General features: G+C 38.3%; 1 protein-coding gene across 2 annotated transcripts; it reads right to left on the bottom strand.

The window, feature by feature from the left end:
- Window positions 1–20506: 20506 nt before the first annotated feature.
- SOX30 (SRY-box transcription factor 30) lies at window positions 20507–62802 on the bottom strand. Of its 2 annotated transcripts, XM_037799514.1 has the most exons (6): window positions 62446–62802; window positions 61785–62412; window positions 59956–60195; window positions 58455–58634; window positions 43476–43968; window positions 20507–20888 (listed from the first exon to the last, which is right to left on the bottom strand). In XM_037799514.1, exons 1-6 carry the CDS (start codon window positions 62800–62802, stop codon window positions 20507–20509), a joined length of 2280 nt encoding a protein of 759 aa, XP_037655442.1. The 2 variants fall into 2 exon arrangements, with proteins under 2 accessions (XP_037655442.1, XP_037655441.1); XM_037799513.1 differs by having other exon boundaries at window positions 61785–62802.
- Between the last annotated feature and the right edge of the window lie 369 nt (window positions 62803–63171).

Here is a 63171-nt window from a genome sequence, read left to right as displayed (position 1 = left end):
CATTGTTATAGACTGCCTGGACCACTGAGATGAGAAACAGCATCTGATAGAAAAAACTCTGTCATTGATTAACAAGTCTGCCGAGGACAAAGAATGAGGAATGACACAGGAGGGCCATGCCATTTTTTTATGTAGACTAGGTAACATTAAGGTCTCTTAAAATTCCATGAGTCGTGGGCATCTTTAAGCAAAAGTAATGCAGATGTGGAAAGTCATAAGGGTTGGGAGAACCTGACTTCATGTATTTGTTTTTGGTTAGGTTTCACTGGCTCCCTAATTTTTTCGTCTTACTTCACAGAACCCAAGACATCACTTCAGATTTACTAAAAGAAAAAATGGGCATGGCAGTTGTGTCTGAATTGTATTTGCACCCATCACCTCCCAACCCAAGAACAAAGAATAAATCTGCAGCTGTTGTTTCAACTTCATCAACCTGAAACAATTTGAAAAACACAGCTGTTGGTGGCATAAACCTGATTCCTTGGTCCATGGCTCACATTTCATGGAATTCTCTAAAAGCCACACTTCTGGGGTGTTTCAGAGAGGGCCACTTCAAGTCATTGCCCTTCCAGGAAGCAAAAGTACTATGTTCTCATTCCCTAGGGGACTTTCCAGAATGAAGTGGAACCCACTCTGGTCTTGACTTACCAGAATCAAGCCCTAGAGAGCAGTGATGACATCCCTAAAGTCAGACAATAAGTTCCACCAACACCCAGCTTGGCCTGCTGGCAAGCAGACCACAGATTCTTTGCAAAAACCAGCATCTGCCTTCCAGCAGCTTGGCTATTTAGAGGCAGTCTGGAGCATTTTACTGCATCTCAAGTTAACCATGTTAATCTACCATGGCTTCCACAGAGAACAGCAGGCTGTATTCAGGGATCCCCGCAACAGCTGTGCCTTCCAAACCAAGGCGCTGTTCAGAAAGATGATCCAAATATGGGCTGTATGGTTCAGTAGGGTTTGGTAGGACTTTCCTACTCAAACGGCCCATTGTGTGCTTTTAAAAGATAGGGCATTAACCTCATGCATGGCTAACGCGTGATGGATGACTTGGAGCTCTCGATTTATATTCGGCTGGTGGCCAGAACTGAACGCCTGGGTATCTGATGGACAGTGCCCAGCTTGTTCAGAGTTGTTTCTGATGGAGTGGATGGATCCTAGGGTTTCTGCTCCATCCAGGTTTGAAAGCCTAAACAAGGCTGGACTGTTAGGAAAACTGGCTCCAGTGTTCCTCTTAGGGCAGCAGAATTCAGTGTCCTGTGTCAGTAGCCTTTATTGTCATCTTGGTTTATAGTCAGCATCATTATCTACAGCAGGGTCTTCTCCCACCTCTGCTCATTCATGGCAAGATATAGTCCTTTTCAGTCCTGGGGCATCAGGAGCACAGGGCCTATATACCACCACTTGTACCCAGCTCCTTAAAAGTCACCTGCTCAGTCCCACTGCCTTCTCAGTAAGACGCTCTGCGAGTGCTACGTAATTCTTGGTTCACGAGTGCTCTTGATTATCTTCTCAGGTCAAAGGGAGTCAGAAGTTGATCTGTTGTATCCTGCCTGCCACAGATATGCACCATCTGTGAGAGCTCAACATTCCCAGGCTGGGGCTAGGTTGGCTTTTGCCCCCTCTTCTCCTTCAAACCAGAGTGGTGAAGGGGAGACATCACCTTCTGGTGACCAGCTGAGGTTTTTGCAATCCTACAGAGGTTCAGAAATTTCGGGTCCTGATGAAAGCATATGGAATGGATGTGGGCCAGCCTGCTGCACTGAGCCCTTAAGTAGGCCCAGTGGCAAGCAAGATACCACATAGGGAGAGCTAAGCTAAGTACTGTGATGTCACAAGAAGTTTTGAACCCAGAATCCAGGCACCAGAAACTTTACAAACAATCCAAGGGAATAAGCCCACGTGGGCTCCTCTAGCCTGGCAGACCTTTTACTCCATGTGGTGCTAAGTCTACGATGTTATAGGCAGCCTCGTGGAGGAAGAAGAGAGATCTGGAGGCGGGGGATGGAGGGGCATGCTGTGGAAGGGGCAGCATCTGCCCATCACGGATTCCTGAGTCTGCATGCAGGCTTTGTACTGCTTGATGGCTTATGCAATAGTAAACCAATGTGAGGGCATCCTGCCTGGTAAGAGATATGCTCATTATCCTCAGACCCAACCAGCCTTGTGGTCTGGCCTACCTCAGTACAACCAACTGAGGCTATTACAAAGTTTAACTCCTTGGCACCCTTTAAAAGTGTATGCCTCAAAATGGATAATATACCTACATTTAAAAGGCAAAATTTAAAATCCTTTAGAAAAAGGTTTAGAAAAAGATTAGGCAAAGAATTCGTAGATATGATATCAAAAGCAGCATCCATTAAAGATTTTTGAAAAATTGGACTTCATCAAAATTTTAAAAATTTGCTCTGTGAAAGATACTCTTACAGGAATAAAAAAAGGTACAGACTAGATGAACGTATTTGCAAGTCACATATTCAACAAAGAAACTGAACCCAGAAAATATAAAGGTCTCTCAAGACATAATAAGAAGAAAATAATCAACCTAATTTTAAAATGGGCCAAAATTTGAATGCGTTACTGAAGAAGGTATATGGCTATCAAATAGGTACATGAGAAGATGCTTAGCATCATTATTCATTAGAGAAAGGCAAATTAAAACTACAATGGAGGTGATGTCATCAACATGGCGATGTAAACAGCTACTAAAATCTCTCTCCCCAGAGATTCAATGAAAAAAAAGAAACTCTGAATTGTTTGAAACTCTGGAGGAGGATATAGACTGGAGAAAGACCCTGCAGATGCCAAATTGAAGAAAGAGAAGAAATATCAGGTAGGAATCTTCTGTCCCAGACGCCGGTCCCCTCCCCTCCCCCTCACTCTGGCTCAGTGTGGGACAGCAGACAGGATCCCTCCCACCAGGAAAACAGATTTTAAAAATCTCTGTACCTCAAAGGTATTTGTCAAGAAGGTAAAGAGGCAGCCAACTCAATGGGAGAAAATATTTGGAAGCCATGTATCTGATAAGAGACTGAAAACTTGTATATATATAAAGAAATCCTACAGCTTGGTGACAATAGTACTAACAACCCAATTATAAAATGGGCAAAAGATATGAAAAGACATTTCACTGAAGAGGAAACACAAATGGTTAAAAAAACACATGAACACTAGCTATTAGGGAGATGCAAATCAAGAACACAATGTGGTATCATCTCACACCAGTAAGAATGGTTGCCATTAAACAAACAGGAAACTACAAATGCTGGAGGGGATGTGGAGAAAGAACTCTTATTCATTGCTGGTGGGACTGTATAATGGTTCAGCCACTCTGGAAGATAGTTTGGCAGTTCCTCAGAAAACTAGATAATGAGTTACCCTATGATCCAGCAATTTCACTTCTCCGTATTTACCCAGAGGATCTGAGAGCAGTGGCACAGACAGATATTTGTACACTGATGTTCATAGCAACATTGTTCACAATTGCCAAGAGATGGAAACAACCTAAATGTCCTTCATCAGCTGAGTGGATAAACAAAATGTGGTATATACATATGATGGAATACTATGCAGCAGTAAGAAGGAACGAGGTCGTGAAACATATGACAACATGGATGACTCTTGAAGACACAATGCTGAGCAAAATAAGCCAGACACAAAAGGAGAGATACTGTGTGTTACCACTAATGTGAACTCTGTGAAAAATGTAAAATAAGTGTCTTACATTATAGAATATAGAGAACCTAGAGATAGACAGCAGCTAGTGAAGGGGGAACAATAACCTAATAAGTACAGACAAGATATTGAGGGTGATCTTAATGATATGGGAATGCTCAGGTATGACTATGGCTCATTAATTTTCTTTTGGTATAGAAGTATATTGGAAGGAATGAAGTTATTTCAGGATATTGTTTTTCCCATTGCTTTGCCTTATTTTGTTTGGAAATGCTTTTTTTTATTTGATAAAGTAATTAAAAAAAAATCTCTCCCAGCAGTGAGACACCCCCACTGTTTGAAGACCCAGTGAACAGGGAAGAATATTTCAAGGTGCAGATCAGTGAGGGACAAAGAGACTGAGAACACGTGGACAGAAACTGCATTTCCAGCCCTGGGTCTGAAACCCCTTCCCCCACCCTTGAGGGAAGCAGCAGCCGGTGGTCGTATCCTTGCCTTGGGATGGCTGGAGAACTGAGTCAGCTGAGAGATTGGGGGATTGAGAGAGGCTTCTTGGACCAAAAGAGAAATGAAACAAAGTTTCAGTGGCTGAGAGATTTCAAATAGAGTCGAGAGGTCATTCTGGAGGTTATTCTTATGCATTATATAGATATCTCTTTTTAGTTTTTAGGGTGTTGGAATAGCTAGAAGAAAATACCTGAAACTGTTGAACTGCAACCCAGTAGTCTTGATTCTTGAAGATGATTGTATAACTATATAGCTTATACTGTGTGACCGTGTGATTGTGAAAACTTTGTGGCTCCCACTCCCTTCATCCAGTGTATGGACAGATGAGTAGGAAAATGAGGACAAAAAGTAGGTGAAAAATAGTGAGGGATGGGGGTATGGGATGTTTTGGGTGTTCTTTTTTACTTTAATTTTTATTCTTATTCTTTTTGTGTGTGTGGTGATGAGGATGTTCAAAAGGTGATTGTAGTGATGAATGCACAACTATATAAGGGTATTGTAGACAGTTGATTATATACTGTGGATGATTTATGGTTTGTGAAAGTGTCTCAATAAAATTGAATTAAAAAAAAACTACATACATTGGAATACAACCACATACCCATTAGAATGACTAAAATAAAATTTCAAGTGCTGATGAGAGTGTTATGAAACTGGAACTCTCATACATTGCTGGTAGGAAGGCAAAATGTTACAGCCACCCTGGAAAAATGGTTTGGCAGTTTCTTATAAAGATACATATACAGTTACCATAGCACAGCAGTCTGACTCCTAGGTATTTACTCTAGAGACATGAAACATATTCACCTAAAAAGTTATAGTTTAATATTTCCAACAGCATTATTCATAATCACCAAAAAACTGGAAACAACTCAAATGTCTTTCAACTGGTGAATGAATATACAAGCCATGATGACTATATGTATATGAAATACTACTCAGTAATATGGTTGACTCTCAAATGCATTATTCTAAGTGAAAGATGACAGAATCAAAAAGTTATACATTGTGTGATTCCATTTATGACATCTGGAGAAAGCAAAATTATAGGGAAAAGTAGAGATCAGTGATTGCTAGGGGTTAAGCGTGGAGGGATTGTTTGACTACAAAGCTGCAGTATGAAGGAGTATTTGGGGGTAAGAAAACCTGTACCTGTATCCTGATTGTATCCTCATTGTGGTGGTATTTATAGGACTCTATGCCCTTGTCAAAATGCACAAAAGTGTACACCCAAAAATCTGTGAATTTCTACACAAATTTTTAAATGACGTTTAAAAAGTGAAAAAAAAAAAAAAGTTTTTAAAAGTTTATGCCCTTTGAGCTCTGGCTCTGAATTTACTTGCAGGAACTTATTCTAAAGCAAAGAATTTGTTTTGGTCATAAGGGTGTTGTCATCTCAGTGTTGGTATTGCAATAAATGTCAGAAATAATTTAAATTCCAAATTCCAATGGTAGGGGATTGGTTAAAGAGATTATCGTATTTCTATCCAAGCAGAATATTGAAAATTGTGATCTGTGTTCATCCCTCCTAATGGAAGTATACCCCACCACTAGAGGGTGCTCTTTTCAAACCTCTGGCCCTAACTACCGTTTTATAGGAAATTCAGAGGACAGAGGAATGGGTTAAAAGACACCATGAGGATATTATCAGAAAAATTCAGAATATAAGTACTCTAGAAGACAAACTCAGTTTCTTCTTCAACAAAAATTGCACACACACACACACACAAATGGTGGGAAAATACAGAGAAAAAGAGAGGTAGGCAACATTGAACCATATGCCATGTGGAGGCCGTGCTTGAATCCTGATTCAAACAAGCAATTATAAAAAGAATCTTTTGTGAAAAAAAATCATTTATGAGACAATTGGGAAAGTTGAAAATTGGATATTTGGTGATATTAACAAATGTTTGTAAATTTTTTTAGTTACAATAATAGTATTGCAGTTATTTTTTAAAAGAATCCTAATCTTCTAGAAATATATAATGAAATGCTTACAGATAAAATGATATATGTGCAAACTGCTTTAAAAATGTCTATCAGGTTGGGGTGAGTATGGAATATAGAGTCGGTCACTGTTGAATGTGGGTGATAAGCAAAGGAAGTTTATTATAGTCTCCTTGCTATTTATATAGTTTGAAATTTTTCATAATAAAATGTTTTCAAATGTCATGTAGTAAAGGACAATTTAAGATCATGAAAAAATGATGGGAAAATGTTTGACATATTACATAGAAAGAGAGTCTACAAGAGGGTTGTGTCTTAAGTCCCATTAAAATCTATTTTTGTAACTGTTTGTGTATGTGTATGAAAAGCCTGAAAAAATATGTGAGCCAAAATGTTAACTATGATGAATTCCAAATGACTGAATTACAGTGATTTATACCTTTTTTATGGTATTTGTTACTATGTTTTTTTTTTAACAGCAGTCATTATTACTCAAGCAGAAAACAACAATAAATCTATTTACAATGGGGAAAATATGTACATAACTATGTTTGCACAGAAAAGTTATGGAAGAATAGTGTCTTCGAGTGATAGAATTTGGAACTTTTCTGTTTTTTCCTAATTTATTGCAAACAGTACAATTTATTGAAGAAAACAAAAGAAATTTAGAACAAGGAAACCTTGGCTTTATTTTAAGATATTTTAAAAAAACATTCAAATATTCATAGCTACAAACTTATGTGTTTTATCTCTGTACAGAGTTGAACTCTTCCCTGGCAGACCTGGATTCTTTTCTTCCATTGAGGAGCTGTTTGATCTTGAACCAGTGAATTGCTTCTCGCTGGGCTTCAGTTTCTTCACTTTACACTTTTGGTTGTCAAAAAGCTCAAAGGGAAACAAAGCGTTCTGAAAGGATTTATACAAATGTGAGGAGGTGGCAGTGCCTAGTACCCTCCTAACAATTGTACCATCACTTCCTGAAGAGAGAGAGAAGCCAAACACTGTGGCAGGTGGACACCTAAGTAAGACGAACTTATTTCCCTCCCAATCATTTTCCAAGGTTGGCCTCATTCTAGCAACTTGGAGGATTCCATGTAAATGGGTGTCCCATAGAGGAATAAAATAGAGTGGAGAGGGAATGCTCTGTGCTGTTGCTAAAAACATAAACAGAAAACACCAGCACAACTACTATTAATAATAATGAAAAACACACCTGAATTTATTATGTGCCCAACACTGTGTATCATCATTAATCCTCCATAACAATCATATGATATGTACAATTATTATTCTTATTGTACGGAAAAGAAAATGGGTTCAGAGAGGCAATTCACACAGCTCCAGAGTGGTGGAACCAGGACTCTTTCCCAGGTATGACTGATCCCAAAACCAGTATTCTTAAACAAAAACAAAAACAAACAAAAAAACTGCTGTACAGCTTCACTAGACGGGAAAAGTGTGCAGTGGGAAGAGTGTTCACTGGACTCTCAAGAAGTTGACTGGCTCCTTGCACCACATGAAGGAGCCTTTTCCTGTGTCTCTGTGTTTGTTCAGACTAATTTGCAAGAAATAGAACTCACTACAACAAAAAATCCTTGAACTAGCTAACTGGCTCAAGGACCAGGGTAGGCATGAAGCTGAGCTCTGTAGTAAATGGAAACAAAGACTCAAACAACGCTGAGATTCTCTCCCTGTCTTACCATCTTTATTCTGTCTCTGCTTCTTTCTCTGTGTTGGCATCAATTGTTCCTACCAAAGATGGGCTTTACCCAAAACACATGGCCATGGGCAGCTCTGGGTGTGCATTCTTAGAGAATCATTTGTTTTGAGGAGAGCAAATGACCTCAACATGTCCACTTAGAAAAATCCTTGTGAAGGGCTTGGACAAGCCTGCTGGGGGGTACAGTACACCCAACGCTGGACCAGTCACTGGGACAGGATCAATATTGGCAGCACCAGAAGCCCATGACTACAATGGGGCAGCAGATGTCCCCAAAGAAGCAGATGGAGGTGGGGGGTGATTATTTTGAGGGAAATGTAGGGGAGCCCTCCATGGCACTCTGGTAGGTAGCAGACAAGGTTGAGGGATGTGTTATGGCCCCTTTAATCTCAAAGCTTCCTTTTACATTTTTCTTCCATCCTAAGCTAGCTCAGGCTCTAGTCAGGGTGTCTGATAGAAGAAAAAAACCTAATCTGAGATTGCTGAGGTGGATCTTACCGAAAGCAATGTGGTGGAGCAGAAAGAGCTGAATCTGGAGGAAGAAAAATTGAGTTCAAGTTCTCAATTCTTCCACTCAATTGCTGGGTGGCCTTGGATAGTCACTTCCTCTCTCTATAGCAAAGAGGGATTTTAATGGATTTTGATATTAGAATTGGACTGAAGTCACTTTAGATCTGAACACCGAATGGCTAGGGCAGGTAGGCTAATTCCAGGTGGGCTTTGGGTCACAATTTGAAGGATGATGAACACAGCATGTGGAAAGAGAGCTGCATGTAAAAATTTCCCTGAACTGAAGTGGTTTATGAGAAAGAGCCAGAGATTTAAACGTGTGGCAAGCAGCCCTTCCCCATAAAACCCTTTTCTTATAAATATTCACTACTTAGTGAAAATTGTTCTAAGATTTGTGTGTGTTGAACTCATCAGACGGGAAAAAGGTAAGGTTAAGTCAAGCAGTCAGGGCACAGAGTGTAGACATAAAGGATAAATCTGACAAGAAGATGTGGAATTTTTCGTCAAGTAAAATTAGATAGAAGATAACTCCTTCTATACTTTTTAGAAGAGTAGTTTATTGTCATGCCTTTGGAATTTCTCTTAAATCCTAAAATGGTATTAAGATGATTCAGAAAGCTAAAAAAGGATGTGCCCCAGCAGCGTCTGTTCTAAAATGTAGGACAAAAAATTTTCAGAATTACCCTGCCCACATCAAAATCATACCACTTTAAAATGAAAATATCGTAAGTAGGTCATAAAATCCCTAGCATTTCTTTTCCAAATCAATGCCAAATACAACTTTCAAAAGCAGCTAGTACTTTTGGCTCAGAAATAATCCTGACAGCTGGTTTACACTGGGAAAAATATACTTGTGTGGGTATTTAGCACATTTGCCCACTTGAATTCTTGGGTACAATATCAACTTTCATTAAAAAGCCACTTAGACTGAGCCATCTCAACAGGTGAACTCACTGCCCTCCCCCCTACGTGGGACCCAACTCCCAGGGGTGTAAATCTCCCTGGCAACGCAGAGTATGACTCCCGGGGATGAATGTGGACCCGGCATCGTGGGACTGAGAGTATCTTCTTGACCAAAGGGGGATGCAAAATGAGACTAAATAGTTTCAGTGGCTGAGAGATTCCAAATGGAGTCGAGAGGTCACTCTGGTGGACATTCTTATGCACTATATAGATAACACCTCTTAGGCTTTAATGTATTGGAATAGCTAGAAGTAAATACCTGAAACTACCAAACTCCAACCCAGCAGTCTGGACTCCTGAAGACAATTATATAATAATGTAGATTACAAGGGGTGACAGTGTGATTTTGAAGACCTGGTGGATCACACCCCCTTTATCTAGTGTATGGATGAGTAGAAAAATGGGGATAAAAACTAAAGGACAAATGGGGTGGGATGGGGGGAGGATTTGGGTGTTCTTTTTTCACTTTTATTTTTTATTCTTGTTCTGGTTCTTTCTGATGTAAGGAAAATGTTCAGAGATAGATTGTGGTGATGAACGCATAACTATGTTATCATACTGTGGACGGTGGATTGTATATCATGGATGATTGTATGGTGTGTGAATGTATTTCAATAAAACTGAATTTAATAAAAAAAAAAAAAGCCAGTTAGATGGCCAATGGCAATTCACCACTAAGTTTCATTTTTCAATCTTTGTAGACCATCAGATGCTTAATGCAGAAAAGTTTAGTCACTGCCTTCGTTCAGCAGATTTAAGCTGACCAATGCAGAAAACCATATGTGAAGTCAACAATTTTAAAATCAAAGCCACCAACTATAACTATATTAGCATTTTCCAAAGTATGTTCTGTAGGATGTTATTAGGCATTATATTGAAACAAAAAAAGGGGGTCTCAAGTCAAATAAGTTTGGGGAGTATTGGGATAAACAGAGTTCAACATATTTCTTGCCTGCAAGACTTTCAAGAAACTTTACACTGATAATGGACACTGACATTTTCCAAGGCGGGGGATGGCATGTGTTTCCCAAACTTCTTTGACCGAAGAACTACTCTTTTTTGTCAGAATATCTGTTTTGTCACAGGCTTGGGCTCCAACCAACAAACTTAGAAATACACTGCTCTTTCCTTTATAAATTTGAAAACTCGGCTACTTGAAAGTTGGAACTAAATCTATTCTCAGTCTGTTTGCAGTGAAAACCACTTTTGCAAATAACCAGAGCAGCTTTGTCCAAATCATAGAACAGCTTAAGTGACATTCTAAACATATGGACATTTCAACATACATCGAAAGGTATGATAAATGAAATACCTCCAATTTATAAGAAGAACAAACAAGGCAAGGAGTCCTATTAGAAAGTACTTGCGGCTTCAAGCTTTGATGACTTGGAAAGGCAGATGAACTAGTGCCAATGGGACAGGGTTTTGTTTAGTCTGTAAATCTCTAGTCAGAGCCAACTGTAGTTTGAAGAGCTATAAATGAGCAGATATGGGCATTGGTAGCTAGGCATGCTTAGCTGCAATTGGGCATTTTTCTAAATAAGAGCTACCTGTATTTCCCAACCCAAATTTACTGTGCATCTGTAAACTGAACTTCTGGCTTCTGATTCCAACACTGAGAAGAGGAGGAAGATTAAAAGCCTTAACAACCATTAAAAAGAGGATTGGGGAAGGAACAGAGATGCCAGGCAAATCTGAAGAGAGGTAGTTAGGAAACACTGAACCATGCTACCTTTCATAGGGATTCCCCCAACCAATTTGTCTGTATGAATTAGGTTTGTGATCAAAACCCAGTTTAGTCACTAAGGTATTAAAATGAGATGGTCAAATTGTTCTAAACATTATGTTATGGTGCAAACATAAAGTGTTGCTTTAGTACAGATGTGAAGTTACATAATGTTTGTTATCAGCCAAGAAATTCAAGTTTTGCTCTTTAAGCACATTGAAATGATACTGCATAGAATAATAAAGAATATAAAATAAGAAAATGAATTTTTATTGGGAAGTGTAAATGTTATGTACAATAAGTTTACGGTTGATGAAATGTATTACACTAATAACCTTTGTTTAAGGAACAGATACAGGTTTAGCAAAGGAAGAAGTTGGAAGCTTGGAACAGGTTTCCATACACAATTTTCCAAGCAGTTTTAACATCTCAATTTGCACAAATTATATAGGTCATGGAGAGCAAAGTGCATTGGTTTGTAACTATTTCCCATCATCAATTCACTCTGTGCCTTATAGATCATACCATGATTCCAATTCTGGTGATCTTGATCCTGTCCTAAATAGATCTTTTCCAGGCTTAAGTGGACACTTACCAAGAGATTACATCACAAGTAGGTTTGTTTTGTTTTTCTCATTGTGAATTAAGTTCCACATGCTCTTAAATCAACTCCATGGTTTTAAAGACAACTGCTTGAACCAAATCTGGATGAGCTCTTCTATTTTGGGGAGTGTTTAAGTCACATGTGCACAAGTGTCAAGTGTTTGGAAATGGCATCAGAATACATGCACAACATCTTTGTTGATGCAGTTTTAAGTTTTGTGCAATTCTGGAGGCTATTAGGTAAAAATAAGTATCTGTATGTGGTAGGGAAAGCATCCTCAGTTGAACAATGCTCATTTTGTTTATTTCTATCCCCCAAACAGAAAACATTCAACAAGAACAATTTTATCTATGTTTATTTAATTGTAACAAAAGTAGAACAATGCATACCAAATGGAAAAAGAGATCCAAAAAAAAGGTGATGAAAATGTTTATTTAGGAACAGAAATGACTAAATTTAGCTGAAGGAATTACCCAGGTGCCATTAAAACACACGCAACTTATAAGTGGTTATTGGGTAAATTAAATTTAGTAATTGAGTCCCAGTTCACTACTAAAAGTTATCAAAATATTTTCAAAATGTTACATAAAAACTGACAACATCCATAAATAGTACATAAACACCAAACAAAAAAAAAATATGTAAGAAAAATAAATGTATCCTGAGATAAAATACAAATCACACTTGCCATGCCAGATACATACTCCCTTTCCCCTTACATACAATTGAGAGGGTTTGGTATTTTTCACATTTCAAAATAAAGTAATGTTAATACATGCTGATGCAAATTTCAGCCATTAAAAAAACTATTCATATCTTAAAAATTCTTACAATCAGGACTCCAGTTTTACTAATTAAAACTTTATGGGAGGCGGGGCAAGATGGCAGACTGGTGAGCTGTATGTTTTAGTTACTCCTCCAGGAAAGTAGGTAAAAAGCCAGGAACTGCGTGGACTGGACACCACAGAGCAATCTGTCTTTGGGCATACTTCATACAACACTCATGAAAACGTGGAACTGCTGAGATCAGCGAAATCTGTAAGTTTTTGCGGCCAGGGGACCCGCGCCCCTCCCTGCCAGGCTCAGTCCCGGGGGAGGAGGGGCTGTCAGCTCCAGGAAGGAGAAGGGAGAATTGCAGTGGCTGCTCTTATTGGAAACTCATTCTACTGATTCAAACTCCAACCATAGATAGACTGAGACCAGACACCAGAGACTCTGAGAGCAGCCAGCCCAGCAGAGAGGAGACAGGCATAGAAAAAAAAACAACACGAAAAACTCCAAAATAAAAGCAGAGGATTTTTGGAGTTCTGGTGAACACAGAAAGGGGAAGGGCGGAGATCAGGCCTTGAGGCGCATATGCAAATCCCGAAGCAAGGCTGATCTCTCTGCCCTGTGCACCTTTCCTTAATGGCCCTGGTTGCTTTGTCTATTAGCATTTCAATAACCCATTAGATCTCTGAGGAGGGCCGTTTTTTTTTTTTTTTTTTAAATCTTTTTTGCTTTTTCTAAAACAGTTACTCTAAGAAGCTCAATACAGAAAGCTTCAAAGAATTGAAATTTGGGCACGTCAAGTCAAGAGCAGAACTAAGAGAGCTCTGAGACAAAAGGCAATAATCCAGTGGCTGAGAAAATTCACTAAACAACACAACTTCCCAGGAAAAGGGGGGTGTCCGCTCACAGCCACCATCCTGGTGGACAGGAAACACTCCTGCCCATCGCCAGCCCCATAGCCCAGAGCTGCCCCAGACAACCCAGTGTGACGGAAGTGCTTCAAATAACAGGCACACACCACAAAACTGGGCGTGGACATTAGCCTTCCCTGCAACCTCAGCTGAATGTCCCAGAGCTGGGAAGGGGGAGCAGTGTGAATTAACAGAGCCCCATTCAGCCATCATTTGAGCAGACTGGGAGCCTCCCAACACAGCCCAGCAGCCCAGAACTGCCCTGGGGGGACGGCACTCACCTGTGACATAGCACAGTCATCCCTCAACAGAGGACCCGGGGTGCACAGCCTGGAAGAGGGGCCCACTTGCAAGTCTCAGGAGCCATACGCCAATACCAAAGACTTGTGGGTCAGTGGCAGAGACAAACTGTGGCAGGACTGAACTGAAGGATTAGACTATTGCAGTAGCTTTAAAACTCTAGGATCATCAGGGAGATTTGATTGTTAGGGCCACCCCCCCTCCCCGACTGCCCAGAAACACGCCCCACATACAGGGCAGGCAACACCAACTACACACGCAAGCTTGGTACACACCAATTGGGCCCCACAAGACTCACTCCCCCCACTCACCAAAAAGGCTAAGCAGGGGAGATCTGGCTTGTGGAGAACAGGTGGCTCGTGGACGCCACCTGCTGGTTAGTTAGAGAAAGTGTACTCCACGAAGCTGTAGATCTGATAAATTAGAGATAAGGCCTTCAACTGGTCTACAAACCCTAAAAGAACCCTATCAAGTTCAGCAAATGCCACGAGGCCAAAAACAACAGAAAATTATAAAGCATATGAAAAAACCAGACGATATGGATAACTCAAGCCCAAGCACCCAAATCAAAAGACCAGAAGAGACACACCTAGAGCAGCTACTCAAAGAACTAAAGATGAACAATGAGACCATAGTACGGGATATGAAGGAAATCAAGAAGACCCTAGAAGAGCATAAAGAAGACATTGCAAGACTAAATAAAAAAAATGGATGATCTTATGGAAATTAAAGAAACTGTTGACCAAATTAAAAATATTCTGGACACTCATAGTACAAGACTAGAGGAAGTTGAACAACGAATCAGTGACCTGGAAGATGACAGAATGGAAAATGAAAGCATAAAAGAAAGAATGGGGAAAAAAATTGAAAAAACTCGAAATGGACCTCAGGGATATGATAGATAATATGAAACGTCCGAATATAAGACTCATTGGTGTCCCAGAAGGGGAAGAAAAGGGTAAAGGTCTAGGAAGAGTATTCAAAGAAATTGTTGGGGAAAACTTCCCAAATCTTCTAAACAACATAAATACACAAATCATAAATGCTCAGCGAACTCCAAATAGAATAAATCCAAAAAAAACCCACTCCGAGACATATACTGATCACACTGTCAAACATAGAAGAGAAGGAGCAAGTTCTGAAAGCAGCAAGAGAAAAGCAATTCACCACATACAAAGGAAACAGCATAAGACTAAGTAGTGACTACTCAGCAGCCACCATGGAGGCGAGAAGGCAGTGGCACGATATATTTAAAATTCTGAGTGAGAGGAATTTCCAGCCAAGAATACTTTATCCAGCAAAGCTCTCCTTCAAATTTGAGGGAGAGCTTAAATTTTTCACAGACAAAGAAATGCTGAGAGAATTTGCAAACAAGAGACCTGCCCTACTGGAGATACTAAAGGGAGCCCTACAGACAGAGAAACAAAGACAGGACAGAGAGACTTGGAGAAAGGTTCAGTACTAAAGAGATTTGGTATGGGTACAATAAAGGATATTAATAGAGAGAGGGAAAAATATGGCAAACATAATCCAAAGGATAAGATGGCCGATTCAAGAAATGCCTTCACGGTTTTAAACGTTGAATGTTAATGGATTAAACTCCCCAAATTAAAAGATATAGATTCGCAGAATGGATCAAAAAAAATGAACCATCAATATGTTGCATACAAGAGACTCATCTTAGACACACGGACAACAAAGAAACTGAAAGTGAAAGGATGGAAAAAAAATATTTCATGCAAGCTACAGCCAAAAGAAAGCAGGTGTAGCAATATTAATCTCAGATAAAATAGACTTCAAATGCAGGGATGTTTGAGAGACAAAGAAGGCCACTACATACTAATAAAAGGGGCAATTCAGCAAGAAGAAATAACAATCGTAAATGTCTATGCACCCAATCAAGGTGCCACAAAATACATGAGAGAAACATTGGCAAAACTAAAGGAAGCAATTGATGTTTCCACAATAATTGTGGGAGACTTCAACACATCACTCTCTCCTATAGATAGATCAACCAGACAGAAGACCAATAAGGAAATTGAAAAACCTAAACATCTGATAAATGAATTAGATTAACAGACATCTACAGGACATTACATCCCAAATCACCAGGATACACATACTTTTCTAGTGCTCATGGAACTTTCTCCAGAATAGATCATATGCTGGGACATAAAACAAGCCTCAATAAATTTAAAAAGATTGAAATTATTCAAAAGCACATTCTCTGACCACAATGGAATACAATTAGAAGTCAATAACCATCAGAGACTTAGAAAATTCACAAATACCTGGAGGTTAAACAACACACTCCTAAACAATCAGTGGGTTAAAGAAGAAATAGCAAGAGAAATTGCTAAATATATAGAGACGAATGAAAATGAGAACACAACATACCAAAAACCTATGGGATGCAGCAAAAGCAGTGCTAAGGGGGAAATTTATAGCACTAAACGCATATATTAAAAAGGAAGAAAGAGCCAAAATCAAAGAACTAATGGATCAACTGAAGAAGCTAGAAAATGAACAGCAAACCAATCCTAAACCAAGTACAAGAAAAGAAATAACAAGGATTAAAGCAGAAATAAATGACATAGAGAACAAAAAAACAATAGAAAGGATAAATATCACCAAAAGTTGGTTCTTTGAGAAGATCAACAAGATTGACAAGCCCCTAGCTAGACTGACAAAATCAAAAAGAGAGAAGACCCATATAAACAAAATAATGAATGAAAAAAGGTGACATAACTGCAGGATCCTGAAGAAATTAAAAAAATTATAAGAGGATATTATGAACAACTGTATGGCAACAAACTGGATAATGTAGAAGAAATGGACAATTTCCTGGAAACATATGAACAACCTAGACTGACCAGAGAAGAAATAGAAGACCTCAACCAACCCATCACAAGCAAAGAGATCCAATCAGTCATCAAAAATCTTCCCACAAATAAATGCCCAGGGCCAGATGGCTTCACAGGGGAATTCTACCAAACTTTCCAGAAAGAACTGACACCAATCTTACTCAAACTCTTTCAAAACATTGAAAAAAATGGAACACTACCTAACTCATTTTATGAAGCTAACATCAATCTAATACCAAAACCAGGCAAAGATGCTACAAAAAAGGAAAACTACCGGCCAATCTCCCTAATGAATATAGATGCAAAAATCCTCAACAAAATACTTGCAAATCGAATCCAAAGACACATTAAAAAAATCATACACCATGACCAAGTGGGGTTCATTCCAGGCATGCAAGGATGGTTCAACATAAGAAAAACAATCAATGTATTACAACACATTAAAAACTCGAAAGGGAAAAATCAATTGATCATCTCAATAGATGCTGAAAAAGCATTTGACAAAATCCAACATCCCTTTTTGATAAAAACACTTCAAAAGGTAGGAATTGAAGGAAACTTCCTCAACATGATAAAGAGCATATATGAAAAACCCACAGCCAGCATAGTACTCAATGGTGAGAGACTGAAAGCCTTCCCTCTAAGATCAGGAACAAGACAAGGATGCCCGCTGTCACCACTGTTATTCAACATTGTGCTGGAAGTGCTAGCCAGGGCAATCCGGCAAGACAAAGAAATAAAAGGCATCCAAATTGGAAAAGAAGAAGTAAAACTGTCATTGTTTGCAGATGATATGATCTTATATCTAGAAAAACCCTGAGAAATCAACGATACACCTACTAGAGCTAATAAACAAATTTAGCAAAGTAGCGGGATACAAGATTAATGCACATAAGTCAGTAATGTTTCTATATGCTAGAAATGAACAAACTGAAGAGGACACTCAAGAAAAAGATACCATTTTCAATAGCAACTAAAAAAATCAAGTACCTAGGAGTCAACTTAACCAAAGATGTAAAAGACCTATACAAAGAAAACTACATAACTCTACTAAAAGAAATAGAAGGGGACCTTAAAAGATGGAAAAATATTCCATGTTCATTGGATAGGAAGGCTAAATGTCATTAAGATGTCAATTCTACCCAAACTCATCTACAGATTCAATGCAATCCCAATCAAAATTCCAACAAACCTACTTTGCAGACTTGGAAAGCTAGTTATCAAATTTATTTGGAAAGGGAAGATGCCTCGAATTGCTAAAGACACTCTAAAAAAGAAAAACGAAGTGGGAGGACTTACACTCCCTGACTTTGAAGCTTATTATAAAGCCACAGTTGCCAAAACAGCATGGTACTGGCACAAAGATAGACATATAGATCAATGGAATCGAATTGAGAATTCAGAGATAGACCCTCAGATCTATGGCCGACTGATCTTTGATAAGGCCCCCAAAGTCACTGAACTGAGCCATAATGGTCTTTTCAACAAATGGGGCTGGGAGAGTTGGATATCCATATCCAAAAGAATGAAAGAGGACCCCTACCTCACCCCCCTACACAAAAATTAACTCAAAATGGACCAAAGATCTCAATATAAAAGAAAGTACCATAAAACTCCTAGAAGATAATGTAGGAAAACATCTTCAAGACCTTGTATTAGGAGGCCACTTCCTAGACTTTACACCCAAAGCACAAGCAACAAAAGAGAAAATAGATAAATGGGAACTCCTCAAGCTTAGAAGTTTCTGCACCTCAAAGGAATTTCTCAAAAGGTAAAGAGGCAGCCAACTCAATGGGAAAAAAATTTTTGGAAACCATGTATCTGACAAAAGACTGATATCTTGCATATACAAAGAAATCCTACAACTCAATGACAATAGTACAGACAGCCCAATTATAAAATGGGCAAAAGATATGAAAAGACAGTTCTCTGAAGAGGAAATACAAATGGCCAAGAAACACATGAAAAAATGTTCAGCTTCACTAGCTATTAGAGAGATGCAAATTAAGACCACAATGAGATACCATCTAACACCGGTTAGAATGGCTGCCATTAAACAAACAGGAAACTACAATGCTGGAGGGGATGTGGAGAAATTGGAACTCTTATTCATTGTTGGTGGGACTGTATAATGGTTCAGCCACTCTGGAAGTCAGTCTGGCAGTTCCTTAGAAAACTAGATATAGAGCTACCATTCGATCCAGCGATTGCACTTCTCGGTATATACCCGGAAGATCGGAAAGCAGTGACACGAACAGATATCTGCACGCCAATGTTCATAGCAGCATTATTCACAATTGCCAAGAGATGGAAACAACCCAAATGTCCTTCAACAGATGAGTGGATAAATAAAATGTGGTATATACACACACGATGGAATACTACGCGGCAGTAAGAAGGAACGATCTCGTGAAACATATGACAACATGGATGAACCTTGAAGACATAATGCTGAGCGAATAAGCCAGGCACAAAAAGAGAAATATTATATGCTACCACTAATGTGAACTTTGAAAAATGTAAAACAAATGGTTTATAATGTAGAATGTAGGGGAACTAGCAGTAGAGAGCAATTAAGGAAGGGGGAACAATAATCCAAGAAGAACAGATAAGCTATTTAACGTTCTGGGATGCCCAGAAATGACTATGGTCTGTTAATTTCTGATGGATGTAGTAGGAACAAGTTCACTGAAATGTTGCTATATTAGGTAACTTTCTTGGGGTAAAGTAGGAACATGTTGGAAGTTAAGCAGTTATCTTAGGTTAGTTGTCTTTTTCTTACTCCCTTGCTATGGTCTCTTTGAAATGTTCTTTTTATTGTATGTTTGTTTTCTTTTTAACTTTTTTTTTCATACAGTTGATTTGAAAAAAGAAGGGAAAGTTATAAAAAAGAAAAAAGACAAACAAGGAAAAAAAAAAAAAAGATGTAGTGCCCCCTTGAGGAGCCTGTGGAGAATGCAGGGGTATTCGCCTACCCCACCTCCATGGTTGCTAACATGACCACAGACATAGGGGACTGGTGGTTTGATGGGTTGAGCCCTCTACCATAAGTTTTACCCTTGGGAAGACGGTTGCTGCAAAGGAGAGGCTAGGCCTCCCTGTATTTGTGCCTAAGAGTCTCCTCCTGAATGCCTCTTTGTTGCTCAGATGTGGCCCTCTCTCTCTGGCTAAGCCAACTTGAAAGGTGAAATCACTGCCCTCCCCCCTACGTGGGATCAGACACCCAGGGAAGTGAATCTCCCTGGCAACGTGGAATATGACTCCCGGGGAGGAATGTAGACCCGGCATCGTGGGATGGAGAACATCTTCTTGACCAAAAGGGGGATGTGAAAGGAAATGAAATAAGCTTCAGTGGCAGAGAGATTCCAAAACGAGCCGAGAGATCACTCTGGTGGGCACTCTTACGCACACTTTAGACAACCTTTTTTTAGGTTCTAAAGAATTGGGGTAGCTGGTGGTGGATACCTGAAACTATTAAACTACAACCCAGAACCCATGAATCTCGAAGACAGTTGTATAAAAATGTAGCTTATGAGGGGGTGACAGTGGGATTGGGAATGCCATAAGGACCAAACTCACTTTGTCTAGTTTATGGATGGATGTGTAGAAAAGTAGGGGAAGCAAACAAACAGACAAGGTACCTAGTGTTCTTTTTTACTTCAATTGCTCTTTTTCACTCTAATTATTATTCTTGTTATTTTTGTGTGTGTGCTAATGAAGGTGTCAGGGATTGATTTAGGTGATGAATGTACAACTATGTAATGGTATTGTAAACAATCGAAAGTACAATTTGTTTTGTATGACTGCGTGGTATGTGAATATATCTCAATAAAATGATGATAAAAAAAAAAAAAAAAAAACTTTATGAAGACATAAATTGCATTTGGTTGACTCCTCAAATCATGGCTGAAAATTCTCAGCAAAGCATTCTAGGCTTTTTTTCTCATACCAACTGACCCAAAATATATTTTAAGAAATGTTTATTTTCTGTGCATATTTGTTTTAAAATTATAAATTTCTTAGAACTTTTTCTTCTTCCTCTTCATCACTGTCAATGACATTGACTTGCTGGATGCTAGAGGGAGTTGATGTCGGGGCTGTGAAGACATTCTCCAAGGCTCCAATGTCCAGCTGAGGCAAGGGATTTAAGTATTCCTCCCCAGTGTGGCTGTGACTGTTATAGTAAGAGGTCCCATCCATGCTCTCACAACTCCGAGAATCTTCACTGTGTGTGCGTTCATCTGGGTAGTCTCTGAAAGGATAGTCTCTATTTAACGCTGAAAACATAGCCTCATGTTTTTGGTGCCTGTCTTCATAATAACCAAGGCATTCTGGCATTGAACTTGGAAAATTTCCATAGCCAAAAGGAGGCCGACTATAAGGGCATGTGCTGCAGCAGAAAGACACAAAAAAGGAATTAGATCATACCTTACCCACATGTTGCCTTGCATATGGACTGATTGAGAAAGTTAACTGAATCCTCTTTGGGACCTGGAAGGTTTCCAAGATCCTTTCTGCAACCACTACATGTATTGTCTGCTCTTTTTCCCATTGCACAGTCCCCACTCCAAACTAAAGTAGCAAATAATCTTGTGACTGAAATACTCACCAGCGTAATTATCTATCATCAACCTCAGGCTTCCTACCTTTTGACAACCTTGATAAAGAATAATTGCTTATCTGGGCCTTGCTCTGATGATGTCCCATACCATGTAAGGTTTTAGAAATGCAGGCATGTGTTTTACTATGCTAAGAACTGACAGTGAGCAATGCAACAATTGTTCTTGCTGGTATTTGAAATGAAGTTCCCAGGGGAAAGATACATAACTGTGTTGAAGTCAAGAGCTCCAGAACTGTGGGGTGAGGGGTGCTACAACAGAAGATGACAACTTAATTTTTAATTGACATTCAAAAATAAAGTAAATTTAAAACACTCTTACTACCAGAAAGATTTAGAACTAGTTGATATTAAACATGGTTTTAAAACTCTTTATCAAAATTGTTTTGAGGGTAGAATTTGAAAAATCAAAAAGATCATTTTGCTTGTTTTACAAACTGATGAAAAAAAAGTAAATACAAAAATTCTGCCAAACTGTTTGTAATTAAAAAAAAACAAGAGTACTATTCTCCTTTTCAAAAACGCAGAACAGGAAACCCTCGCGGTCGAGCAAGAGTTCCCTGGGCTCGTGGACGCCATCTAGCGACAAATACCATGGACATAATGACCATGTTCATTAGTAAAACCCATGAAAAGTTGGGTGTTTCCATTCATGCTCCCACATTTTAAGAAAGTCAACTTTCTTTCCCTATCTTTCAAAAGGTAAGTATGATTGATATACTACACAATCATCTCGAACTCTTTGATAATGCAGACCATCTACAGTGGCTCAGCGTCCCCCCTCCCCCCACCAATCTTTAAGTGCTAGGTGACTTGCCCATGTTAAATATCACAAACATGAGGCAAAGTCTAAAAATTTTCAGGTCTTCATTCCTACTGCAACATCCTAGTTCAGGCATTTTTACTTGAATACATGTGCCCTAAACACATTGTGTTCCATCCTCTTTGATTTTGCTCATATAGTTCAACCACCTTCTGGTCTCTCCATCCACTGAACTCTACAGATCCTTCAAGGGAGATGCTCAAGTCTACCTCCTTCATCAGACCTTCACTTCAGATAGAAATAATTCACCCAGTAACTATTGATTCAGGACTCAATATATGCAAGACGTATGCAAGGTTTGATGGAGAATTTTTTTTTAAATGGTTGAAATTTAGACGTGTTAAAGTCTATAATGCCAGCATTACATGGCTATATGAGTGCGGGGTAAAGAGAGTTAATAATGTCCAGAGAACAAAAGGATCAATTAAGACCTAGATGACTATGAATAACTAGAGAAGCATCAAGGCATAGTGGGGAAAGCATAAATTAGAATTATCAAAATAATAACATTAGCCAACATGTAATAAGAATTTACTATGTTTTCTAGGTACTGGGCTAAGGAGTTTGTTTATTAATGAATAATGACTGCAATGCATTAAAACATATCAATTATATAAAAACCCACTTGTTCATAATGATACTCCCAAAAGAAAACAAAACTGATGGATATGGGGGAAGAATCAAGCATCTATCCTGTCCTTCCTGTATTTCAGAGTAACCAATAATTGATGAAAGTTTTTTCTTCATAAAAGAATTCCAGCCAATGAATGAAGAAGGAATATCAAATCAGAAAATCACCATTTTGCAATCCCATGAACCCAGGCAACAAACACCATAGCTACTAAAAACACTAGGTTGGTATTTCTCAACCTTAGCTGCCCCTTAGAATAACCTGGGGAAATTTTTAGAGAACATCATTGCCCAGGCCCTACCACAAAGATTAGGATTCACTTGGTCTGGGATAGGGCCTGTGCATTGGTATTTTTTTTAGGCTTTTCAAGTAACGCTACTGAGCAGCCAGGAAATAAGAAGCACTGCTTTCATGAATAAACTTATCAGACTGATAACACCTGAACCCACAGGTCATTCTCAAGATCACTAAAAGAAACAAATATATGTACCTCCTGATGGTATACAATATAAAGTACACAGCACTACCCATGAGGTATCCTTGCCAAGAAGAAAAAAAAAAAAAAGTTGAACCTGAATATAATCATGCTTCAAGATCTAACTATCATTTTACAGGAAATATGGGTGATAGGGAAACTTATTAAACAATACCACAAGGGTGTAATAAGCCAAATCCAGGATGTGGATAATTTGTTTCTTCAATAACTATGTGGAAAAAAAAAAAAAAGAGAGAGAATAGGGAACTGCTGTGGAGTAAGAGACTTAAAAGAGATAACCAAATTCAATGTAAATACTTTGCTTGGATCCTGATTCATACAAACCACTTGTAAAAAAGACAGTTTTGAGTCAACTGAGGAAAATTAAACACACATTGGTTACTGGATAATAAGAAATATTAATAGACGTTAAAATGGTAGGTGGTCATTTTTTCAAGTCTTTAGTAAAACAGATGTATTTACAGGTGAAATTATATGATGTCTGTGATTTGCTTTAAAATACTCAGACACCCACCACACACAAAGCAGGAGGAAACAGAACAAAGGACAGCAAAAAATTTTATTGATAATTATTGAAGCTAGGTGATGGGTATGTGGGGATTCATTCAAACTGTTCTCTCTGTTTTTGCAAATTAAAATTTCTGTAATGAAATGGTAAATAAAACAAAAATAAAATACTGTTCATGAAAGATAAAAAGCAAATTTTCCCTCTATGGTGAAGGAAACGGGAGTTTCTTCGCTCTCTCCCCACATTCTTCCCACATTCACCTCTTTGCTCATTACCCTGGAGTTAAAAGCTCTACTGTGGTTGGCAGTGTGGGTTGTTTTTAGTGCCAGTAAGGGCTGCACTGAGTGTGTCAAGGACTCTGTTCTTGTCCTCTGAGAATGCCCAGCAGCTGAGAAATCCAAGTGCAAAATGACCATGCATGGATCCGGGCATTCCTTCTTCCCCTTGCATTAACCTTTAGTGCCCTGCCCTAAAGAGGTAATAGTTTATTTCTGTTGTCTCATTTTGTTCCAAAATAAATTGCATCCTGGACCATGGGAATGTAGTTTTGTTGGTATAATATAGGTTGATAAAGAGCTCAGGGAAAGGAGTCAACAACTTTTGAAAGCTGCTGAGTTGTGGAACAAAGCACAGTGAATATATACCATGGACAAGCTCTACGTATCTCAGAATGTGAAAATCACGAAGTGCAGCCATCATACTCTCATGAAAGATCTATGCTTTTTTTTTTTTTTTTTGATAACAAAAGTATGTTTCTTTTTTTATTTTATTGAGATTGTTCACATACCATGGAATCATCCAAAGCACACAATCAATTGCTACGGTACCATCATACAGCTGTGCATCCATCACCACAATTATTATTTTTTTTTATTTTTAGAACATTTTCATTACTCCAGAAAAGAAAACTCAAATTCTCCCATACCCCTAACCATCCCCCCTCCATTATTTACTCACAGTATTGGTATAGTACCTTTGTTACTGTTGATGAAAGAATGTTAGAATACTGTAGTACATAGTTTGCAATAGGTATATATTTTCCCTATATACCCCTCTATCATTAACTTCTAGTTATAGTGTCATACATTTGTTCTAGTTCATGAAAGAGAAGTCAAATATTTGTACAGTTAATCATGGACATTCTCCACAAGATTCACCATTTAACACATTCCCATATTTTAACCTCCAACTTTCCTTCTGATGACGTATGTGACTCTAAGCTTCCCCTTTCCACCACATTCACACACCATTCAGCAATGTGAATTATTCTCACAATAACGTGCTACCATCACCTCTGCCCATTTCCAGACACTTATGTTCAACCTAGTTGAACATTCTGCTCATAATAAGCAACCACTCCCCATTCTTTAGCCTCATTCTATATCCTAGTAACTTATCTTTCATGTCTATGAGTTTACATATTATAATTAGCTCATATCAGTGAGACCATGCAATATTTGTCCTTATGTTTCTGACTTATTTCACTTAATATACTGCCTTCAAGGTTTCTTCATCAACCCGTTTTTTTTTTAAGATGGTTTTGTTCAGCCACCATACATTCTGTCCTAAGTAAACAATTGATGGCTCTCTATATAATCACATATTTATGCATTCACCACCATCACCACTATCTATATAAGGACATCTCCATTTTTTCCACAAAGAAGGAGGAAGAGTCAAAGAAGGTAGAGAGGCAAAAGAAAGAAAAGACAGCTAAAAAGCAACAAAAGGAAAAGATAGAATTAAACTAAAGTACAATAAAAGGGTCTGACAACATCACCAATGCCAAGAGTTCCATACCCCTCCATTATGTCCTCCTCTTACGGGATTTAGCTTTTGGTATATTGCCTTTGTTACATTAAAGGAAACAGAATACAATGTTTCTGTTAATGATAATCTCTAGTTTGCATTAATTGCATTTTTTCCCCAATACCACCCCATTTTTAATACCTTGCAAAGCTGACATTCATTTGTTCTCCCGCATGTAACAACATATTTGTACATTTTATCAGAATTTGTTGAGCACTGTAGGTTTCATTGAGTTATACAGTCCCAGTCTTTATCTTTCCCTTCCTTCTGGTGTCCCACAGGCTCCGAGCCTTCCTATTTCAAACCATACTCACAGTCATCTTTGTTCAGTGTACTTACATTGCTGTGCTACAATCACCAAAGTGTGTTTCCAACCTCTCTCTCTCTTGTCTTTTCCTATCTATCTAGTGCTCCCTTTAGTGATTTTCTGTTAGCACAGGTATCTTGTCACAAACTGTCTCACTGTCTGTAAGAGAATATTTTAAACTCTCCCTCACATTTGAAGGACAGTTTTGCCGGACATAGGATTCTTGGTTGGCCATTTTTCTCTTTCAGTATCTTAAATATAGCACACCACTTCCTTCTTGCCTCCATGGTTTCTACTGAGAAATCCACACATAGTCTTCTCAAGCTCCTTTGTATGTGAAGGATCGCTTTGCTCTTGCTTTCTTCAGGATTCTCTCTTCATCTTTGACGTTTGATAATCTGATTATTAAGTGTCTTGGCACGGGTTTATTCAGATCAGTTCTGTTTGGGGTATGCTGCGCTTCTTGGATCTGTAATTTATGTCTTCATAAGAGATGGGGAATTTTCATTGATTATTTCCTCTATTATTGCTTCTGCCCTTTTTCCCTTCTCTTCTCCTTCTGGGACACCCATGACATGTACATTCATCTGCTTCATGTTGTCATTCAATTCCCTGAGACGTTGCGCATATTTTTCCATTCTTTTCTCTATCTGTTCTTTTGTGTGTAGGATTTCAGGTGTCTTGTTCTCCAGTTCTTGAGTGTTTTCTTCTGCCTCTTGAGATCTGCTGTTGTATGTCTCCATTGTGCTTTTCATCTCTTGTGTTGTACCTTTCATTTCCATAGATTCTGCCAGTTGTTTTTTCAAACTTTCAATTTCTACCTTATGTTCATCCAGTGTTTTCTTTATATCCTTCATTTTTGCCATATCTTCCCTGAACTCATTGATTTGGTTTTTTATTTGATTTAGCATATTTCTTTGAAAATCTTTAATTGATTGTTTCATTAAAGTGAACAATATCTCAACAGTATCTTTATTGAGGTGTAAGTCTGTTCCTTTGACTGGGCCATATCTTAGTTTTTCCTCGTGTAGTTTGTAGTTTTCTGTTCTCTGGGCATCTGGTTTCCTCGGTTACCCCAATCAGATTTTCCCAGGCCAGAATGGGTTCAGATCTCAGATTGGGGTTATATTCAATTTCATGTCTCCCTGAGGGTGTGTCTTAGAGATTGACAGACTTTTCTGTGAGGCCTCTAGCTGCTGTGCTTTTCCTAACCCATCTAGCAGGTGATGCCTGTCAGCATGTCACTCCCGACTGATGTAAGGAAGTGTGGCTCCTTTAGTTTCTGATTTGGCTGTTTTCTGCCAGGCTCTGGGGTCTGAGTTCTGAAGGGAAGGCTGGCAGTAGAGCTGGCCCCACCTCTTTCCTCTTAGGGAAGATACACCCCCTAGGGAGTTATCTTCTGCACTTGAGTAGCTCCTTTGTCTCTCTGACTCTGTTATCTCCACCCCTGTCTGGGTCAGAGCACTGTGAACTGAAAATGGCTGAGGCTCTCTCCACTGAGCCACTCAGGTTGAGAGAGAGAAAAAGGGAAAGAAAGCTCCCTTTCAGAGCCAGACCATGGTCCCCCCATTTTGCCCATCAGCCAGAGACAGCACCTGATCTTATGGGCTCCCCATCCCAGGACGTAGGAGTCTTCTGGCTCTTTAAGGTCAGTCATCAGTAATAGCCTCTGTCTGTTTGTTAGGGAGTTCTCTATGTTTGTAGCTTGTATTCAGCAGTCCACATTTGTTAATAAAACTCCAGTTGGAGCTGGGCTGAGCTATATATTTGCTGGCTCTGGGAATGCTGTTCTCTACCACAGTGAGGTTTTACAGCTCAGTCTGCTGTGGGGTGGGGAGTGGGGTCTCCTGGTGCAGTTCTGCAGTTTTTACTTACAGATTTTATGCTGCGATCTCAGCCATTTCACCCAATCCAGGTTGGTGTACAATATGTGGACAGTCACAGTTGTCCCCTAGCAGTTATTACAGATTATTTACTAGTTGTTCCTGGTTGTTTATTAGTTGCTCCAGTGGAATAACTAAATTCTACTCCTCTCTTTGCCACCATCTTGCCACAAATATCAGAGCTATGCTTTTAATGCCTTCTTTAAACATGCCCCAAATGGAAATGCACAAAACTAAGCATGCCTACTTCAAAGAACTTGAAATGAAACAAGCATTCTGTGGTAGGCAGAATAATGGCCCCCAAAGATACCCACATCCTGGAACCTATGAATATGTTACTTTACACGGCAAAAGGAACTTTGCAGATGTGAATAAATTAAGGATTCTTAAATGGGAAAATTATTCTGGATTACGTGGGTAAGCTCAATGTAATCATAAGGGTTCTTATAAGAGGGAAGTGGGAGTGTCAGAGACAGAGGAGATGTACCAACAGAAGCAGAGGTCAGAGTGACTTGGGGAAGGAGCTATGAGACAAGGAATTCTGCGAGTCTCTACAAGCTGAAATGGGCAAGGATATGGATTCTCTCCTAGAGCTTCCAGGAACAGAGCCCTGTCTACATCTTGATTTTAGCTCAGAAGCCCATTTCAGACTTCTGATCTACAAAAGTGTAAGATAATAAATTTATATTGTTTAAGCCACTAGATTTGTGGTAATTTATTACAGCAGCAACTGGAAACTCAGAATTAATCCAGATTTTAGTTTTGTACCAAGCCTAAAAGTAACCATATATAATTTACACTCTGAGTTGCTTAAAATGATAAATTCTGTCCTGCAGACTCCAAAATAGGACCATACCCACATCTTCTTATCTATCTATATAGATGGCTTTAACTTCTCATTTTCTATATCTAGGATCAGAAACAGCTTTCTTGTTTTTTGAGGCCTGAGCCTACTTCTGAAGAACTTGATGCAAATACTCATCTTTATTTGCAGCCTACAAACCAAGGTTAGAAGGATACCATAGAGTGGGCAACAATAGAGATCTGGAAGGTAGGCAGCTCAAATGTTCACTGTGTTCTAGACTGTCATCTGATAGATCAACAGCAAGGATTTGCACCTCTCGCAAGAAAGAAAAAAAAAGTAAGCACATGGTTCCTGCAAACAAATTGTTCTATCTTAACATTTCCCAATTAGGTGCTGAACCAAGAATTGGGACAAATTCAGATTCCTACACCTTTAGTTCTTTCCTTTGAATTCCATTCATTTTAACTTTCTGAGACCTAGGCTGTTCTTACTAAAATTTAGACCAGGGGATCTTGATCTAGGGCACTGGTCTTCTTAGAAAAGCTTCAAGAGGATTGGATCCATAAATTCCCAAACAGCAATGAATTTAGTTTCACTGCAGGGTGTCAGGATGTGGATTCATGTTTATATAGCTAGCACAGGTATCACTGTTGTTACGTAATAGTAGGATTCCGAATTTCATCAATCCTATAAAATTCTTAGCAGTTGTCTCTTTAAATATTGCCTCTCCCTCGTTCTCAGTATTCCTCCCTTGTGGAATTTCTTTATACGCTAGTTTTACCTTCTCATTCTATTTTCTATGACTCGTAACATCTCTTTCATATTTTCCATTTCCTTACCTCTTTGTGATATAATCTGTCTGGGTAATTTCCTCAGAACCATCTTCTAACTGATTAGTTCTCTTTTTAGATATGTTTAACATGCTTGTTTAACTCTCTCATTGAGTTTTTAAGAGAGATTTAGTTGGGATATAAAATTCACCCTTTTACAGTGTACAATTCAATAGTTTCCAGCATATTCACAGAGTTGTGCAGCCATCACTACAATCTAATTTTAGAACATTTTCATCACCCCAAAAGGAAACCCCAAACTCCATTTAATGGTCACTCATTCCTTTCCCTCCCCCAGTCTTAGGCAACCACTAATCTACTTTCTGTCTCTATAAATTGGCCTATTCTGAACATTTCCTGTAAGTGGAATCATATAATATGTAGTATTTATTGACTGGTTTCTTTCACTTAGCATAATGTTTTCAAGATTCATCCATGTTGTAATATGTATGGGTAATTCATTTCTTTGTATGGCTGAATAATATCCCATTGTATGGATATACAACATTTTATTTACCTATTATCAGTTGATGAACATTTGGATTGTTTTCACTTTTGGACTATTATGAATAATACTGATATGAACATTCACATAAAGTTATTGTGCAAACAAATGTTTTCAATTCTCTTTGGTATATACCTAGGAGTGGAAGTGCCAGGTCATATGGTACTACTTTGTTTAACATTTTGAGGAACTGAACTGCCAAATTTTTTCCATAGTAGTTGTACCATTTTTCATTCCCACCTGCAATGTATGAGGGATCCAATTTCTCAACATCCTCGCCAACATGTTATTATCTGTCATTTTCATTACAGACATTCTAGTGAGTGTGAAGTGGTATCATCTCATTGTGGCTTTTATTTGAATTCCCCTAATGAATAATGATCTTGTACATCTTTCCATGTGCTAATTGGCCATATGCATATCTTCTTTGGAGAAATGTCTATTCAGATTCTCTGCCCATTTTTAATGGGGTTATTTGTCTTCTCTTGTTTAGTTGTGAGAATTCTTTATATATTCTAGAAACAAGACTCTTATCAGATGCATGATTTGCAAATATTTTCTCCCATTCTGTGGGTTGTCTTTTCACTTTCTTAATAGTGTCCCTCAATGCACAGTTTTAAATTTTGATTAAATCCATTTTCATTTACTATTTTGTTGTTGTTGCTTATGATTTTGGTGCTACATCTAAGAAACTATTGCCAGTCCAAGGTCATGAAAATCTATCCTTATGTCATATTCTAGGATTTTCATGGTTTTAGCTCTTATATTTAGGTCTTTGTTTCATTTTGAATTTGCTCTTGTATATGGCAGGAGGTAAGGTTCAAACTGCATCTTTTTGCATGTGGATATCCACTTGTCCCAGAACGATTTTTTGAAGAGACTATTATTTTCCCATTGAATGGTCTTGGCATCCCTGTTGAAAATCAATTGACCATAGATGTATGTATTTATTTCTGGGTTCTCAATTCTATTCCATTGATCTATGTATCTATGCTTATGCCAGTACCACATGGTCTTGATTACTGTAGCTTTCTAGTAAGTTCTAGAATCAGGAAGTGTTAATCCTCCAATTGTATTCTTCCTTTTCCAGATTCTTTTGGCTATTTGGGATCCCTTGCACTTACATATGAATCTTAGGATCAGTTTTTCCATTTCTGAAAAAAAAAAAAAGGGCCATTGGAATTTTGAGAGGGATTATATTGAATCTACAGAATATTTTGGCGAGTACTACCATATTAACAATATTGTCTTCCAATACTTGAATATGGATGTCTTTACATTTAAGTAGGCCTTCTTTAATTTATTTAAGCAGTGTTTTATAGTTCTCAGTGTACATTATTCCACCCTAAGTATTTTATTCTTTTTGTTGCTATTTAAATGTAACTGCTTTTTAAATTCCCTTTTCAGATCATTGCTTGCTAATGTATAGAAATACAATTGACTTGTGTATTGATCTTGTACACTGCAACTTTGCTGAATTTATTAGCTATAATAGTTTTTTGTGGATTCTTTTGGATTTTCTATATATAGGATTATGTCATCTGTAAATAGAGAGTTTTACTTCTTCCTTTCCAGTTTGGATGATTTTATTCCTTTTCCTTGCCTAATTGCTCTGGTTAAACTTCCAGCACAATGTTAAATAGCAATGGTGAAAGTGGATATTTTTGTTTAATTCCTTATCTAATGGGGAAAGCTTTCAGTCCTTTATCATCGAGTATAATGTTAGCTTTTTTTGTAAATCCCTTTTATCATATTGAGGAAGTTTCCTTCTATTCCTAATTTGCTGAGTGCTTCTTTCATAAAAGGGTGTTGAATTTTATGAAATGCTTCTTCTGTATCAATTGAGATGATCATGTTAGTCTTTTTCTTTCATTATTTTAATGTGGTATATTACATTGATTGATTTTCAGATGTTGAACCACGCATTCCTGAGATAAATCCCACTTGGTCATGGTATATAATCCTATTAATATGCTGCTGGATTTGGTTTGCTACTATTTGGTTGAGGATATTTGTCATCTACATACATAAAGGATATTGGTCTGTAGCTTTTTTCTTGTGGTGTTTTGTCTCACTTTGATATCAGGGTAACACTGCCTTCATAGAAAGAATTAGGATGTACTCCCTCCTACTTTTTTTGAAGAATATGAAAAGGATTGTGTTCTGGTTTGCTAATGCTGCTGGAATGCAAAACACCAGAGAAGGATTGGCTTTTATAAAAGGGGGTTTATTTGGTTACACAGTTACAGTCTTACGGCCATAAAGTGTCCAAGGTAACATATCAGCAATTGGGTACCTTCTCTGGAGGATGGCCAATGGTGTCCAGAAAACCTCTGTTAGCTGGGAAGGCACATTGCTTGTATCTGCTCCAAAATTCTGGTTTCAAAACGGCTTTCTGCCAGGACATTCCTCTCTAGGCTGCAGTTCCTAAAAAATGTCACTCTTAGTTGCTTCGGGGCCTTTGTCCTCTCTTGGCTTCTCTGGAGCAAGAGTCTGCTTTCAGTGGCTGTCTTCAAACTGTCTCTCATCTGCAGCTCCTGTGCTTTCTTCAAAGGGTCCCTCTTGGCTGTAGTTCCTCTTCAAAATGTAACTCTCAGCTGCACTGAGTTCCTTCTATTTGTCAGCTCATTTATATGGCTCCACTGGCCATGCCTCCATGGAAATATCTCATCAGTTGTCACCTACAGTTGGGTGGGGTGCATTTCCATGCAAAAAACATAATCCAAATGTTCCAACTTAATCCCCACTAATATGTCTGCCCCACAAGACTGCATCAAAGAATATGGCTTTTTCTGGGGGACATAATCATTCAAATGAGCACAGATTGGTATTAATTCTTCTTTACATGTTTGCTAGAACTCACCAATAAAGTCATATGGTCCTGGGCTGCTTTTTGTTAATGTTGGTGTTGGGAAGTTTTTGATTACTGATTTAATCTCTTGTATAGACTTGTTCCAATTTTCTTTTCTTCTTGAGACATTTTTGGTAAGTTATATGTTTCTAGGAATTTGTTCATTTCATCTAAGTCATCTATTCATTTCATCTAGGCACACAATAATTCATTGTATTCTTCTATAATCATCTTTATTTCTATAGGGTTGGTAGTAATGTCACCACTTTCATTTCTGGTTTTAGTAATTTGCATCTTCTCTGCTGGCATCTGGTGTTCCTCTGTCATATGGGAAGGAACATGGCCAGTATCTGCTGGTCCTTCACTCCTGGGTTCTGTTGTTTCCAGCTTCTAATTCCAGTGACTTTCTCTCTGAGTGTCTGCAGGTCCTTTCTTAGCATCTCCAGGGCTTTCCTCCCTCTGTGAGCTCTCTCTCCAGATGTTTCTGTCTTTTATCCTCATAAAGGTCTTCAGTAAAGTATCAAGACCCACCTTTGCCTGAGTGGGTCACATCTCAGTTGAAAGAACCTAATCAAAAATTCCCATGCACACTAGGTCTGCTCCCACAGGAATGGATTAAAATAACATGGCTTTTTCTGGGCTACATAACTACCTCAAACCAGGACACTCCACCCTCTGGACCCCAAAAAGACATGTACTTTCTAGATGCAAAATACATTCATTCCATCACAATATCACAAAAGCTTAAATCATTTCAGTAACAATATTAAGTATGAAGTCTCATCAAAATCAGTTACAGGTGTGGTTTGTCCTAAGGCAAAATTCTCCTCCTGCTGTGAATCTGCAAAACTTAGAACAAGTTATCTGCTACCAATATAAAAAGGAGGGACAATCATAGGATAAATATTCCCATTTCCATAGGGAGAAACTGGAAGGAAAACAGGGAAATTGGACCCAAAAAGTTCCACAAAACTGCAGGGCATACTTCATTGGATTTCAAGGTCTGAGACTCATCTACAAATGATGTTTTATTCTCAGGCCTTTAGAGAGCAGCAGGCCCATCCTTTCCAAGGGCTTGTGCAGCAGTCCTGCTCTCTCCAAACAGAGGGGTGAGGGCTCCTACATCTCCAAACATTGGGAAGACAGCCATGTTTCTCCCTTCCACTCTCTTCAAGCATCTGAGAAGCAGCCAGATTCTCTGCCATCTCTGGGGCACAGGCTCACCTTCTCTGAACAGTGGGGTCATGACCAGGCTCTCATCAATCCCCAGGGAATGTGCTCCGCCCTCTCAGAGGCCTGGGGCAGCAGCATTCTTCCTGAACAATGGGGTGGCCAAGCTCCCCTCAATTCCCCAGGTATCTGAGAGCCCTGGGTGGTAACACTCTTCCTGAACAATGGGACGGAAGGCCCACTCTCTGCAAACTCTTTTCTGTCCCTTTTAGTCCAGGTTGGTGGTAGTTCTGTTCATACAGATCTCACAAAAAACTTGTTGGTTTCGTATGCAGCACACAGGGGTCCCAACCATCAGACAATAAGACTTTCCACAAATCCTTTCTGGATAACTCCATTTCCAATCCTGACTCACAATGAAATGGATGAGTGGTTAAATCCTCACATGGGGCTCTATTCTTTGAGGACTCATTTTCTGCAAACTCAAAATTTTCCAAACTATCAATTTCTGGTTTCTTTGTACCCAATGGTTCAGTCTCAGCTTATCCCTTTCCTCTCGCATTTTAGTATAAGCTGCAAGGAGAAGCTAGGCTGCATTTTCCACATTTCATTTAGAAATTTCCTCAGCTCGATATCCAAGCTCATTATTTTCAAATTCTGCCTTCCATCCAACACCAGGACCCAATTTTGCCAAATTCTATGCCACTTTAAATCAAGGATTACCTTTCTTCCAGTTTGCAATAATACATTCATCAGTTCAGTGTAAAGCCTCATCAGAAGTACCTTTAGCATCCATATTTCTACCAACAGTCTCTTCAAAGCAATCTAGGCCTTTTCCATTAGCATCTCACAATTCTTCCAGAATCTTCCCCATATCCATTTATAAAGCTGTTCCAGCATTTTTATATTTGCAAATCATAGCACCCCACTTCTGCTACCAAAATCTGTTTTGGTTTGCTAAAGCTGATGGAATGCAATATACCAGAAATGGATTGGCTTTTACAATGGTGATTTATTAGTTTACAAATTTACAGTTCTAAGGTCATGAAAATGTCCAAATTAAGGCTTCTAGAGGAAGGCTTCTCTGAAGAAAGGCTGCTGGCATCTGGGATTCCTCTGTCATGTGGCTGGAATCTGCTGGTCCTTCACTCCTGGGTTCTGTTGTTTCCAGCTTCTGGTTCCAGTGACTTTCTCTCTGAGTGTCTGCAGGTCCTCTCTTAGCATCTCCAGGGCTTCCTCCCACTGTGAGCTTTCTCTCTGGGAGTTTCTCTCTTTTATCCTCATAAAGGACTCCAGTAAAGTATCAAGACCCACCTTGAATTGGGTGGGTAACATCTCAATTGAAACAACTTAATCAAAAGTTCCCACATAGTAAGTCTGCCCCTACAGGAATGGATTAAAAGAACATGGCCTTTTCTGGGTTACATAACAGCTTCAAACCAGCACAACTTCACTTAGTGTTCCACATGAAGGAGTGCTGAATTTTGTCAAATAATTTTTTTTGCGTTTATTGAGATGATCATTTGATTTTGTTCTTCAGTTTACTGATATTGTGTTTTGCAATAATTGATTTTCAGATGTTAAACCATCCTTGAATTCCTGGGATACATCCTGCCCAGTGGTGGTGTATAATCCTTTTTATATATTCCTGGATTCAATTTGCTAGTATTTTGTTGAGGATTTCTACATCCCTATTCATAAGAGATGTTGATCTAAGGTTTGCAATTTCTTGTGTTGACTTTGTCTTGTTTTGATATCAGGGTAATGATGATGGCCTCCTTGAATTAGCGGGAAGTGTTCCTTCCTCTTCTGTTTTTTAGGAAAAGTTTGAATCTAAAGTGTCTTGTAGACAGCATATAGTTGGATCTTTTTTTTTTTAATCCATCCTGACAATATCTGCCTTGAGATTAAATTGTTTAATCCATTCACATTTAATGCTATTATTGATATAGCACTATTGATATAGTTGAATTTATGTCTGCCACTTTATTTTTTGTTTTCTTCCTCAAGTCTTCTATTTGTTCCTCTATTCTTCTTTTACTGCTTTTTTTTACAGTAAGTGAATATTTTCTAGTTCACATTTTAGCTTCTTTAATGACTTTTTCATTATATTGAGTTATTTTCTTAGTGGTGTTCTAGGGCTTACCACACACAGCTTATCAAAAATCTACAACAGATTTATACTAACTTAATTCTAGTAATAAATAGAAATGTTATTTCCATATAGCTCTATTTCCTTTTTACCTTTTTGTGCTATTATTGCTATACAAATTAGAGCTATATATATTACAAACCCAACACATTATAATTATTACTTTATATAATTTTATGCCTATTAAATAAGAAGAGAAAGGAGAGTAAGCAAATATTTATAGAGTTTGTTATCTTAACCTTATTTACCATTTCTGAATCTTTTCATTTGTTCCTGTGGATTTGATTTACCATCTAGTGTCATTTTATTACTCCAAAACAATGTTGCTCCCACTACTTCCTTTGTGTTGTTATTGTTAAATATATTACATTCCTAAATGTTATAGACCCAACAATAAAATTATCTGCATATTGTTTTATACAATTGCTTTTCTATTGTGGGACCATGTGTATAACAAAATTTGCCATTTTAGACATTTTTAATGTACAATTCAGAGGCATTAATTACATTCACACTGTTGTGTTACCATCAACACCACCCATTACCAAAACTTTTTCATCACCCAAAATAGAAACTCTGTACTCCATTAAGCAATAACTTCCTCAACCCTTGGTAAACTCTACGTTCTATCTCTATGAATTTGTTTTTCCTAGATATTTCACTTAAGAGAAATCATACAATATTTGTCCTGTTATATCTGGCTTACTTCACTTTGCACAATGTTTTCAAGGTTCATCCATGTTGTAAAGTGGATGAGAATTTCATCCCTTTTTACGGCTGAATACTATTCTATTGTCTGTATATATCACATTTGGTTTATTCACTCATCTACTGATGTACTTTTGGGTTGTTTCCATATTTTTACTATCCCAAATAATGCTGCTATGAACATCAATGTCCAAGTATCTGTTTGAGTCTGTGTTTTCAGTTCTTTGGGATATACAGTTAGGAGTGGAAAGGCCAGGTAACATAGTAATTCTATGTTTAACTTTTTGAGGAACCACCAAACTTTTTTCCACAGTGGCTCCACTATTTTACATTTCCATCAACAATGCACAAAGGTTCCAATTTCTTCATATCCTCCCCAACACTTGTTAGTTTCTACCTTTTAAATTACAGTTATCCTAGTGGGTGTGAAATAATTTCTCATTGTGGTTTCGACTTCTATTTCCTTAATGATAATGATGTTGAGCCTCTTTTCATGTATTTATCATCCATTTGTATATCTTCTTTAGAAAAATTTCTAGTCAAGTACTTTGCCCATTTTTAAATTGAGTTGTTTGTCTTCTTGTTGAGGTGTGGGAATTATTTATATATTATATATATTAAACCTTTATCAGATATATTATTTCCAAATATTTTCTATCATTCTGTAGGTTGTCTTTCCTCTTTCTTGATAATGATTTCAATGCACTACAGTTGCTTTCTAATCAGTTAAAAAGAGAAGAAATATGCATTTATACTGTCTTTTATAATTACATATTTACTTCTACTGATGCTCTTGGTTTTTTCATGTGTATTCCATATAGCATCAAGGGTCACTTGCTTTAAGCCTAAGTATTTCTTAAATTTTGCATCTGCTAACTCCAAATTCTCTCCACTTTTATTATGTGAGAATGTCATTATTTTGCCTTCATTTTTAAAAGATAGTTTCAATGGATATAAACTGTCTTGGTTGGCTTTTTTTTTTCTTTCAGCACTTTGAATATGTCTGCTGGCCTCCATTTTTTCTGAAGAAAAGCCAGATGTTACTATTGTTAGGGTGTCTTTATGTGACAAATTGTTTTTCTCTTGCTGCTTTTAAGGTTTCTCTGCCTTTGTCTTTCAGAATTTTTATATGATGTATCTGGAAGTGGATCTCTGCATTTATTGTACTTAAGAGTTTTTTGAACTTCTTGGATGTATAAATTAATGCTTTTTCATCAAATTTTGAAAGTCTTCAGCCATTATTTCTTAAAATATATTTTCTGCTCCTTTTATCTCTTCTCTCCTTCTGGTACTCCCATTAAACATATTTGGTTATTAATGGTATACTACATTTCTCTGAGGTTCTGTTCATTTTTCTTCATTTTTTTCTCTTTGTTCTTTAGATTACATAATCTCTTTTGATCTATCTTCAAGTTTGCTGATTCTTTCTTCTGCCAGTTCAGTTCTAGTGTTGAACCCCCCTACTGAATTTTTCATTTTGCTTATTTTGCTTTTCAACTCCAGAATTTCCATTTGGTTGTTTTTATAAATTCTATATCTTTATTGATATCCTCTATTTGATGAAACATTGTCATATAGCTTCCTTTACTTCTTTAAGCGTAGTTTATTTCAGTTGTTTAAATATTTATAGTGGCTTTGATGTCTTTATCTGTCAAATCCAGCATCTGGGCCTTCTCACAGGCAGTTTCATTGTCTTTTTTGTCTGTTTGTTTGTTTAATTGCTACAGTCTGACCCAATTAAATTCAGTCAGAGATTGTCTTTGAAGGTTATTCTGACCCACAGAGTGCCCTTCTTAACTTAAATGAGCTGAGTAGAGAAAGCAGAACTCTGTTTGTCTCTGGTGAACTAACTGACCTATGGTTAGCTTGTAGCTCTTAAAAGGAGTGATCATCCTCCTCTTATTTGCTCACCACCAAAATCTTCATTGCTTTAGAGTCTTTAGACTTGAACTTAGCCAAACTGTAACTCAGAGTTGAAGGGGAGGAGAAATGCTGCTCCTCCCTGGGAGATACCATATCCCATGATTAAGAGCTGAGAGGAGAGGAGCCTTGTTTTCTTGGCTACACCCATCCAGAGTGGAGCTTTCATCAATTGAGCTGGGGAAGTGGGTCAAGACTTAAGTGACACAAACTCTTGCTGTTCTTACCAAATTTTAGTAGATTTTCTTGAATAAATGTTTCTTCATTTGCTATATGCCCTTAGGACAATTTCCAGAGACTTTAAATGGATGGTTTTTTAAAAGGTTTCCCCAGTTATGCTTGTTTTGCTGGGGAATAGCTCACACCACTATCCTGGAAATAAAACTCCCTTTCATTTATCTTTTTAGTCATTTTATTCCTATTCATATTCTTGCCCTTTTTTTCTGGAATGTAGATAAATTACTGAGAAATAGTTTGATCTTTTCAGGTCTTGCTTTTAAGATTTTTTAGATGGGGCCACAGCAGCAGTTGCCTAGGACTAACTTGAGGCAAGATCCTTCTGAGTACTTTACTCAATAACCCATGTAGGTTTTCCAATCCGGTTGGCGGGAACAGGCACTATTCCTGGCCCTGTCTGAGTGCTAGACACGGTTACCGCTAAACTTTTCAGGTGGTTTATCAGTCTTGGGTGGCTTCCTTGCCAGCACGTACTAATCAATACTCTGCTGAATATTCAAAGAGGACCCTATGCAGATCTCTCGAGTTCTCTGTCCAGCTGTCTTCTCTCTGGTACTTGTCCTCCAAACTTTAGTTGCCTTGGTTTCACTGGACTCTTAGCTCTGTCCCCTCATCTCAGAAGTCTGCCAAGCTCTGCTTGGTTTCCCCTCCTTGCATTGTGGCCTGGAAGCTCTCACAAGGTGGTATCTGGGTTAATTATAAGGCTCACTTCATTTGTTTCCTGTATCTCAGGGATCCCTGTCCTTCATTGCCTGATGTTCAGTATCTTGAAAACAACTATTTCATATATTTTTGTCTGGCTTTTTATTGTTTCAAGTGGGAGGGTAAATCCAGTCCCTATTGTTGCATTTTGGCTAGAACAAACATCCTCTTTAACCATGATAAATATTGATTTTTAGTCTCTTTCTGATTTTCAATTATCTCAAATTCTTGGGATGTTAATTCTCCTGTTTTTAGTATCTGCTGACTCTTGTTCTTAATGAATTCTTTCCTCATTTTCTGTAATTTTTAAAAAGCTCCTCTTTAATGGCAATTTTCCCCCTTTGGAAATCCTAAATGGCCTCAGTGGGTGAAGTGTTCCTCTAGAACAGATGCCCAGAATAATCATGAGCCCAAGACCAATTTGTATGTTAATTTTTCAGCTCAGAAATTTCTGCATCATGTGGATGGATGATTTTATATTCATGTAGTATAACTTGGGGTTTTTATTTTTAATGGGAGATTTTTTTTTTTCTACCTAGAGCCTTTTTTAAAAACAAGTTTCTCTTCAACCATTCCCTGGGTCAGTGGTAGAATTTTTCTATTACTTTAATCAAAGTTGAAAAGCCCTTCTAGGGTCCTGGCTTTATGGATAGGTTTTACTTTCAGCTCCCCACCTTAAACAGTGTCAAGACCTCATCTCTTCTCTTTACGCAGGCATTAAACCTCAAGTCTATAACCACTGAGTCTATTTCTGAATCTGAAAACCACCTACAGAGCCACTATAACTAGTTTTCAGCTTGTTGGTCATTTTGGTATATGGAAACTTACTTCCTTTCTGGTGAATTCAGCTAGGTATTATTACTCGTATTTAAATTCAACATTTCTAGATAGTTGTAGCAGAAGGTATTCCATGTTAACTAAGTCTACTATGTATTGGGACTATAAATACCCCACTAAAACATTAAGCAAAAGTTCGTGTATATATATATAGGTATGCATTATTATGGGGACAGGGTCCATTACTTTAATCAGATTCTCAAATAGGTCTGTACCCAAACAAAGGTTAAGGATGATTGCTTTTAACCTTTCATCTGTTTGCCTAAAGTTTTACAATGAAAATGCTATATATTCCAACATATTCAGGAATTCTTTGGCTTTATCTTTCCTCCATAAACGACTATGTTTTCTAGATATTTCAAGTTAATGTGTACCCATTTGTCTTTCACAACCTTTCTATGTTCCTAAATGTAATAGATTTTTAAAAATACATTTTCTTAATAGTCACCAGAGTGAAGACCCTAGAGCGCCTTTTAATATAAGTATATAAACATACAGCAAAAAGAGGAACAAGGAGGAGGAAGAGAGGGGGAGAAAAGGACTAATCAAAGGAATTACTATAATCCACAGAAAGAAAATTTCAATTAAGCACATTATGAAGATGCTTAAGATTAGAAGGTGGGCAAAAGATATTAGTCCACAGAACTGGGGATCAGTATTCAGAGTGTCCTTCTGTTTTATTAAACTCCTTGATCAAACCTCATAACTTCCTTCATGTTTACTCTAGATACAGAGGGGCAAAGTGGACTGTCCAGCAAAATGAAAATATAGCTATATAGCTCAAATGACCATTTAGGATAATGGCATTTAAATGGTTGAATAATTGCACACATAAATGAACTAAATTAGGGAAGAAATGCTCTTTATAAAAGATTCCCTTATTAGTTTCAAGAAGAGTCAATTAATTAAATAAGAATCATTTAATTAATTTTGTCATTTATCCAGACTGGATCTTAAGGAAATATACTATCTAAATAAGCATACAAAATTAGATAATCAATTTCCTTGGGAAGTTATTATCAGACACATACAGTTAGAAAAACAGTGGGACAATTTATAAGACCAGTCTGTTTTGGAAAACTACATGTAGCTTAATATTTATAGCTGACATACTGCTTTGCCATTCTTAAATGAAATAAAATTCAATATAATACTACTTATTCAGTAAGCTGTTTACTTCATTTGATTCCACCAATAGCATCATTATTAATTAGCAATTACAGTATTAAAGAAAAAGGTAGAATTTATACCTTCTAAGGATTTTCTTTTAAAATATTCTTTTAAAGTGTTAGATGATTTATACATTAACCATCAAATCCTAAGCCTGTCATGAGTACAGAAGATGGACAGCCTATGTTTTAATCTATTTAATACATGAGGAAACATTATCTGCCCAAAAGCCCACTTGACTACTGAATTTTCCATTCAAAAATAAATATTTTTTCTATACGGTTCTTGGCTAGTAACTAATAGCTGCCTATCAAGAGAAGCCATTATACTGAGAAGTCTTACTGATGTAGTGAAACAAACAAACATACATGGGATTCAAAATCAGAAAGACAAACCTAAATTTGACTACCAGCTCTGTGATTTAGTTGTGTGACATTGGCAAAGCGATTTAACATCTGAGTCTCAATTTCTTTATCAGAAAAAGTGGGGTGTATTATAACCAAGTCACAAGATTGTTGTGAGGAATTAAATGTAAAAAAAAAATGCCTATCTTCAAAATGCTAAAAACAAAACAAACAAAAAAACACAATAAACCAGAGTGAGATTGTAGTACACACCCCATTCTAGCTACCTCTTTTCTTCTTTTCCTGGGAGTAAATACTGTCCAAGCCTTCCCTGTACTGCAAAAGAAATTATGTAACAGATACCAAAATTTTTGCAAAGCTAGTTTGTGTACCTCAAGGTTCTAATAACTAAGGCCAAGTCTTCTCAAACCTACTCATTTACTAAATTCCAGCTATGTTCTTAGCACTCTTCTTAAATCTAGGAAACACTTTGTAAAAGTCTCCAAAATTCCTATAAAACACCACATCTTGGCAGATACCAATGAGAAGAGTTCATCAACCCCTGACTTTAGGAATCTCTTGAGGACTGATCTTTGAACTAAAGACTTCCGAGAGCTGCTAAAGATAAAAAAAAAGAGTCCATAGGAAAAAACAACAACAGCAACAAACCCTAGATAGCAAAATGTCCCTTTCTCCCCACCTGATCTCCTAGTTCCACTTTCTTCCAGTCCTAAGCTAAGGACTTGAAAGCAAGCAACTGCATTATGAATTGAAGCAACACAAGATATATCTTAAAAGCTCTTTCTTTTGAGGAGTGGGTACACCCAAGTGGGAAGTATTTTTACTTTCTAAGTAAGTAACAACAGAAGACTGGTATTAGACAACCTCAACAGACACCATCTCTGTCTACACATTTTACAGCATTTGGAAAGTAGAGGGTAACACCACTTTATAAGAATACATGCAAGAGAGTTAAATGCTATCACTCTAAAATGAAAAGCCACAAATTTAGATACTTTATTATAAAAATAAATTTCTTCATTGGTAGTTTATATGGGAAATTTTCTAGTTTGGTAAAAAGGGCACTAAGAAGGAATATAACTTATGACAAGTCACTTAACCTCCCTTAGACCAAGTACCCTCCTCTATACCTTTGCTATTCAAAGTATGGTACATAAACCAGCAGAACTGGCATCACTTGGGAGCTTGTTAGAAATACAGAATATCAGGCCTACTATACTACCACTAATTCTCCAGATCAACTGAATCAAAATCTGCATTTTAACAAATTCCGGGTGATTGATATACACATTAAAGTTTGAGAAGCACAGCTCTATACAAGGCAGGGATTCCTCTTCCAGCTGTTTCTCATGAAAAATCAGATCTGACAACACTGCAGCCTGTATTCTCATATGGCAACAGTTGACTGGAGCTGAGTAGCAGCTGCTCCCCATTAGATGGGGCACTGCACTCTAGCTCCCCGGAGGCCTTATCTGGTTCACTTCATTTATTTATGTTAAATGCATAACTCCTATTTAGCCTCTAATCTAAATTAAAGAAGATTCCAAGCAGATTCGAGAAAGTCCCTTTTTCAGTAAAAAAGAGATGTCTTCAGAAGAAAAAATTCATAACTGTATTTTTAGGTGAAAGGAAAAAAAAATATTCATTTACCTTGACGGGAAGTAGTGAGGTCCGGGTAGGAAGTAGGGGTGATGAAAAGAGAATCGCGGAGGTGTCCCAAACAGTGTGGCTGGATGGCCAAGGGGAGGGGGCTGGTAGACATGCAAGTGTGGAATGGGAGGAGCCTGGGGGATTGGAGCGCTTCTCGGACAAGTGGTAACGCTGGGATACTCCTTGGGAGGTTGGATAGTCGAGGTGGCAAATCTGGTATAGGCAGTATTTGCACTAGTTGGAATCCTGTTGGTACTCTCCAAAGAGACGGGGGTGGGTCTCTTCACAGAACAAATGGCTCCGGAATGCAGCCGATGAGTGTCCGTTTGGGAGGGCCCAGCAAAGCCCTGTGATGGGAGTGCTGGGCGGAGAGGCAGACTTGGAGCCTGGACGTTCACCTGGGCAGCACTTGAGACACTGGGCTGGAAAAGTGTGATGGGGCTTGGCCGCTGGACTGCAGGTGTGGGCAGCTGGATGGCAGGTGGGGCTTCACCTTTAGAAATAGAAATAGCACAGGTCAGGCATTAATGGAGTCACCCCATGTTTTCCATTTTTCAGTAGCATTTAATAACAGAGGCCTTCACTAACCACCTTACCTACATCCAATTACTCTATTTCACCACACACAATTACTCTATTTTCTTAACAGCACTGTTAACAAACTGAGGCTTTCTTGCTTATTTACTTACTTTTTACTTTCTTTCCCAGCTAGACTCTAAGTGCCATGAGATGAAAGACCTTGCTATTTTTTATTCACTGCTGTAACCTCAAGGCACAAAATTCTACCTGGCACAAAACAGGGCCTCAAAAATTTTTTGGATGAGTAAATGAATTGAAAAAAATGTGAATGACTGAAAGAATGAATTCACAAATGCTGGCATGCGTATATAAATGTTTCTAAGAGAAATAATATGAAACTACTGACAGTGGCTACCTTTAAGGAGTGGTCATCTGGGAATGCAGACAGGGCAGCGGGGAAATAGATACCTAACAGTACTGTTTGAATTTCCTATTATCTAAATATATTAAATTTTATTTTTAATATCAACAGAGGTTTGTGGGTAGAGGTATGGGTCATTCTGTTTTGTATACTTCTTTGTATATTAAACTGAATTATAATAAATTAATAATAAACAAAATACTTAAACCAAATTATAACTGGCAATTTTTTTTTTTAATCATCATTTTATTGAGATACATTCACATACCACGCAGTCATACAAAACAAATTGTACTTTCGATTGTTTACAGTACCATTACATAGTTGTACATTCATCACCTAAATCAATCCCTGACACCTTCATTAGCACACACACAAAAATAACAAGAATAATAATTAGAGTGAAAAAGAGCAATTGAAGTAAAAAAGAACACTAGGTACCTTTGTCTGTTTGTTTGCTTCCCCTACTTTTCTACACATCGATCCATAAACTAGACAAAGTGGAGTTTGGTCCTTATGGCATTCCCAATCCCACTGTCACCCCTCATAAGCTACATTTTTATACAACTGTCTTCGAGATTCATGGGTTCTGGGTTGTAGTTTAATAGTTTCAGGTATCCACCACCAGCTACCCCAATTCTTTAGAACCTAAAAAAGGTTGTCTAAAGTGTGCGTAAGAGTGCCCACCAGAGTGATCTCTCGGCTCGTTTTGGAATCTCTCTGCCACTGAAGCTTATTTCATTTCCTTTCACATCCCCCTTTTGGTCAAGAAGATGTTCTCCATCCCACGATGCCGGGTCTACATTCCTCCCCGGGAGTCATATTCCACGTTGCCAGGGAGATTCACTTCCCTGGGTGTCTGATCCCACGTAGGGGGGAGGGCAGTGATTTCACCTTTCAAGTTGGCTTAGCCAGAGAGAGAGGGCCACATCTGAGCAACAAAGAGGCATTCAGGAGGAGACTCTTAGGCACAAATACAGGGAGGCCTAGCCTCTCCTTTGCAGCAACCGTCTTCCCAAGGGTAAAACTTATGGTAGAGGGCTCAACCCATCAAACCACCAGTCCCCTATGTCTGTGGTCATGTTAGCAACCATGGAGGTGGGGTAGGCGAATACCCCTGCATTCTCCACAGGCTCCTCAAGGGGGCACTACATCGTTTTTTGTTTTTTTTTTTTCCTTGTTTGTCTTTTTTCTTTTTTTTTTTTTTTAACTTTCCCTTCTTTTTTCAAATCAACTGTATGAAAAAAAAAGTTAAAAAGAAAACAAACATACAATAAAAGAACATTTCAAAGAGACCATAGCAAGGGAGTAAGAAAAAGACAACTAACCTAAGATAACTGCTTAACTTCCAACATGTTCCTACTTTACCCCAAGAAAGTTACATACTATAGCAACATTTCAGTGAACTTGTTCCTACTACATCCATCAGAAATTAACAGACCATAGTCATTTCTGGGCATCCCCAGAACGTTAAATAGCTTATCTGTTCTTCTTGGATTATTGTTCCCCCCTTCCTTAATTGCTCTCTACTGCTAGTTCCCCTACATTCTACATTATAAACCATTTGTTTTACATTTTTCAAAGTTCACATTAGTGGTAGCATATAATATTTCTCTTTTTGTGCCTGGCTTATTTCGCTCAGCATTATGTCTTCAAGGTTCATCCATGTTGTCATATGTTTCACCAGATCGTTCCTTCTTACTGCCGCGTAGTATTCCATCGTGTGTATATACCACATTTTATTTGTCCACTCATCTGTTGATGGACATTTGGGTTGTTTCCATCTCTTGGCAATTGTGAATAATGCTGCTATGAACATTGGCGTGCAGATATCTGTTCGTGTCACTGCTTTCCGATCTTCCGGGTATATCCCGAGAAGTGCAATCGCTGGATCGAATGGTAGCTCTATCTCTAGTTTTCTAAGGAACTGCCAGACTGACTTCCAGAGTGGCTGAACCATTATACAGTCCCACCAACAATGAATAAGAGTTCCAATTTCTCCACATCCCCTCCAGCATTTGTAGTTTCCTGTTTGTTTAATGGCAGCCATTCTAACCGGTGTTAGATGGTATCTCATTGTGGTCTTAATTTGCATCTCTCTAATAGCTAGTGAAGCTGAACATTTTTTCATGTGTTTCTTGGCCATTTGTATTTCCTCTTCAGAGAACTGTCTTTTCATATCTTTTGCCCATTTTATAATTGGGCTGTCTGTACTATTGTCATTGAGTTGTAGGATTTCTTTGTATATGCAAGATATCAGTCTTTTGTCAGATACATGGTTTCCAAAAATTTTTTCCCATTGAGTTGGCTGCCTCTTTACCTTTTTGAGAAATTCCTTTGAGGTGCAGAAACTTCTAAGCTTGAGGAGTTCCCATTTATCTATTTTCTCTTTTGTTGCTTGTGCTTTGGGTGTAAAGTCTAGGAAGTGGCCTCCTAATACAAGGTCTTGAAGATGTTTTCCTACATTATCTTCTAGGAGTTTAATGGTACTTTCTTTTATATTGAGATCTTTGGTCCATTTTGAGTTAATTTTTGTGTAGGGGGTGAGGTAGGGGTCCTCTTTCATTCTTTTGGATATGGATATCCAACTCTCCCAGCCCCATTTGTTTGAAAAGACCATTATGGCTCAGTTCGGTGACTTTGGGGGCCTTATCAAAGATCAGTCGGCCATAGATCTGAGGGTCTATCTCTGAATTCTCAATTCGATTCCATTGATCTATATGTCTATCTTTGTGCCAGTACCATGCTGTTTTGGCAACTGTGGCTTTATAATAAGCTTCAAAGTCAGGGAGTGTAAGTCCTCCCACTTCGTTTTTCTTTTTTAAAGTGTCTTTAGCAATTCGAGGCATCTTCCCTTTCCAAATAAATTTGATAACTAGCTTTTCCAAGTCTGCAAAGTAGGTTGTTGGAATTTTGATTGGGATTGCATTGAATCTGTAGATGAGTTTGGGTAGAATTGACATCTTAATGACATTTAGCCTTCCTATCCATGAACATGGAATATTTTTCCATCTTTTAAGGTCCCCTTCTATTTCTTTTAGTAGAGTTATGTAGTTTTCTTTGTATAGGTCTTTTACATCTTTGGTTAAGTTATTCCTAGGTACTTGATTTTTTTAGTTGCTATTGAAAATGGTATCTTTTTCTTGAGTGTCTCTTCAGTTTGTTCATTTCTAGCATATAGAAACATTACTGACTTATGTGCATTAATCTTGTATCCCGCTACTTTGCTAAATTTGTTTATTAGCTCTAGTAGGTGTATCGTCGATTTCTCAGGGTTTTCTAGATATAAGATCATATCATCTGCAAACAATGACAGTTTTACTTCTTCTTTTCCAATTTGGATGCCTTTTATTTCTTTGTCTTGCCGGATTGCCCTGGCTAGCACTTCCAGCACAATGTTGAATAACAGTGGTGACAGCGGGCATCCTTGTCTTGTTCCTGATCTTAGAGGGAAGGCTTTCAGTCTCTCACCATTGAGTTACTATGCTGGCTGTGGGTTTTTCATATATGCTCTTTATCATGTTGAGGAAGTTTCCTTCAATTCCTACCTTTTGAAGTGTTTTTATCAAAAAGGGATGTTGGATTTTGTCAAATGCTTTTTCAGCATCTATTGAGATGATCAATTGATTTTTCCCTTTCGAGTTTTTAATGTGTTGTAATACATTGATTGTTTTTCTTATGTTGAACCATCCTTGCATGCCTGGAATGAACCCCACTTGGTCATGGTGTATGATTTTTTTAATGTGTCTTTGGATTCGATTTGCAAGTATTTTTGTTGAGGATTTTTGCATCTATATTCATTAGGGAGATTGGCCGGTAGTTTTCCTTTTTTGTAGCATCTTTGCCTGGTTTTGGTATTAGATTGATGTTAGCTTCATAAAATGAATTAGGTAGTGTTCCATTTTTTTCAATGTTTTGAAAGAGTTTGAGTAAGATTGGTGTCAGTTCTTTCTGGAAAGTTTGGTAGAATTCCCCTGTGAAGCCATCTGGCCCTGGGCATTTATTTGTGGGAAGATTTTTGATGACTGATTGGATCTCTTGCTTGTGATGGGTTGGTTGAGGTCTTCTATTTCTTCTCTGGTCAGTCTAGGTTGTTCATATGTTTCCAGGAAATTGTCCATTTCTTCTACATTATCCAGTTTGTTGCCATACAGTTGTTCATAATATCCTCTTATAATTTTTTTAATTTCTTCAGGATCTGCAGTTATGTCACCTTTTTCATTCATTATTTTGTTTATATGGGTCTTCTCTCTTTTTGATTTTGTCAGTCTAGCTAGGGGCTTGTCAATCTTGTTGATCTTCTCAAAGAACCAACTTTTGGTGATATTTATCCTTTCTATTGTTTTTTTGTTCTCTATGTCATTTATTTCTGCTTTAATCCTTGTTATTTCTTTTCTTGTACTTGGTTTAGGATTGGTTTGCTGTTCATTTTCTAGCTTCTTCAGTTGATCCATTAGTTCTTTGATTTTGGCTCTTTCTTCCTTTTTAATATATGCGTTTAGTGCTATAAATTTCCCCCTTAGCACTGCTTTTGCTGCATCCCATAGGTTTTGGTATGTTGTGTTCTCATTTTCATTCGTCTCTATATATTTAGCAATTTCTCTTGCTATTCTTCTTTAACCCACTGATTGTTTAGGAGTGTGTTGTTTAACCTCCAGGTATTTGTGAATTTTCTAAGTCTCTGATGGTTATTGACTTCTAATTATATTCCATTGTGGTCAGAGAATGTGCTTTGAATAATTTCAATCTTTTTAAATTTATTGAGGCTTGTTTTATGTCCCAGCATATGATCTATTCTGGAGAAAGTTCCGTGAGCACTAGAAAAGTATGTGTATCCTGTTGATTTGGGATGTAATGTCCTGTAGATGTCTGTTAAATCTAATTCATTTATCAGATTGTTTAGGTTTTCAATTCCTTATTGGTCTTCTGTCTGGTTGATCTATCTATAGGAGAGAGTGATGTGTTGAAGTCTCCCACAATTATTGTGGAAACATCAATTGCTTCCTTTAGTTTTGCCAATGTTTCTCTCATGTATTTTGTGGCACCTTGATTGGGTGCATAGACATTTACGATTGTTATTTCTTCTTGCTGAATTGCCCCTTTTATTAGTATGTAGTGGCCTTCTTTGTCTCTCAAAACATCCCTGCATTTGAAGTCTATTTTATCTGAGATTAATATTGCTACACCTGCTTTCTTTTGGCTGTAGCTTGCATGAAATATTTTTTTCCATCCTTTCACTTTCAATTTCTTTGTGTCCCTGTGTCTAAGATGAGTCTCTTGTATGCAACATATTGATGGTTCATTTTTTTTGATCCATTCTGCGAATCTATATCTTTTAATTGGGGAGTTTAATCCATTTACATTCAACGTTAAAAACCGTGAAGGCATTTCTTGAATCGGCCATCTTATCCTTTGGATTATGTTTGCCATATTTTTCCCTCTCTCTATTAATATCCTTTATTGTACCCATACCGAATCTCTTTAGTACTGAACCTTTCTCCAAGTCTCTCTGTCCTGTCTTTGTTTCTCTGTCTGTAGGGCTCCCTTTAGTATCTCCAGTAGGGCAGGTCTCTTGTTAGCAAATTCTCTCAGCATTTGTTTGTCTGTGAAAAATTTAAGCTCTCCCTCAAATTTGAAGGAGAGCTTTGCTGGATAAAGTATTCTTGGCTGGAAATTCCTCTCACTCAGAATTTTAAATATATCGTGCCACTGCCTTCTCGCCTCCATGGTGGCTGCTGAGTAGTCACTACTTAGTCTTATGCTGTTTCCTTTGTATGTGGTGAATTGCTTTTCTCTTGCTGCTTTCAGAACTTGCTCCTTCTCTTCTATGTTTGACAGTGTGATCAGTATATGTCTCGGAGTGGGCTTTTTTGGATTTATTCTATTTGGAGTTCGCTGAGCATTTATGATTTGTGTATTTATGTTGTTTAGAAGATTTGGGAAGTTTTCCCCAACAATTTCTTTGAATACTCTTCCTAGACCTTTACCCTTTTCTTCCCCTTCTGGGACACCAATGAGTCTTATATTCGGACGTTTCATATTATCTATCATATCCCTGAGGTCCATTTCGAGTTTTTCAATTTTTTTCCCCATTCTTTCTTTTATGTTTTCATTTTCCATTCTGTCATCTTCCAGGTCACTGATTCGTTGTTCAACTTCCTCTAGTCTTGTACTATGAGTGTCCAGAATATTTTTAATTTGGTCAACAGTTTCTTTAATTTCCATAAGATCATCCATTTTTTTATTTAGTCTTGCAATGTCTTCTTTATGCTCTTCTAGGGTCTTCTTGATTTCCTTCATATCCCGTACTAGGGTCTCATTGTTCATCTTTAGTTCTTTGAGTAGCTGCTCTAGGTGTGTCTCTTCTGGTCTTTTGATTTGGGTGCTTGGGCTTGGGTTATCCATATCGTCTGGTTTTTTCATATGCTTTATAATTTTCTGTTGTTTTTGGCCTCGTGGCATTTGCTGACCTTGATAGGGTTCTTTTAGGGTTTGTAGACCAGTTGAAGTCCTTATCTCTAATTTATCAGATCTACAGCTTCGTGGAGTACACTTTCTCTAACTAACCAGCAGGTGGCGTCCACGAGACACCTGTTCTCCACAAGCCAGATCTCCCCTGCTTAGCCTTTTTGGTGAGTGGGGGAGTGAGTCTTGTGGGGCCCAATTGGTGTCCCAAGCTTGCGTGTGTAGTTGGTGTTGCCTGCCCTGTATGTGGGGCGTGTTTCTGGGCAGTCGGGGAGGGGGGGGTGGCCCTAACAATCAAATCTCCCTGATGATCCTAGAGTTTTAAAGCTACTGCAATAGTCTAATCCTTCAGTTCAGTCCTGCCACAGTTTGTCTCTGCCACTGACCCACAAGTCTTTGGTATTGGCGTATGGCTCCTGAGACTTGCAAGTGGGCCCCTCTCCCAGGCTGTGCACCCCGGGTCCTCTGTTGAGGGATGACTGTGCTATGTCGCAGGTGAGTGCCGTCCCCCCAGGGCAGTTCTGGGCTGCTGGGCTGTGTTGGGAGGCTCCCAGTCTGCTCAAATGATGGCTGAATGGGGCTCTGTTAATTCACACTGCTCCCCCTTCCCAGCTCTGGGACATTCAGCTGAGGTTGCAGGGAAGGCTAATGTCCACGCCCAGTTTTGTGGTGTGTGCCTGTTGTTTGAAGCACTTCCGTCACACTGGGTTGTCTGGGGCAGCTCTGGGCTATGGGGCTGGCGATGGGCAGGAGTGTTTCCTGTCCACCAGGATGGTGGCTGTGAGCGGACACCCCCCTTTTCTTGGGAAGTTGTGTTGTTTAGTGAATTTTCTCAGCCACTGGATTATTGCCTTTTGTCTCAGAGCTCTCTTAGTTCTGCTCTTGACTTGACGTGCCCAAATTTCAATTCTTTGAAGCTTTCTGTATTGAGCTTCTTAGAGTAATTGTTTTAGAAAAAGCAAAAAGGATTTAAAAAAAAATAAATAAATAAATAAAAACGGCCCTCCTCAGAGATCTAATGGGTTATTGAAATGCTAATAGACAAAGCAACCAGGGCCATTAAGGAAAAGTGCCCAGGGCAGAGAGATCAGCCTTGCTTCGGGATTTGCATATGCGCCTCAAGGCCTGATCTCCGCCCTTCCCCTTTCTGTGTTCACCAGAACTCCAAAAATCCTCTGCTTTTATTTTGGAGTTTTTCGTGTTGTTTTTTTTCTATGCCTGTCTCCTCTCTGCTGGGCTGGCTGCTCTCAGAGTCTCTGGTGTCTGGCCTCAGTCTATCTATGGTTGGAGTTTGAATCAGTAGAATGAGTTTCCGGTAAGAGCAGCCACTGCAATTCTCCCTTCTCCTTCCTGGAGCTGACAGCCCCTCCTCCCCCGGGACTGAGCCTGGCAGGGAGGGGCGCGGGTCCCCTGGCCGCAAAAACTTACAGATTTCGCTGATCTCAGCAGTTCCACGTTTTCATGAGTGTTGTATGAAGTATGCCCAAAGACAGATTGCTCTGTGGTGTCCAGTCCACGCAGTTCCTGGCTTTTTACCTACTTTCCTGGAGGAGTAACTAAAACATACAGCTCACCAGTCTGCCATCTTGCCCCGCCTCCTCAACTGGCAATTTTTTAATTGATAAAAACTCAAGATAACAATCAACAATATTATTGCACTCTCGCATTTAACGTGAACATAGAAGGAAATTCTCAAGTGAGAATGGGACTTGCCACAGGTCAGCAATTTGTGACAGATGTGAAAGGAACACTACCATAGTAGGGCATGATGCATGAGACAAAATTTTTAAAAGGAAATGAAATAATTATGTGTTCATTCCATCTTCATGTTCCTGAAGAAGAGAGGACTGCTGATTAAATTGTTCAGTTATCCAAGTGACACACTAGCCTAAATTTAACTAAACTTTTTTGAAGAAGTACAGATAGAAGCCTTAAAAAATGAATCATAATCTAGTTTATTCCAATGTAGTTAGGTCCCTGTTAATAAAGAAGATGCAGTCTAAGAACAGAGTCTGTAGTTAGAAAAGATTGTCAGAGGCTGAAATGAATGTGGATCTTCTCTCAACCTTAACCAGGTAAGACCTTCCTCTCCTTCCCTCCTTCCTTCCCAGAAGATAAATCTTAAACCTGGGAGTAGGGATTTGAAGGACATACCCATGTGTTTTGAGATGGCCTCTGACTTTGTGAAGTAGAGGCAACACAGGAGCAGGTTCTAGTGAAGCTGTCCTGATTCTTAGTAAACAGGGTTATGTGGACTGGCTCTCCCATCCATAAGGAACAGACCCTAGTGAAGCCTTCACTGGTTTATCAAGCACAAGGTAATTTCACTCCTCCATGTTCCCTCAGAAATTTGTGTATCTATCACTTATCATGAAATAGCATAAATCTTTGTATAATTATTTGCATGTGTGTGCACCACAATCACCAAACTGGGAGCTTGAGAGCAGGAACTGTTTTATTCATGTTTGTATTCCCAGTATCTAGCACAGAACCTGGTTAATAAAAGTTAAGAAAGGTATGAATGGATGAAAGAAAGAACTAGCAAATGAGCCTATAGCTAAAGTACTTCTAATTTTCTATAAAGAGATCTAAACCTCCCCTATATAATTAGGAAGGCAGGCTAACATGTAAAAATTCTCAAAAGTTTTATTAACTGAATTATCACTGTACTCGAGATATCTACACCTACAATCTACTTTCGACACAGATTTCTTTTTCCTTTACCCAGTTAAAAAATCTCTTAGTCCTCAGTGAACAAGCATAGTTCTTTCTAGGCTAAGGAAACATAAATTGCAGGAATCCATACAGAATGGCTGATGAAGTTTCAGTTCAGTTTTTGAAGAAGGAAGGGGCTTATCTTTTATCCAATACCAAATATTCTTTTTTACCAACTGTATTCCTATAAAAAAACTGGAGCCAATGAGGCCTGGGGTGATAATCATGCATTCATTTAATTCAACAAATATTCATTAAGCAACTAACATGTGGCCAGGCATAGTGTTGGTGTGAAATCAAACATCAGATACATAGAGAGTTATATGGAAGTATACTGAAGATGTTCTAAATGTCAAAATTCAGGTTAGTAAGCAGGAGGTTAAAGTCTGCAACATCCAGTTATAAACTGTCAGTGAATAGAGAAGATTTATGAAAAAGGCAGAGCTCTAATATATCAAACTGTGAATAAGGTATGGTAGAGACTACCCAGTCACCTGTTTCCTCTGCCTCTGGCACACAGCTGGATTATATTTCCCAGCTTCCCTTGCAGTTATGAGTGGCTAAGGGCTGCCCAATGGCTAAGAGCTACCCATTTCTGGGGCTGGTCCATAAAAAAACTCACACATGATTCCCCATGACCTTTCCTCTTCTGCAGGCACACTGGTACAGTGGCCTTGGATGCCACATATTGAAGATGGCAGAGCATTAGGGTAGGAGAAGCCTGAGTCCATGAATCACCTCTTGGAAGAGAGACATCTACTGACCAGATACACCCATTTGGAAATTTACATGGGTAGAAAATAAACTTTAGTTGTTTTTAAATCATATCTAGTATTATCTAATCATTACATGATGTACAGAGAATAATTTTAGATCTACAGTAACTTAGTATGACAGGAACATGAGAAAAAATAAATTATACTTTTAAGCAATTCCTGCAAATCTCCCACCACCCACTCCCAGAGAGGAGGAATCCACTGGATATGCTGAATGGACAAAAGGTACAAGCAGACTTTTGTTGTGTGATTAGTATGAATGGTGAAGAAGCAGAGATTAGAAGAAACTGAGGACAGACCAAATTTCTCTACAAGAAAAAGCTGTGTGGAGGTAGTAAGAAGGAGAGGACCGGCATGTGGCTGGGGTGAAAGAAACAGGGGTGAAGAGATAAGAGAGAGAAATAGAGCAAGAAACATGGAGCCAGAAGTAGGGAATGGAAAATCTGGAAGCAGCATTAGGCAATTACTAAGAAAAGTGGGACCCTGGAGACAGAGAAAGGTAATCAGAAAGGAGCCTCAAGAAGACTTACTATATGTTGAACCATGCGATTCTTCTTTCCCTGCCACCTCAAGAACACCTGCAATAGAGAACTATATCACTTTAAAGGAATTTTTGAGCCAGGTTAGTGTTTCTCATGGATATGACATTATGCCATAATGGACCTAAGGGCAGAAACAAGAAGGACACCTTCTTTTTTTAAAATTTATTATTTTTTTTTTTATTTTAACAGTATCAGAATCATGGAGGTTTTTGTCTTGTTTTGTTTAAGTAAGAAGAGGTGTATAAACCAAAATAGCACCATATATCTACTATCAAAAAATTTAAATAGTGGTAAATATTTTTAACTAACAATTTACAAATTCAGGCTTGAGAAGTAAAATGTAGATAAAATAGCCTAACCAGAAAGTCAGCAGAAGTATAAAGTGATATTTAAAAGCCAGGCTAAAATAAATATTTCTATCAAAGTTCTAAAAGCCTTTTAAAATTGAATAAATAAATCTGAATGTGTAACATAAAATGAGGATGCCAGCATAACTGTCATCAAAGGCATTTGATATATGAAAGGTATCTAAAGAGAACTCTGGACTATCATGCTAAAAGTTCTTTCAGATACTAGAAAAAGGAGAAGAGCTGGGGATGTGGCATTAAATGTGAGAGACAGAGTAAGCATAATGCACGAGACATAAAAACAACACCAGGCAAGAAAGGTAATATCTATTCTATCAAACAAATAGTAAAATTATTTCATTTATATTTATTCTTTCTACAACCACCTCCTGAACTCTCTGACAGCAGAGACCATGAAAATGTCTGTGTATTCTGTCCCTAGCACAGAGCTTGACCCATTATATCAGGTACTTACTAAACATTGGGTAGTGGTTGGTGGTGGGGCATGTAGGCAAACACTGGAATTTACTCTAGACTAAGAAGACATTTGAAATGGAAATGTTCACTGAAATGAGGGAGACTACCAAATTACATTGCCAGATTTCAAATAGACTGATTAAACATGATAAAATGAAATAAAACTGTGATGGGAAGAATCTAAAAGAGGACCAATGATTTCTTACTAGAACAAAAAGGTCTAATAGAATACACAGTAAAATGAAATAAGCTTGATGGAGAACCAAATATTGGAGAAAAACTACTAAAAAATTTATGAATTCTATATATGAAATTTCATGCTGTAATGATCACAACGTATCTAAATTTAAGATTGTTACTAAAGAAAAAAGGCAAAAAATTCACCCTGGGGTTATTCAATTTTTGAAAATGTAGATATTGGCTAGGGAAAAAAAGGCTGATAGGGATGACTAAAATAAAAAGTTCCTAGAAAAATGAAGCTTGTAATGCTAAAAATCCAGAAGAAAAAAATATGCCTCAAAATCAGAAAGTTGCTATGGCTACGTGGCCATTTCAAAAAGAGCCCACTGAAAGGGAAAAGTTTATTTTTGAAATGAACAAACTTGCCCAAATGTGTAAAACAGAGATGCCACCAAGGATTATAAGTAGGATGCAAATAAGAACTACAGTCCAAAAAAAATTGAAGGAGCTACATCTGAGGGACCCCAAAGTCAATACTAATTTACTCTTTAAATACTTTTAAAGCAAGAAGAGAATGAGTGGAATTACTTAGTCATTACAGTATAAAAGGTACATGAAAAGAAAACAGATTCACTAAACCCCTTCCTACTAAATAAGACCTTAAGAAGATTTCTGAACCCTTACTAATTTTCAAAGCAGATAGGTTAAGAATATTAGCTCAACAATAGTAATGACAAGTTTACAAAATATTCTGATCCAAATTGACAAAATGAATGTAAATAAATAAGTAGAGCTGGGTAGCATGTATTTAAGAATTACAGATAAACTCCAAATAGAATTGAGAAACTAGTAGATTAATTAGGAACAAATGGCATCTCTATCAGAGCATTTTTGGGTCTTCAACATAACCCCCAAGTATTGGAAGTGGTGACTTTGGACACAATGACTTGCCGAGCATGTTTTATACACCCGAAAAGCTGGTGATTTTCTGTAAGAGAAAAATCATACCTAACTACTTAGGGAGAACAATAGCAGATAAATCTCATCATTAATTATTATAATATATACCTAGGAAAATAATTCCCAATTTATGCTTATAAGATAATGAGCTCTGTTCATCATTTGAGATCCAATAAAGGAATCTTTACTAACACTAGATATTACCAGATATAAGGGATATTATAAATAAAGCAAACAAACAAAAAATAATTATCTTGCCTCAGATTTGATTCCTGCTGTGTATGGCTCTGAAATGCTTCGTATAATTCTGCCTGCCACATTTAAGTACAACCTCATGGATTCAAACACCCTACCAATGTTAGAAAAAAAATTTCCAATTTCTACCCACCCAATAACTTTGCTCTAGTTTGCATAAAATTAATATTATTGTATAAAACTAGTAGCTGCCTCAAATAGAACATTGAGAAATCTGTTTCTGGGAATGGAAAATAACACAGCATTTAACGGCTGGCAGAGGCAGATAAAGGGGAGGCCTTGGAAAGAAGAATAAAAAGAAGAAACGTATTATAAAAACAGAAATCAAAAGTAACTATGCAGACAAGTAAAGATTTTACAGTAAACATAGATTGAAAAATGGGATTAAAGGAGATGCTACTGATAGTGAGGGGTGAGAGTGCCTGTGCTGGGAGAGAACAGGGCTATAGGATCAGGTTTCTGTATCTCTCTCGAGCCTAGACATCTTGAATATGGCTTTGTTGCTATCAACTGGTAAAATGATACATGGGGAAAAAACAATGAAAATACATAAGATTCTAATAACTCAATTTCCAAGATACCTAAACTTTTCAGCACATAGGAATGGCCTTATTACAGGAATAATCTGAGGAGGTGGAACCTGGAAAGAGAAGCAATTTTAGAACAAGCAATAGCATTTAGTGAAATGTATAATGCTCTTCCTAAGAGGTGGTTAAAATGGGTTCTGGAAAAACAAACCAATGATGATAGCACTATATATAACAAGTTATTAACTAGGTTCTCAATTTTGGGTTCTTAAAAGCAAAAGACAAAAATGTTGTAAAGAATTGATAATAGAGGAAAAATTTAGGGAAAGACAATATGAATCCAAAAAAATACTTGGTATAAAACAGATTACTTCTATTGCTTTTCTAGAGCAATTAGAGAATGATCTTAACAGATCAGTCATCACTAAATTCCAGACACAATGCCTCATAATCCCATTAGCAAGGCATTCTTTCATGCTGATAGTAAAAAGACACTTCTATTTCCTACTGAATTACTTCAATCATTTCCTGCAGTATCTGCCTAATCTATGTGCTCATCTTGATTTCCTTAAAAGGTCTGAGGTTTTACCCATGAATATTTGCTACTCTTGCAAACCAAGTGCTTTGAAATCTACTGAAATTTTTCCTTCTCCAATTTAATTTGCTCACTCTTTCTCTTATTTTTCTTAATTTTGCTGTTTTAAATTCTTAAGTCAAATAGAAATGAAATTTCTACAGATAAAATTTTCAAGCAGCTATTTAAAAAATTAATAATCTACTATAAAATCAACTCACCAACTGGATGAGTGATGGTGTTCTGTAAGCTGGGAATAACCACAAAGTAGGTAGGTGAGCAATAAGGATAAATTGTTGTAGGATTTGTAGAGATGATATTCTGTGTGGTACCAGAAAATACATTGGAAACACTTAGAGGGAAGCGTTTTCGCTTCCCCAGACGAGGCTGATAAACCCAACCTATAGAAGAAGATAGACTATTTTTAATTTAAATGTATAGACCTTATTTAGCCTTTAGCCTTTAAATAGTTCTTTTCACACTAAAAATACTAAGCACTTCAAAGATTTTAAAAATACGTTATTGTCTAAGGTATCTTTCCCAGCTCTATGATACTACCACTGTGCATTTTAACATACATATCCATACATCTCCTAACTAGTGGCCAATCTTGTAATCCATAATTGGAAGAGCAAGGTCAAATGTCTTATATCCAAAAACATATTGAATTTGTAGTAGAATCAGCATCAAAGCCATTGAACTTGAATCCCGAAGCCTTTCCTCTAAATACAAAAAACAAAGTCCCAGTAAGACATTATTCATCAGCTCCTGTTTCCTTGTCTGAATCTTACAGTGCAATGGTCACTAATGACTGGTTACTATTTTTATGCCTAGTTCAGTAAGAGTCATTCTTCTAGAATTGGCAATCTCCAACTCCACAAGAATCCAGTTTTCTTCCATGGTCAGAAGAGTGCAATTGTGGCAGCTGTAGCCACTACATAACCAAAAGAACCATTGGTTCCCTATATTTACTGCCTTTGATCTTACCCTCTAGAACCTCTCTGCTCATATTTCAGGGAAAAAACAAAACAAAACAGTTCTTTTCCCACCATGCAGTCATGTTGGCCACACACTGTGCATTTACCCAAGCTTAACCTCAATATCCTCACTGCTGGGGAGGAATCAGACTCATTCCAAACTGCATTTTGATTGGGATAAATATATATATTGGAAGGCAGGACTATGCTCTGATAGCCATAAAATATTAAAGTGGAGCACGATGCTAATCTCTGCCTTCTCATTGCCTTTAAGTGTGCACTGCACAGTTTTTTCTAATGCTATGAGTTTAACACCTCATTTTCTAGTATACTTGCAAAATTATAGCCTAGAAATAAATCTCAGCTTTTCCCAGTCATCCAAATGAAAATTAAGGGAACTTTATTATATGTTACCGTGTGTCTGAAAATAAAAACAATTCAGAGTAAGCAAGAACTCTGGAGCTTCAAATTTATTTCTATGTAACGACAGTAAAACTATATATCCTGATTTGCATTAGTTGATAAATATGAGACCAGATATCCCCCTGCTTGTTTCTATTTAAGTAAACTTATGCCCACTATCAATTCAATCATTACTCTAATATTAGCCATTATTCTCTATTGTACGTACCAGATTAGAAAAAAAATTACACATTCTTGCCTTTCAATTTCAACCTAACCTAACCTTTATCTAAATAAATTTAAAAGAAATTAGAAAAAGGCTTTGTTCATTTTGTTTGATTACCAGGAAATTCCTCTCTGTGCTTTTCTTTAATCTTTTGTGCTTCTTCATAATAGGGTTTCTTTTGTTCTTCACTAAGTTTGTTCCACTCTAACCCGAGCTGGACACTGATTTCTGCATTGTTGGCTGCTGGGTTAGCTTTGGCTAGTGCTGGCCGGTGGATCCTTGCCCAAACCATAAATGCATTCATGGGTCGCTTCACATGACCGTTTCTGTCCTTACTGAAGGGTGTATCTGGTATTCCTACATGACAAAAATCAAGAGACTAAATTAATGTGCCACACCCACACAATTTTAAAGTGAAGTGCACCTCCATCTATATTTATTTTTTACATGTCTGGAGAAAATACACACTTCAATATAGCCAAAGAACTGTTGGTATTCCAGAATTCCTTATAACCCCTGCACTCAGCATTCTAAACTGTAGCTTAGAATGAATCTCCTTTTCCTCGAAGAGAATATGCTACTTGAAGACACAATAAACTGTTGGCTTAGTACTTCTTTGAACTCTATTAATACCTCTAAAAACAATTAACATTGTTTATTTCCCATTAAAAGTATTCTATCACTAGAGGGCAGGAATGATGAATTTTTCAAGACCTAAGCCTAGCACTAGATAGGTGCTCTCTAATTGTTTAAAGGAACTCATTTATATGCCACTGTAAAGCCCATTCAAGCAAAAATACTTATAATACTAAATTAGTTGTATCCCACTAGGAGGATGAAGCCCCTGTCAAGGTGGTCATCACTAGTCCCATGTTCTGGACGAAAAATAAGAGAAAAATAGTAAGAGTGACTCGTCGAGAGTCACAGAGCCCATTGAAATTACAATAAGGGAATTGACTAAATTCACATCTCTTATTTGGTCATCAAAAACAAATGTCTATAAACTTCCTATATTGTTTCTCTTTATTTTGGGGTTACTTGATGTATAACATAAAAAAGCTGCAAAGGATGAAATAATAGTACAAAGAAAGCTTTTCCTTTCCTTTAGAAAATAAAAACAAAGTTTAAAAAGATAAAAGCAAGAGATGGGGAAGAGGGAAGGACCAGAAAAGAAAATAAGAACAAAACAATACAAAAGTTAATGAAAAGGTGAACTGAAGATTAATATGACTTCCGAGATATTTACATGCACAGTGTTCTGTCTGAGCAGAATCTTAAGCTAAGAATTTGCTAAGTACATATTTGGAAATACTAGATAGAAACAAAATATTTATTCCCTGCTTTAAGTATAGACATTTCTTTGGAAAGAATTTTTTTTCTAGCTTATTCTACAGTATTTTAACATTTCTATAAGTCCTTAGCTTTAAAAAGAAATACTATAAGTGTTAAATTTAATCATGTAGTTTTCTCTTCAAAAAATGTTTACTGATCATTTTTTAAAAGATAGCTTCTATAATGCCTATAAACTTTCCTGTTTTAATTTTAACCATTTTTCTTCATTAAACTCCATTTTTTCTTCCATTTCTTCCAGTAAAAGTATATGCTGCTCTAGTACATTTTTAACGTTGATTACTTGTAGCATTTAACTGAGTTTTGTTAACGAGAATGTTTATATTTTGTATATAAACATTGGTTATATCTAAATTTCATCACTTACTGGGTCTTAAAATAGATTTTTAAAAATACTGTGGAATCCTGAATTTGTTAGTGTATTTTATTGGTATATGTACAAGTCAATCAGAAGTGATACCTGTGAGGACTCTGCCCTGACAACAATCAGTTCCATGATTTTATTTTCCTAGTATAGGCTTCTGAACTGCTGACATGTCATCTACGGGGCAACATAGACAAAGTTTTGAAAACCAGATTCCCCTGCCGTCTAATACCTGCATCTGAGGGAAGTACGGTGAGCGGGACATCTTTGGTTTCAATTTTTACAGAAGGTTCCAATAAGGACTGCATTTTAATAGGCACTGATGTCAGGGGGACCTTGGTCAATCGTATCAGCTCTGAAGGCGGCGGTCCCTGAAATTGGATCCGGGCCCCAGGGGGAACAGTGTGGAGAGTCAAAGGGATCCTGAGATCTTGCTGATGAGACCCAAAGCCGCTGGACGACTGAGCCAGGATGACCTCCTTGCTGCCATGGACCAAGCCATTGGATGCGTGCTCCGTACCGAGCCTGCAATCCTCACGGAGCCTCTCGGGCTCCTCGGTTTTGATGACTCCTTCTCTGATCGCCGCCAAACTTTTACCTTCGCTGACTTTAGCTATGTCCCTCATGACCTCCTCCGCCTCCAACTGGCCCTTCTTTTCGTCCCCTCGGCAGTTGTCGAGGGCCGGCCCGGTAACTTCAAGCATGGTCGCCCTGGAGGCCCTGGGGCCCGCCTCGACGATCCTCCTAGATCCCACCGACAGATCCAAGCCCAGCCCGGTATCCTGCTTCTCCGCCTTGATGAGCAGCGCCCAGGCGTGCACCGGGTGCAACTCCGGCTTACAAGAGGCACCCTCGGCAGTCTCGGCGGCCGCCCGAAAGGAGGTGCCCTCGACCGGCAGCGAGGGCGGTGGCGGCAGCAACCGCGCTTGCGTGGAGGAGGCAGCTACCTCCTCCCGGGTCTGAGGCGGTGGTGGCCCTGGCGGCACCACCAACATCTGCTCCGGCTTCACCTGCAGCAGTCGCCGTGCCGCCGGCGGTATGCCCGACGCCGGGGCGTCACCCCGCGACGAGGCCACGGTAGCAATGGCAGCCGCGCACGCGGTGGGCGGCGACGGAGCAGTCTCGGCGGCCGCCCGAAAGGAGGTGCCCTCGACCGGCAGCGAGGGCGGGGCGGGCCGCAACGGGCGCGGCGGTGTAGACCGCGGCAGTTGGCGCGGCTGAGACGACGGCTCCGGCCTGGCTCTCTCCATGGGGGGAGGGGGACGCCCCGACCTGACCTCCGCGGGGATTGTGAGCTCAGCCGTTTGTTGGCGGCCTTCCCCCTCCCCGTTTCGGTTAAGACCCTTCCAAGACCTTTGCTACCCAGAATCCTACGCGGTTCAAAATGCAGCCTCGGTCTTGGCCTCGCCCAATCACAAGCGTCCCAGCACTCCTGGCCCGCTAATCACAGGCGCTCTCTCTGGCCCCTCCCTCCTTGGCTCTTGCCTCGTGCGGGCCATCGAATCACCGGCGATGGCTGAGACTGAGGCACGTGTTACCCATTTTCCCCCTCTGACTCTCCCTCTCTTCCGACTCTGCCTCTCTTCCGGAGTTCTCTTCCAGCCGTTGTCCATAGTTAT

Source organism: Choloepus didactylus, chromosome 11 (genome assembly GCF_015220235.1).
Source record: "Choloepus didactylus isolate mChoDid1 chromosome 11, mChoDid1.pri, whole genome shotgun sequence".
Taxonomy (NCBI): Eukaryota; Metazoa; Chordata; class Mammalia; order Pilosa; family Megalonychidae; genus Choloepus; species Choloepus didactylus.
This window is presented reverse-complemented; position numbering and strand designations above follow the sequence as displayed.

Excerpts from the sequence above, each read along its gene's own strand:
- SOX30 (XM_037799513.1), bottom strand. The coding sequence starts at position 62,802 with ATGGAGAGAGCCAGGCCGGAGCCGTCGTCTCAGCCGCGCCAACTGCCG. Across the intron at positions 43,969-58,454 it reads CACCATCACTCATCCAGTTG|GTGAAGCCCCACCTGCCATC; the intron begins GTGAGTTGATTT and ends CTATTTCTAAAG. Across the intron at positions 20,889-43,475 it reads CCTCACTACTTCCCGTCAAG|CACATGCCCTTATAGTCGGC; the intron begins GTAAATGAATAT and ends TTTCTGCTGCAG.